General features: G+C 41.5%; 2 pseudogenes; one reads left to right on the plus strand and one right to left on the minus strand.

The window, feature by feature from the left end:
• The first annotated feature begins 22,370 nt into the window (after positions 1-22,370).
• On the plus strand, positions 22,371-44,355 carry LOC131239669 (uncharacterized; annotated as a pseudogene).
• Positions 44,356-66,180: 21,825 nt separating this feature from the next.
• Positions 66,181-68,721, minus strand: LOC131239670 (3-ketoacyl-CoA thiolase 2, peroxisomal-like; annotated as a pseudogene).
• Positions 68,722-72,089: the final 3,368 nt, after the last annotated feature.

Consider the following 72,089-nt stretch of genomic DNA (forward strand, 5'->3'; position numbering starts at 1 on the left):
GGCCGGAATCCCTAAAGCAAGTATTTGTATGTTAGAATCCATGCTAATCTCTCCTCAATACATGAATTTCAAGAAAAAGGGGTGAGGGATTTTACCTAGACGATCAACGGAGAGAATGTGTGGTTGTGGTGGAGGGATTTCCTTGGAGAAAGGGTAGAGAGTAGCAAGGTTGAGCTTCCTTGGGCCCCATCATCAACAACACCCTCCTTCACTCTCTTCTTCCTCCCTCTTTCTCCTCCTTTCTCCTCTTTCTCTCTTCTCTAGGGCAAAATCGTATGGGGAGAGAGAGAGCCCAAATGAGGCCCTTTTATAATGCCAGATTTGGTGGAAATGGCCCCAAGTATTGGGTTTTTACTATACTAGACCTATGGGAGGGTCTTTTCAAGATCTAGGGCCCACTATAGGGTATACATATTGATATACACTGTAGGATAGTTAGCCCTAATGATGATCTACGTATGAACATGATCGGCCCGCCATTTGGATGCGCCTATCGATAGATAGATTAGAAATCTGTTCAACGGTCACCGATGGTCGATCGGGGCCACGACTATACGGATATGAGCAGGAAAATATCCTTACTCCACGTGTGAAGTTTGGTCACAAACCGACGGTCTGAAATCCTCAACTTTGCATAAGAGTGGATGACTCAATTCACTTAAGTTCCAACTCATTCCTTTAGGGTATTTGCACTTCTCATGCCCTCGTCCTTCGGCTCAAGTTGACCGGTTCTGGATAGTACACAGGTCTGATTCCCGCGATGGACGTCAAGCCCAATGAGACGGACATTATTCTATAGTTTTGGAACTAGTGTCCCACCAACGAGCTTTTTAGATTTTGTTTAGAAAATTGGGGCATTTCTGGTGGCCCTCTGGCCATAAAACTTATAGGGTAGGTGCTCCATGGCCCGTTGAAGGGCCATGCAAAATTTGAGGTCGATCGGATATGGGGTTTGGTCGCACGGGTCCGATTTGTGATCAACGGTCATCGTTCCACGATCGGGTCACAGAGTTTGTGGACGGGCGTAGAAAAATTCATTAGACCTCCACCGTGAATGTGGAAGAGATCCGATGGTTGGATAGCCTGGTATCTCGATTTCATTTGCAAGCGCCAGATTTCGGTCCTGGCATTGGTGGGGTGCATTCAGTCAGTGCCAGATCCCACTTCTGGGTGTCCGCTGGGTCCATGGTCCACGATGGTTCACAAGCCCAGTGAGATTTATGGTTCCCTTTATTTTTTAGAATTTTCTGACCTTCTTGTGACACGGTGTAGCCCATACGGGCTGTCGCTAGGTGTAAACGGCCATCTGGCTTGGAGGCCCGCATCAGGTTCTATCAGGACCCGTCTGGCCTAATCAATTGGGCAAATCTTGGTCTAATTTATTTGTGATACCTCACTACGAGTAGCTTAAATGAACGGTCTTGTGGCAAATCCTACGTGGACGCCCCAGGACACTATTCTGGTTGGGCGGGACGTTACACTACACCTGATGTTCAAGTGATCGGGCGGATTCATTGGCTTCCTACGGCTGATTAATCGGACTGGTGCAGTTCTTTACTGGTACCACCCCTGTATACACTAACATTGAGCCCTTATGGTTAATAAGTAATATTATAAGTTAATTAAAAAAAAATTTAAAGGAATTTTGGAAATCCAAAATAGTGAAAATTCAGGATGTTACACAGATGGTTTATGGGACTCACTGATTGTAAGACCCATATCCTAGACCGTACTGTTCCATAGGTTTCTGCGGTCTTCCCGATTGAATTTCAGTAACCTTCGAACTTTATCCGACATTTGCACGTAATCTTAAGCCGAGTCCTACAAGCCTGAGTCGACTCAAACCGAGACTTGTATCTTAGCAACTGCACCGTCGTCGCAATTCCGATGCCCCATCTCGCGTGCCAATCCGATACTCTGGCCAGGAGATGTGGGCCCGCGTTCAGTGTGAGAAAAATGCCGCGTGTGCAAATTTCGAGAGAATCTCTACAACTTGTCACCTCAATCAATCAATCAATCCCATCAAGGGTCAAGTATACATCACCTCACACCTATCCCCAAGTAACCTCATAAATCAACAAACCCTTATACACCCCATACCTTTCTTACACCATCTACCCCTAAAGTCAAAAAGTTCTTACACATCCATCACTCACCACATCCATCACTCCATCACTCATCTCTCTCTCTCTCTCTCTCTCTCTTTACAACCCTCTCTCTCTCTCTCTCATTTTTAAAAGTCATTCCCAAGCAACCAAAGAGCCACACGTCCAAGATCACTCAAAGCTCTCATGGAGGAGCTTTAGTGTGGCCCACTTCCTACCCTCTTATCTCCCATCTCAACCATCAAAACTCCATCTCTTCCGTTAGGATCGAAGCTAAGGAGCAAAGGAAGTCAAGGGAGCAAGAGGAAGTGGTCGGTGGGTAATCTTGGACCCACATTTATTTTTTTAATTTTGTGATTGTAGGGCCACATATGGTGGGACCCACCTTGATGTATGCTTATATACATGAGGGGCCCATAGTGGCGGGGCCCCTTCGTCATCTCCGATCTCTCTTCCCTCCTCTCTCTCTCTCTATGATCATGGCCCACCCATGATGTGTGTATTTTACCCATGCCATCCAACTTGTGGGCCACCTTGATCCCTGTTTGGGGCCTGCATGACCAGACGGTCACACATGCTTGGATGAAAGGGAAAACACAAATATTAGATTGATCCAAATCTAGTGGACCATGTACATGTGGGGCCCACCATGATGCTGTGTTGTATCCAACTGTCCAACGTCCAGGGACGCTAGACGTGGGCTAACAGTGGTGAGTGGACTGACAGTGTGGTGTACTGGCAAGCTAACAAAAAAAAAAGAAAGATAATAATAATAATATATATTATATTATCATATAAAATAATGGTGGGCCCTACGTGGGATCCACGTGATATATATATATATATATATATATATATATATATATATATATATATATATATATATATATATATATGTTTTATGTAGACTACCCAGCAGCATGGACCCCACACACGTGAGGACTCCACATGCTGTATGGGTGGGCACCCACTGTAGTGTATGCGTTTGATTCGTACCGTCCACACCATCCCTGGATGGTGGGACCCAGGTCCATAGCTCCAGTGGTAGGCTGAGTGAAAGATACCTCCTTTCAACGCTGAGGTCATGGCATTGATTCCCTAGTAGGGTGGCTAACCGTGAAGTGTGATTAGACGGTAGGGTCCATGGGACCCATCCACGCCGTTCACCCATTTGTTGGGCCACACCATGATATGTGTGGGACGTCCACCATCCCTGGACGGTGGGACCCCCCCCACGTGTGGGGCCACCTTGGTGTGTGCGTCCATCAAGGCCGTCCAGGGCCTGGACGTTGTACGCATATTAAATGTAATATTAATATATTATATTGTATTAATATAATATATGATATATATATTATATATATTATATTATAATATAATATAATATCTTATATATATGTAAGGGTGGGCCCTACGTGGGACCCACCTCTGTCCCCTTTTAGTGCTTAAAAAGCTGCACAGCAACAGCTATATTTTATATTATATATTTTATATATACATGCCTTTTCATGCATAAACTTGCAGTTGCAGCAGCTATAGTTTATATATATTATATATATAGGAGAGTGGGCCCGCCACCAGTTGCTGTACACGGCCCTCGAGTCCAACCTGTTCCATCCACGTCGTCTACCTATGGGACCCACCATGATGCATGTGTTGTGTACAAACCGTCCAACCATTTGAAATATCATTTTATGGCGTGGGCAAAGGAATGGGTCAGGTCTAATGTTCAAGTGGACCCCCACCATTTAAATTGTGGATAGTGACATCCACCGTTCAAACTTCTATGGGCCAGAGTAGTTTCCAATTAAGCTAATATTTATTTTCACTTCATTTATCTTTATGTTATCTTATGAATAGGTCGAGTCTCAAAAACATAAGGGTGGGCCCGAGTTGATATACATGAGGCCAATCGGTGCGTCCTATTTGATTTACATGAAGCCCGATGGTGCAGCCCATATAATGCAGCCCATGTGATGTGGCCCACTGGACATATGAGGCCCAGTGATGAGGCCCATGGGCGAGGCCCTTTATGATATATTTGAGGCCTAGGTGCGGGCCCACCTGTTGTGTATTCGAGGCCCGATGTGATGTATGTTGGCCCATATGGCGAGACCTATGTAATGTAAATGAGGCCCATCGTGGTTGTACGTGTGGCCATGAGCCCACTATATGTTTGGCCCTATGTAGGCCACTCTTTGGGAGCAATGTTGGTTGGATGTCCACATTGATGGGCAATGATGGTTGAATGTCCACATTGTGACCTTTCCTTAGGCCCATTCTCATCATTCCCTTAGTGGGTTAACTCAAACAAGTGGGCCTCATTTGCCGTAGACGGATGACTCCGTACTATTTTTGATATAACTACGGCCAAGTGCCAATCTTTATACTGATTGATCGGGTGATCATCTATGGACCTTCCCTTGTTTATCTGCTGATTATCGGTGCCGATTATTGAGGTCAACACCGATTATTGACCCTGATTATCGGTGCCGATTATCGATGCTAATTATCGGTGTCAATTATCGATGCCGATTATATAGGTCAATTTCGATTTGTCAAGGCTGAGTATTAAGGCCGATTCTGATTGTTGAGGCCGATTGTATAGGCCAATTCTAATTTGTTGAGGCCAATTATATAGGCCGATTCTGATTGTCGAGGCCGATTCCGATTGTCGAGGCCGAATATCGAGGCCAATTTTGATTTGTCGAGGCTGATTGTACAGGTCGATTCTGATTGTCAAGGCTGAGCATCAAGGCTGATTCTGAGTGTCGATTCTGATTATTGAGGCTGATTTCAATTGCTAAGACCGATTGTCGAGACCAATGTGATGTATATGAGGCCTATGTGATAAGGCCCATTGTGATGCATTTGAGGGCCAGGCGATGGAGCCCATTGTGATGTATGTTAGGCCCATGTGAAGGGCCCATCGTGATGTGTATTAAGCTCTTAAGTGAGGCCCATGGTGTTGTATATTTGGCCCTTGTGTGAGGCCATGGGTCCACTATATGTTAGGCTCTATGTGGGCCATTCCTTGGGCGCAATGTTGGTTAAATGTCCACATTGTCGAAAGCCGATTGTCGATGCCGGTTATTGGTACCGATTATGAGTATGTGATAGTATAGCATCATGATACATGCTCATACACATCATCTACATATTTGTTATGAGATATGATTGACCATTGCGTATGCCATAGTGCCGGTTGTTATAAGACTCCCTGATAGGCGAAGATTGTCTCACATGAGCGCATGGTATGCATAGGATTGATGTATGAACGGATTGTATGACTCATGTATCTTACATTGTATGTTGTGATTAGTATACGCCCTAGCGACATTAGGGCCATAGCCTCCACAAGCATATCTGGATAGCCAGATGGGACACTGAAAATCTGTTCTACATGGGATGTTATAGATATCCTTGGGTGAAAGTCTCAGAACCATCTTAGTTCCAGAGGTTGCTCCAACGTCTAGACCGAGTGGATGCATGAGTGCATGAGGGTCGTATACCGTTAAGCCGTGACTCCCACTGTGTCGTGGTCGGTTGGAAGGGGGTACGGCCTTACCTGCCTAAGAGGATGGGGTAATGCTAGGCTGAGTCTGACCAGCTCAAAGAATGGGTCCGTTATTAACGAGCCGGGCTCAATATTGGCAGGTGGATAGTAGGGTCTCTTCGACTCACCTTGTTGCGCGTAATGGGGTAGCAATCTGGTTTGGAGTGTAATAAACCCTGGTGATTTTTCAGAGAGGAACCGTACTAATATGTGGACTTATTGAGTAGGAGTTGCATACTCATACATTCATTTCATTCACTATCCACTCGGGCTGGTGGTGCACAATTAATTGTTGTGTACCTTCACATGGCTAGAATTTCGATTGGGCGCGTGACTAACCTGAGACTAGGAGTTTACCACATTGAGTCTATCTATCAAAATTTAGGTACGGGACTGGTTTGGATAGAAGTCCCTTGTGATGGATCCCGTAGCCTGTGATACTACGTACTATCATCCTGACTTCACTCCAGCTTGGTCATTTCATTCGCACTGTATATTGCATTGCATCCACAGCATTTAGCATTTTGGGTTACTATATTTTTGCATTTATATGACCTAGATAAGGCTGATGGTATTAGTAGCTCTTCCGAATTGCATATTTTATTACATCCTTGATATCTAATATCTGGTTCATTATATTTCCGTATTACATAGCCGATTTACATTACTTTCTCAGTATATGACATTGACTTTTTATGTCTTTTCATCGCATATCCTGGATAAGGTTGATGATATTTTTATGGACTTGCAGTATTTCTGCTTACTTTGATATTGTATGATTAAGGCATTGTATTGAATACTTGGCACTCATCTTGTGCACACACTTACACCACCCTTTAAGCTTTCTATAAGCTTATGCATGATAAATGCGTGCAGGTGACGATTGGACGCAGTCGAGCTGGGGAAGGAGCGTGCGGCAGAGCTTCTGGAGATTTTATTATTTGCATATATTTCCTTTTCAGTATTGTACCCAAATAATTATATTAGTGGATATGTGGTGATGATGTTGTTCTTATGATTTGGGTATACTTGTGGTTATACTTCTTATCAGACAAATTCATGTTGAAAATCCCCCTTGTAGGATTCGAGGATCGGAACCTGGCATATGGACACTAGGAGCCGAGAATGGGGTACTATGGAGGCTGTCGGCACCGGATTTGGCGATCGGGATTCCTGTGAATCCGATTTTCAGGTTTGGGGTGTGACATTGATAGGTAGAGTTATCCCATATGAGCACACGGTATGCATAGGATTGAGGCATGATTGGACCGTATGACTCATGCATCTCGCATTGTGTGATTATGATTACCGTATGCCCTAGCAACATCAGGATCTTAGCCTCCACAGGCATATCATGGATGGTCAGATGGGACACCGAAAATTTGTTACTAGCATCGGGCTGCCATAGATGGCCCTGGGTGAAAATTCTTAAACCCTCTTGGTACCAGATGATACCCCCACGTCGAGACCGAGTGGATATATATGAGCGCATGAGGGCCATATACAAATAGGCCGCGTCACCCACTGTGTCGTGGTTGGTTGAGAGGGGGTGTGACCTTACCCGCCTGAGTGAGGGAGCATTATCTAGGTTGATTTTGACCAGCTTGAGGAATGAGTCTGCTATCAACGAGCCGGGCTCGATATCGGCAGGCGAATAGTGAGGTCTCTTTCACTTCTCCAGTTCTGCGCTCGGATAGGGGCGGCAAGCTGACATAGAGTGTATTAGACCCCGGTGATTTTTCAGAGAGGAACTGTATTGATATGTGGACTTGTTGAGTGGGAGTTGCATATTCATTCATTATCCACTCGGGCTAGTGGTGCATAACTATTTGTTACGTGTACCTTCGCAATGGCCACGATTTTGGTTGGGGCGCGCGACTAACCTAAGATAAGGAGTCTACCACATTAAGTCTGACTATCCAAATTCAAGTATGGGACTACTTTGGATAGAAGTCCCTTGTGATGGACCCCATATCCTGCGATACTACGTACTATCATCCTGATTTCACACTCCAGCTTAGTCATTTCATTCGCATCGCATGCTGCATTACATCCGCAGGCATATTTCATTTTGGGATACTATGTTTTTACACTTATATAGCATAGACGGACTTAGCAGGATTTACATATTACATTGTATCCTCAGCATATGATATTTGGCTCTCTATGACTCCTCATTTGCATAGCTGATCTGTATTGTGTACTCTGATATTATATGACTTAAGGACTTGTCAGTATTTTCGTTTACTCTGTTATCGTATGATTCATGATCTTGCCAATATTTCTGACATTATATGATTATAGCATTGCATTGAATACTTGGCACTTATCTTATGCACACACTTACACCACCCTCTAAGCTTTTTATGAGCTTATGCATGATAGATGCGTGCAGGTAATGTTAGGTTACAGCAGTATTGAGCTTGGAGTGTGTGGCGGTCTTCTGGAGCCTTGATTTTTGACATATGTATTTCTCTTTCGGCATTGTATTCAAAGTTCATATTAATGGATATGTGATGATGATGTTGCCTTTGTGATTGGGTAAACTTGTGGTTATGCTTCTTACGAGATAAATGTACGTTAGAAAATCCTCCTTCCAGGATCTCATGATCGGAATCTGGCGTATGGGCACTTGGGAGTCGAGAATGGGGTACTACAGAGGTTGTCGGCACTGGATTCAACAATCAGGATTCCTATGAGTCCAATCTCCGGGTTTGGGGCGTGACAAACTCTATGGTGGGGTTCATCAAGGAGAAACCCCATGCATGCATAAGATGGGCCAAATGGCCACATCTAAGGGGTTGTGTAGGATTTCCACTATTGATTGGTAGTTCTTACACATTCCAAATGAGAGAAGGAGGAGACCTACACTTATGAAAAAGAAATTACATGAAGTAGGGGAGCACCCACCTTGGATCTCGACCAAAACTATGTCTTCTAGCTCCTAGTGCTCTAAGGAAGGTAGGTTGATGGTTGAGATGGTTCTTTAATAGAGGGATGATGAGAAAATAAGGGGAGAAGGTGCTGGAATGTTGAAGGCTGGTGGGGACGTCTCACCCTTCTCTAGCAAGGAGAATGAAAATGAGAAAGAGGGAAAATGAAAGGGAGAGAAGAGAGAGGGAGAGGCTTGTAGAAGATGGATGATTACAAATGGCATAGGGAAGAGAAAAATCTGATTTTCTTTAGAAATGAGGTGCTTGGGATAGAGAACTCCATGATGAGCTAACAAAAGAAAGCCTAAATAGAGGCTATAGGTTAGGGTTGTGGGTGGTGGGTAGTGTAGAATATAGGATTTGGGTGGTGTATCGGTAGTGGGTGTTGGAACTTGCACCAAGGGATGGGTCATCATGGAAAAACGTGTATACCACTCCTAGGTAGGCCACGTGATAATGATTAAGGGCTAGAAAATAAGATGCACACACCTATGATCTACATATCAGATGGTCGCACAAGACGTGTTATCGGAATCACAACGACGATGCGAACGAGATGGCATAGGTCTCACCTCGATTCGAGTCGGGTTTACATGATCGGACTTAAAGATGACAACTAACACTATTCGGGGGTCATGGGTCGCCGGGATTTGACTGGTAGGACCGCGGGAATGAGAAACGAAATACACACTCATACACACACATGCACTCTGGTCGGGTCTTACAATCCTCCCCACCAACAAAGAAATTTCATCTTCGAAATTGACCAATTCGAGGACAAAATGAAAGGCAAAACACCACCATCATATAACAATCATCAAAGAGAAGGTAATATAAATAATCATACATCAATCAATCATCAAACAAATAGGGATAACGCTCTCTAATATCGGCCTCCGACTGATGACCCCATTGCACCTTCACCAAGGGAATGACCTTGGTCCTGAAAACTTGCTCCTTCCGATCAAGAATATGAATTGGCTGCTCAATCTAAGAAGCATCTTCACGGACCTCGAGGGGCTTCCAATCAATCATAGGTATGATATCTAACCCACACTTTCGCAACATAAAAATATGAAATACATCATAGATCGCGGACAACTCAGAAGGTAAGGCAAGCCTATAGGCCACAGCGCCCACCCGCTCAGTAATCTCAAAAGGTCCAATGAATCTTGGGGCAAGCTTACCCTTCACATCGAAGTAAACCACGTCTTTCATAGGTGAGACCTTGAGATATACCATGCCCCCAACTGTAAACTCGAGGGGTCGACGATGACGATCAGTAAAACTCTTCTACCGGCTTCGAGCTATACACATCCTCTGTCTAATAATATCAATAACTTCTAATGTCTGCTGCATAAGCTCAGGACCTAAGAGACGACGCTCTCCGACCTCGGTCCAACGACTAGGAGATCTGCACGGTCTGCAATAAAGTGTCTCAAAAGGTTCATGCCGATAGTCGCCTGATAGCTATTGTTGTACGCGAACTTGGCGAGGCGCAAATGCTCATCCCAACTGTCCACAAAGTAAATCACACAAACTCTGAGCATATCCTCAAGGATCTGGTTAACCCTTTTATTCTGCGCATCAGTCTACAGAGGATAAGCGGTGTTGAGATGCAAAGTAGACCTCATCGCCTGCTGAAAACTCCTTCAAAACTGAGACGTAAATCTAGAGTCTCGGTTAGAAACGTTCGAAACTGGAATGTCGTGCAGTCTCATTATCTCCTCATTGAAGATCCTTGCCAACCAGTCCATAGTTCAGGAAGCATGCATCGAAATAAAATGCGTCGACTTCGTCAGACGATCAACGATAACCCAAATGGTATCATGACTGCACTGAGTCCTGAGTTAATGTGACGCCTCATCACTGTTGCACATGTGGGCCGACGCTAATGTGGGTGGGGCTTAAGGGCTTGGGCAAGCTACCAGTGGTTGGTAGGCTACTGTACTGGCAGACTACTATGTACGCAATGAGGGTTGAACTTGTCCCACATCGGAAGCGTCGTCTGAAGGAATGGTGGTTATATGTATGGTTTAGACCTTCCTTGTACGAGGCCTTTTGGGGGCAACCCCGAGAACAAAACCATACGGGTCCAACGGGACCCAAAGTGGACAATATCGTACAACGTTGGTTGGGCCGTTACAAATGGTATCAGAGTCGAGGACGGCTCTGCTCTCGGTGGGGAATATTATGACGCACTGTCACTGTTGCACATGTGGGCAGGCACACGTGGGCGGACGCTGATGTGGGCGGGGCCTAAGGGCCTAGGTAAGCTATCAGTGGTTGGTAGACTACTATGCTGGCAGGCTACTATATACGCAGTGGGGATTGAACTTGTCCCACATCGAAAGCGTCGTCTGAAATAATGGTAGTTATATGTGTGGTTCGGACCTTCCTTGTACGAGGCCTTTTGGGGGCAACCCCGAGAACAAAACCGTGCGTGTCCAATGGAACCCAAAGCAGACAATATTGTACAGTGTTGGTCGAGCTGTTACAGGTTATAATCAAGTTATACATATTATCATAATGTGTGGAAATTAGATAATAGCTTACCATAAACAATATAAACTTGTGCACAAGATATTACCTATAAACACTCCTAATACATACAAATATAAGTTATATTATAACATAATTGTTTAAAACGTATAACTAATTATATATACAAATGGATTGTATACAGTTGAATAATATTATAGTATAATTAAAAGTTCATATAATTAAACCTTGATGTATTTATATATCAAGTATTAACCTTATAAACATTTTGGATTAGTACATATTTTAATACATTTGTTTAATATATATACATAATTATATGTTAATATATCTTTCATGATATATTAGCTTAATGTTGACAGTGTATTGTTATAATCCTCAACAATCATTATTTTAATATCATGATTATAAACTATGTTATCACTTGTTATCCCTGACATTCCTGCAGTAGTTATGTATAACTATGATTGTCGAAAAAGGATATCAATATATATAACTCATTCGTATTGTGTGGCTCACTTGAGTTCTGGATCGAACTGGATTTTGGGCTTGCTTCATAACACGCGCTGATATAAAAGATGCACGAAACAGATTTCACACAGGTCACACGATTTCCCTCATTCCCACTTTTCTCTGTGGTGTGGCCCACTTGAGTTCTTCATCGGTCTGGATTTTAGGTTTGAATCCTGACATGAGCTATAGCAAACAATGGACGAAGTAGATATTATACATGTCACGGTGAGCCCTACAGTGAGATACATATGTTTGATGTTAACTAAATAGCCCCAACAATATAAAATAAATAGCTTACGTAAGTGTTTACCCTTATACAACCAGTAATTATATGTTTAATGATAAACATATAAGTATTTTAACAATTGAAATTATATAGTATCCTTAAATTATGACGTGTCATCTTAGTAGTCTAAATTTTCTACATAATTTGAGAGATCACACATTTGTTTAAAAACATATTATATCATTTTTTGTATAAAGGTGTGGTAATTTACAAGTTATACGTTAACAAATTCAAATTAATCCAAATTATGATTAATTTATATTATGAATCACACATAATGGAGTATTATATTGGTTTACTAGTGTTTCCCAGTATATTGACAAATGTTAATATTTCTTATATAATAGGTTTAAATAAGTATTGATATCGCTAAAAGTATGCATTAGTATACTTTTAATAAACATCATCTAGTTATCATATACTAGGTTTTATTACAATGTGAAAGAATCATATATACATTATATTTTGTATATGTAATGTATATATATGTAATGTATATATATACAACAATATATATTATGAGACAAGTGAATCAAAACAATTTTTAAGTTTAGAAAATTTGTTATTATAATAAATTTAAAATTTCTATAATTATATAAACATAATTATGGCAGGCCCCAAGAAGTTCCAACGGTGGGCCAATCAATCATATACATTTGTAATTATATAATCTTCAACATACTTATTTAATAATAGTGATATCATTCATGTAACTTTAATTATCATAATACAAGTTAATGTATTACATTAAATTTATATAATGTTATCAATAAGGTTTTATTAAAATATTATGTTCTAGTATGTGACCACTTTTATACAATTAATCCAATAATAGGCCTTTTATACGATTATCAAATAATTGATAATTAAATAATTTTTACACATGTTATAAATTATTAGATATTTTAAGATATTTATGTCAAAAGATATATAAAACATATTTTATTGGATTATTATATACATATAGCTTTTAAACTATAACATTAAATTTTTATAGTCTAATATTATATCTTATTTATAATCACAAGTTTTATAATCAATTTTATAACATTGATCTATAAATAAGGATTGTACAGTAGTTAAGAAGGCAAAGGCTATGCTATAATATCGTACAAGGGTTAGAAATCTTAATATTATCGTATATCAAAAATAACTTTACAATAATATTAAACCCCCTTGTAATATATTATATTTGTACAACATATGTAGTTGTATTATTCTTATATGTATATCATTTATATAATTTTACAAATTATACAAATATAATTATTACATAATCATTAATAACTATTAACACCCCAAAATGTAAATACATTATAATATAATATATAATTAAGTATTATCTTATATTATTAAGTATATAAGCATTATTATCTTTTTTAATTTTTTATGATTCATGCTCTACGAACTGTCCCTAATTTCATATTTACACTTTTTTTTTGGGTTTAATATAGTGTAGATAATATTTTATAATACAAGCCTTAGAAATCATCTTGACTTTAATCTTAGGGATTACAATATAATTACATTGAAATGATAAAATGTTATTTGTATATATTTGTATATAGTACACCAGACATGAAATTAGGGACAGTTTCTATATCATGAATTATAATAATTACTTTCTAAACACCAAGGCCCACTAAACCAGAGATAAACGCAAATGTCTACACTATTGTCATAAAGCATTTATACGGTTAAATCGGATATTGAAGTGTGTAAAATGATACATACTTCATCCCATTATAATTATTAACTTAAAACCCATAATAAATACAAACATTCTGTATTTATGTCAAGTATGATATATCTACCAAACCTATGTTTACATAATTAAAGTATGATATCCCCATGAAGAATTATTAACTTACAGAATCTTAAATAATCCTCTTAATATCTTAATATGATCAAAAAGTATTATATAGGTTATCTATATATAAAAATGTATAGATAAGATTTATACTTATCTATAATATCTAGTTATATATAAGCTATACATGTTCATGCATGATAAACATAATAACAATTTATATATATATATATATATATATATGTCAAATCTAAAGTTAGTAAATGATGGAAGTAATAAATAATTTTCTAAGATTTAAAACATCTGTAGCCTTATTATCTAATATAACTTAGATTATATTATAGTAATCATAGCCCTGATAATAACATCAGTATCACAACTATCTCATTTATTCTTTCTACAGATTTAGTTGGTCCAATATGTGCTAATTATTAGCCTGAATGTACTTGGACTATATGATTAGTTTAGGGGTTGTTCTTTAGGGGCAGCGGCAATGGCGACAATGGCAGCGGCAGCGGTGGCAAAGCTCTCCCTTCTATCTCAGCCGTTCACCACCATACAATCTCTTTCTTTTCTTTTATTTTCTCTTCTTCTTCTTCTTTTTTTTCTTTTCTTTCCTTTTCTCTCTTTTAAAAAAACTATCTTGGAGGGCTTAGATTGTATGGTGGTGAACGGCTGAGATGGAAGGGAGTACAGCCACGCGGATCACCCTGATTTTCCATTTTTGGGAACTGGTTGTGTTTTCAGCTTGATTTGTGGTTGATGTCGTGTGCACACGTGTGTCATCCAATGACTAAAACTGGATAGGGTTTCATCCTCTCTATGCCCTTTACCAAATGGACGGTTCAGATCGTTCATCAAGGTCTTGATCATGGGCCATGATTCGAACAAACGGACGTTGTCCGTCCATTCAAAAATGCCAGGGCGCGGGAAAGGAAAAGGAAGGATTTCCTTCTTAGGAAATTTTCGGTCAAATCTGCTCTGATCGGTCTCCTTGGTTCAGTGCACAGCGGGTGCATGTGTTGTGTACACACGTGATCAACAAGATGGGGTCCGCAAGTGGATTTGATGAAATCCACTCCATCCATTCTACTTTGGAGGCCTCATCACAGCCCTTGACCAAAGATGGGGCAGATCCAAGGTTTAGGTGGGCTATACTCCCAAATTTCACTTGTTTTTAGCTCTAATTGCATATTCTAGTTAGTCAACTAGTTAGATCACCTCGAAGTTGAACACCGACGGTTGAAAAAGGGTCATAGGGACCTAAATATAGGGTAATTCTAAGTTCCAGGTGGGCAACAACACATTTGATCAGTTCATCGTACAAATGTTTATTAGTATTTGTTCAAACATGTAACATAGATGCGTATTGGCTATGACATCAGGTGGGGTCCCTCGTGATGTCTTTTTGGGGGATCCATTCCGTCTATCCAGTTTGTTACATTAATTTAGGGCACTCTGTCGAAAATGGAGTAGTTTAGTTAATCAAGTGGACCGCACAGTCCCACCGAGTAGTAAAAATACTCACCGTTAAAACTTCAATTGTAACTCTCGTCAACAGTGCAATGCATGTGGTGTTACCTTATTTACAATTCTACCCATTTTCTTTTTTAAAACTTCTGTCATCTATAACTCCTGAGTCTACAATCAAAATGTGATGAAATTTGACAGGTGATCTTTATTTTTCACGCTCTTTCCGTCGCCCAAATTTGAGCCCTGATCTCTCAAGGATGACTAAGATTCTCCTTTAATGGCTAATATATTTTAAAATTCTAAAATAATATTTGTACTCCTCTGATTGACAAGTTACCGGGCAGTTTGGACCTAAACCCTAAAATTTTCATGATGATCAGTTTGTCATGATGTTTACATGGCCCGTTTGGCAGATCCAAACATGATGAATGGTTAGATGACTTGTTAATAATAAGGGGACTTGATGGTTAACACTCTAGCCATGTATGTCAGTGGATGTACGGTTAGTTTCATAAATGGATGGTCATAAGGTGTGTTTCTAGAGTGATTAAGGGTATGACACGTATACTGTTAGATTCGAGTGACTTGTTTACATGTGTAAGTTCTTCGAATTGTAATTCTAATGGTGGGTTAAACATAGTCATGTGGGGTGAATGAACGGGTCAGATCTTAATATGATAGGTATACAGACGGATGTAGAGGCCAAGTAGTTGATTGACTACGATCTAAGGGCTGAAATTTGACATGTATGGTTAATTTATGATAATTAGGTCCGATATAAAATTTCACATGAAACGAATCATGGGAACTATGTGATCTAGAATTCGGGGGTCTATGTTACTGCTATTTTTGTAATTATTGCTAATTTAAGAGTTTTGTGAAATCTAATGATTCTACATGGTCCTATACCCATTTATAAACAATTCTTACAAAAGGACTAACATCTAACTCATTATAGATAAAGAGTCATTCACCAATTTAGTCAAGAGAAAGTACGCATATCAGACCACATGATCAACGGTCGGATGACTTGATTTATGGATGAAGATCATTCTTAATTGGTCCGATTCATATTGGATGATGGATGTAGGGTTAGGTTGACTACATAGGTGCCGTATATATGTACATAATAGGTTAAATTCATGATAACACTCAAGTACTGAAAATGCGGGGTGTTACATCTAATGTAGGTCAAAACTCACAATCCAAAAGCACCAAAATTTTTAATGTGGAGGGAAATAAAAAATTTTGAAAATCAAATTTTAATATTTATTTTGAAACAAAATACAACAAAAGTCACTTATGGTTAAATGTTCATGGCATATAGGAGCATATGACACATGTGAACACCAACATAATAACCTGTCAAATTAGAAAATCCTAAGAACAATTAAACTCACTAATGATTTCAAAAAAGCAAAAAAAAACCATTAGGTCCAATCTCCTCTTCTTCTGTTATTAGTGCCAAAAAAGAAAAAAAGAAAAAAAAAGAAAAAAAAGAAAGAGAAGAAGCAATCAGATGGTTTTAAATATATGTGATTGGGCTGATCTTCTGGCAAAGCATCTACTTTGTATGTCACTAACTGGCTAGTTTGGACAATGTTATGAATTTTTCATGGCAGTCTGAAGAGTTCAGCTGACATAATGCACAGTACAAACAAATGACATGGATGCCACCAAGTCCAAATGAAACTAGTGCATGAAAAGATTGGCATACCCATAGCCCAATAGATAATCACACAAGTATTTGAATTCTCCACAAAATATTAGTAGAAGAATATGGAAAGGGCTTCTACTTTAAATTTATTTTATTCGGAGCTAAACTTTTGTTGCTATTAAATATTCTTTTAATACTAACTATTAAATATTTTAGAGCATGCTTAGGTTTTATATGTGATATGCCCATCTACCGTCCACCGAAGATCCTAGCTAATGCTAAATGAACCTTATTGTGGATATACCGTGCCCAAAAAAGAAGCAAATGGCCTGCAGCACTTGGCCCAAGCTCTGTGGGCCTATCATGATGTATGGTTCTTATCCATACTGTCCATCCATCTGGCAACTCATTTTAGGGCTAAATCCAAAGCTCAAGTAGACCACACTACACTGTTGAAACCTTTCTGGGTCCACCTTGATGGTTTATATGCCATCCAAATCATTCATAAGGTTATTCCCATTAGGATGAACTGCAAAAACAAAAGTATGAGCATAATACAAAACTTTTTATGGCCACATGAATGTTTCAACCGTGGGCGTTCAATCCCCATTGTTGCATGTTGCCTGGTCCATTTAATTTTTGTATCCCCTCATTTTTGGTTTCCTACCCTAACATAAGCCGGCAAAGCGGATGGATAGGGTGGATTTCTAACAAACATCACGGTAGGTCTCACCTAGCTTTCGAATACGTGAACTTTCTTAAGGTTATCAATTAACTAGTTTAGCCCGATGGTCTTTCGGTCCTTACCCAGTTCTGACTGGACTTGGGCCGAAGTATCAGGCAAAAGGGCTGGAGTCGGGCTTAACTTTCAATCCCACTTCTAAATCGGGCAGCTTCAAAGCGTTGGCAAAAGCTCGTATTGGGCTGCCCGGCTATTAAGTTTGCAACGGTAAAAGGAATTAAATGGAAATAGCACTTACATAAGAGGAGTAATTGCCAGCCCGCTGCAATGTTTACGTGAAATCTACGCTGATCACTAGGTGTGTCATCCCATTTTAGGCCCAGGGCCTAAATATCAGCTCTATAAATAATTAAGGTGGATCACAAAATTAGACATAATATACAGTGCAACCCTCACCCTCCATAATATTTCTCTTGGCGCGTGATCCACTTGAATCATAAATGGATCTTATATTTGGGTTATATGCGTAAATTTTGTTTTGTTATATAATAGTTGAAATGGATTTTATATAATTGTCACGGTGACTCCCATAAAAATCAAGAGTGGATGTATCTCTTCCAATTGTTTCTTTTTGTGTGGCCCTCCTAAGTCACAGTTCAGCTTCATTATGTAGACCTGAGTCTAACATAGGATCAAATATTTATTAGTTGGAGTGGATTTCATATGGTGGTCAAAAAAAAAAAAAGAAGAGACAAAAAAAATCAAGGATTGTCCAACCTGTTTATTTTATGTCATGCACATATTCGTTTTTATGGGCCCCACTGTGATACCGTGATGTATACGTAAAATTGCTTGGACCATTACACGTGTAATCCAAAGTTAAGACAACGGCAAAATAATCAGGATTCATGTGGGCCACCATGATGATTATATCAAATCTACTCCAACCATCCGTAAGATAGCATTGCACTGTACATTGTTACAGCTGTGTGCCACCGGAAAAACATTTGTAGCTGATATTTAAGGTTCTAGATAAAAATCGGTCCGGGCTTGGAGGGGCTTGTCGGGCCATAATTTGGCACATTGACACGCTGCATGCTCTAATGCAACTATGCAAGAAAAGGTTTATAGGGGTTTTCAATGGAGGTGGGCATGTTGGACCCGATCCGGCGGATCCGACCCGATCCGACCCAACTCGGTACCGTTCCGAACAAAACCGATGGCATAGATCGCCCTAATCGAGTCTGTCCATCCAGATCCGATCGTTTTTCGGATCAGGTTCGGATAGTAGTGTATCTGGACAGAACCGATCCGAAAATCCAGACCGGAAGGGTCCGACCCGACCCGAGGATGTAAATATCCCTATATTTTAAAAAAATATCCATGTATCTTTAGCTTTTCGTTTGGCACCAAAAAAACCTGCCCAACACACACTTAAGCCCCCAACTCTCTCTCTATCTCTCTTTATATTTCTCTCTCTCTCTCTCTCTCTCTTTATATCTCTCTCCCTTTCTGTTGAAGATGAAGGCGAGTAGAAAACTAGTTAGATATGGGGTAGATCAAATACCTCTCTTTCCGCCATTGGATTTTGGAGATTTCTTTGTTGGAAAGAAATACACTGAAATATGGTGGATAGCTGCGGACGGAAGAGAGAAAGAGAAAGAGACTACAGACATTGATCGAAGGTCGGCGTACCGCTGTTTACAGGCATCGTCTTGACAGCCCGACCCAAAGACGGAAGCGGATTAGCAAGTTCTGTGGCTCTAATTACGAGGTATGTGTTATATCCAAACCGTCCATCCATTTGGCAATATCATATTAAGGGTTGGACGAAAATAAAATAGATCTAACCATTAAGTGGACCACACTATGGAAAGCAGCGGGGTATTGAACGTCTACCATTGAAACCCTTCTTGGGTTCACAGAAGTTTTGGATCAACATGAAATTTGTTTTTCCACTTCATTTAGGTCTTTGTGACCCTAAGAACAGATTGGATGGACAAAAAAACATTATGGTGGCCCTACAAATTATTTAATGGTGAAAATCATCATCTCCGCTGCAATTTATGGTGTGGTCCAGATGATCTTTGGATCTGATTCATTTTTTTTTGGATAATGCTCTAAAATGATCCCTAAAACTAGATGAACAGTATAGATATAATAAATACATCACTGTGGGGCCATGTAACTTTGATCTCCTTTGGACCGTTCGTACAACTCGGAGCGTCAGTGCTCGTCTTCGCACGACACATACCTAGAGTAGGTACATATAGCTGGCGTTAGCTATATAGCCTATATTGCAGTACTTCTTGGAGCGCACTGAGTTACTACGCTCAGTAAACTAAGTTGGGCCCACCTCGAATGCATTTAGTTCATCCACACTGTCCATTCGTTTTGCCAGATCATTTTATGGGTTCAACCCAAAATTGATGCATATACAAAGCTCAAGTGGACCATACCACTGGAAAAGGTGGAAGTATTGATTTCAATCGTTGAAAATTTTCTAAGGCCCCCAGTGATGTTTATTTGTCATCCAACCTGTTCATACGATCAGAAAGACATGGATGAAGGGAAAACACAAATATCAGCTTGATCTAAACCCTCTGTTGTCACCAAGAATTTTTCAACGGTAGATGTTCAATTCACACTGTTTCTGGTGGTGTGGTCCATTTGAGGTTTGGATATACTCCATTTTTGGGAAATGCCCTAAAATTATTTTTCAAAAGAGATGGATGGAGTGGATAAAATGCATGAATGCCACTGGGGCCCATGGAGTTTACTCAGTACGCTTACTGTACTGAGTTACTCGGTACACAATCCGATACAAATCTTCTTCAAGAAGCTGATTTCGCAGGGAGATATTTTGTACATTGAGTAAACTATGTGGGGCCCGTCTTAAATTCTTTTTAGTTTATCCACACCGTCCATCAGTTTTTTCAGATCATTTAAGGGATTGATGCTAAATTTTAAGTATATCTAATGATCAAGTAGATCTCACCATAAGAAACAGTGAGAATAATGATTTCCACATCGTTGACAAAAATGGACGACCCGAACCTTGCCCAACCCGATTCGACTCGGTTTTCTTGACTGAGTCGGACTCGGATCGGTCCAGATCAGCAAGATTTAGGATCGGATTGAATTAGAGGACCTGAGCTCGGTCCCAGATCTGACCGAGTTCGGGGCAGGCCATGCAGAACTCGGATCTGGTCGAGTTGGGCCCAATCCGATTCGACTCGGTCCGATGCCCAGCTCTAGTTTTCAAGCTTTGTCCATCCTCTCTTCTCCCATCACCAGTCTCTCTCTCTCAAATCAAATTCAGAATGAGAAAAATCCCATCCAAACGCTACCAAATCTCATTCTCTCGATCTCTTTCTAGCATTTCTTGAAAAACAGAAAAAAGAAAAAAATGGGAAAAAATCCTTATCTCATGGCTTAGGGCCTGTTTAGATGCCTGTAAGTTCTTTTAAGTTGTAAGTGACTTACTTACAAGCGAAAGTTACTTATAGGTAATCTGTTTGGATGTATTTTGTAAGTCACTTATAAGTAGGTTAGTTTTTTTGTTTGGATAACCTGTAAGTTACGTATAGGTAAAAAATTGTATATTCATATCTAGTAGAACTTGGATTAGGGAGTTGTTTCGAAATGTTATGATCATATAAAAATGCATGAGATTAAATATGTAATTTTACTACGCCCATCAAGATAAATGTTTAAGCTAATTCTTAGGCCAAGCTAATTATTAAGTGGGCTATAAAAGTGGATGAAATACATACCATAAAGCATAAATGGCTCATATATAACAAAATCAGAATTATCATTACCGTCCAATTTTTAGAATCCAAATGTATGAAAATAATTAAATAAAAATTAAAAAATAAATGCATTAAAAGAATCCAAGGGAGCATTTTAGGATAAGATTTGTCCGACCTAGGCCCACCTTAATATATTAATAAATAAATGCATAAAAAGAATCAATATACAGCCCACCTTAATATATTAATAAATAAATGTATAAAAAGAATCCATCTTAGGTGGACCACACCATTAGAAATAGGCAAACAGCCCATGGGATCATTAAACTAGTTACAACTGTTTCTATGGTGGGGTTCACATGAGATTTAGATCATCCTACAATGAGTATACACTCGTTCTGTAGTATTTTTAACTTGAAAAAAACATATGAAAATTTGAAGGTAAATTGGCTGTTTGTTCTCAAGCGACAGCAGCAACACATTATGTAAGTAGCATACGATGTAGGTGGACCCACCTTCTAGTGATCCAGATCATATTTCTTATGCACTATGAATGGATCATGAATAAATGTAACCTCCGTCAGACAAACTAGCCATCTAATGAGTGTACATCGTACCACCGTGTATATACTACTCGACATGTCTTACTTTAAACCATCCACTGAGTTTACTATTAAAATGGATGGATGGGTTGGATCAAATACATAAATCACGGTGGATCCACAGGGTTTACTCAGTACGCAGAGAACTTTTTGAGAACTCATAATACGTAATGTTATTATAAAATCTGAATGGTCCAAGTGATGAAGCATCCCATGAAACCCACAGCCCAACTTTTACATTGATCCAAAATTTTTGTGGGCCATGTAGAAAGAAAACAGTTTTCTCGCTCGATTTTTATATTACTTTTCTATGGCCCACTGGAGTTTTATATCAGGGTGAAAATTAGTTCCTAGGGGTTTAATGGGATTTTTCATCACATGAACCGTTCGGATTAGAGTGACATGACACGTGTGGAAAGGATAGCACGTGCGAACGTGCACAGGTGAGCATGCGTACTCCACTCCCGTTTCAAAGCAGAAAAGGAAACACTGCGATCAAACGGTACCGTTTTGGGGAGGAGTAGAGAGGAAGGGCGGTCGTTGCAGACAGAGAGATTGCCGATTGGGAGGGTGGTCGTTGCAGACAGAGAGAGATTGCAGAGAGGGAGGGCGGTCGTTGCAGACAAAGAGAGATTGCAGAGACGGAGGGCGGTCGTTGCAGACGGAGAGAGATTGCAGAGAGGGACAGCGAGAGACTGCAGAGAGGGAGAGCCGGAGAGTGCGTTTCTTCATCTTCCCTTCTTTTTAAAAATCCGACCGTTGAGCCTGTAAGTGGCTTACAGGGAAGTGACTTCTCACCCCCATCGCCCCGCAGTTTTTTGGTAGATTTGCCTGTAAGTGACTTACAGGCTGTAAGTTACTTACAGATGAATTTTCTCCCCCAAACACCACCTGTAAGTGACTTCCCTGTAAGTCACTTCCCACTTACCCAACTTACAGCCATCCAAACAGGCCCTTAGAAAAATCCTCTCCTCTTTTTTTTTTTTTTTTAATTTTTCTTTTTTAAATCCTGGCAATGGCAGCAATCACCAAATCCAAAGGACCTTGGGCTCGACTCCTTTGGAACAAAAATCCCATCTTTTTCTCGAGAAACCTCTCCTCTCTTCCTGTTTCCCGCTCACAATTCCCCCATTCTCGAAAACCCATCTTGGAATTCATTCGATCTCGACCGTCCGCTCGTTTTTTCTCGTCGAAGCAGGCATTTTTCGCTTCTGACCAGTCAGTCCGGGAGCTCCTTGACTACGTTAAGAGGGAGATGATCCTTGCCGACGATGAGGATGATGAGGATTACATGGGTGTGGGTCCGCTGATAAAGAAGCTCGAGAAGAAGAAGGTCAAGGATTCTGGGCACTTCGATAAGTTTGAGGAGCCCACAGATTCTGATAGCGATGAGGACGATGAGAGGTTTTCACCAGATGCCATTAAGAAGCAGGCCAATGAGTTTAAGGAGAAGTTCAAGAAGCATGAGGATCTGCTCAAGAACTTTGTTGAGTCTGGTAATGGGTTTCCTTTCCTTTCTGTGGTAACGTAATTACATTTATTTTTCTATTGGATTCTCCTGCTGGATTTTTTTTTTTTCAATGGTAAATAGTTTCTTTGGTTCTATATCTACAAGCATGAGGTATTATTCAGTTCTTGGTCCAGATCATGGCTGCTTTCAATGGGGCAGCATTCCTTGGAGGGACGTTTTTCAGTGACTTGGATAGTTCAGCCAATGGGCCCACCGTGGATGGTTATCAGCAAAAGATCTCTGCCTTTGAACTATCCCACCAATCCTATAGAGGGATGTTGCACTTCTCGTGTGGACCATTGGCTATATGTTCTAACTTCTTACATGTAGGGATGTTATTGGATGTATAGGATTGGTCCAATGGATGAATGGTGTGGATCACTGAAAGTAGGCCTCACATGTATAGAATATGGGTTTAATCGAAAACATCCATAGTTGACACGAAGTATTACATATTGCCTCAAAAAAAGTAGAGGGACCTCAAGAAAAGCATTACATCAGCTTTGTTTGTCTAGTTTGAATCCATGGATTGTATGTTAGTGTTGTCATTTTAGAAATGGTTCTTTTTTGCCCCTTGCTTGTTACTGTCCCGGGTTTTGCATTTTGTAGAGAAAACGGGATCTTTTATTAAACGAAAAACAGAAAATACAACAAACAAGGGGCGCCAAGGAGGCGACCCAAATTACCCAAGGAAATCCAGATTAGATCCCTTTAAAGATAAAACAGCGCTAGCCCATTCTATGACCAGCCCTCTCGCCCTTTGAGAAAGAAATACCAACTGCTGACTGGATGGAATTATTAAAACACCTATTGTTTCTTTCTTCCCAGATGGCTCACCAAATTCCGAGCAAAGCCATTCTCCAAATCAGATTCTTTGCTGCCCCAAGACATCCATGCCAAGCATGAAGCAAACAGTCCACCGACACTAGGGTGCCCCATGTCATTTGGAAGCAGTCACGCATATCCGCCCAAACCTGTCTAACGAACGGGCAATGCAGGAAACGATGGTCCACCGACTCCTCATTATGCATACACAAGTTGCATACATTTGGGATGATCATAGCTCTTTTCCGGATATTATCAATAGTTAGGACTTTCTTCCTACCAACCAACCACCCGAATGCCACTATCTTTGGGGGGACTTTGTATGACCAAATAGAGCTTGTGCTCCTAACTTTACGTTGATGAATACTCTCTCTTAGGAGGGAATAGAAGGACTTGACTGAGAACATCCCCGATTTGTCAGCTGTCCACACCATTTTATCCTGCTCAGATGGATCCGGGATGAAAAGATGAATTCGCTCATTCCTCAATTTTGTCATCCCAAAGGAAATGCCTACATGGAGGCTCCCATACCACCGCCCCTCGGGAGTAGTTGTCAACAACCAAAACAGAAGGATCCAAGGCCAAATGAAAAATTCTGGGAAATTTAAACTTTAACAGGGATCATCCCATCCACACATCTTGTATTTGTGTTGTTCCAGGCTTTATTAGCTTCACACATTGATTTCATTGAATTTTGCTCTTTGGTTGCACAGTGCGCTACTTGTGAAATAAGAAAATTGATTTGTGTTTTTTCAATTTCTCATTTGGTAATGCGTAGAATTTGACTTGTGCTTGAAAATCACTGTTGGAAGAGCTTGAAAAACTCAGACGCGACTTCCTTTAGAACGGGAAAGTAGCTGACACGAGTTGCTTGATGCAGGCTGATCTGGGCCCATGATCCATTGGCCAGGCCCATCAACAAGGAGGCCCAAGCCTCCTATTTAGGTAGCTAGCCTTTTTTTTTTTTTTTTGAGAGGTAACGTTTACGTTATTGAAAAAGAAAAATAAACAAACAAGAAAACAAAAAACAGAAAGCAGAAATAGAGAATAAAACTCGCTGAGATAGCGAGGTGAATGCCCTCAGTTACAGAACAAGTTACAGCCCTGAAGGTTAATGAAAATGGAGGCCCATTCAGCTATATAATGCTGGACTCTAGGGAGCACTGAATCCGCCGAATTAGAGATGTCGTTAAAGCATCTCCCATTCCTTTCTTCTCATATAGACCTCCAAACTGCCAATAGGGCCATTCTCCACACTGTTTTCTTTTCCTTGCCAAAAGAAGGACCATGCCATGCTTGGAGAAGCTGGTCCGTCGCATCAGGAGAAACCCAGGAAATATGAAAAGATTTTAAGGTTGTTGACCACACACTGATGAAGAAAGGGAAATGAATGAACAAGTGATTGACTGATTCTTCATTATCCATGCAACAGAGAAACATTTGTGAGAATCATTCCTTTTTTTTTTTAGGTTACCAATAGTCAGAACTTTCTTCTTGCCGACCAACCATCCGAAAGCAGCTATCTTGGGAGGAACTTTTTTCTTCCAAACCTGAGCAGTCAATGAAGCAATGGAAGAAGAGTTGCTTCTGCCAAGGGAAGTGTATAATGAAGCAACTAAGAACTTTCCAGATCTGTCCAGTCTCCACTCGATCCAATCTACACCCAACTTGTCTATCTTGTTGCTGTTGATACATCGAAGGAGAGCCAAGAATTCTTCGAGCTCCCAATCTTGAAGATTTCTGCGACATTAGGGGTTCCAAACTATATCATCCCCACTAAAAGAATAGCATTCTGCTATCGAAATGTCTCACTTAGGGCAAGACGAAAAATGTTGCGGAATCTCTCTTTTAGTGCCATTTCCCCTGTCCAAATGTCTTCCCAAAATCGGATTTCAACTCCATTTCCGATGACAAAACCGATACCTTTGAAAACATCCTGTTTAACAGATAGGATGTCTTTCCATACGGAAGAGGCTCTATAAGTTGAGGAGTCCTTCATCCACTAGCCACCCTTTGCTCGGCCGTATTTGCTCTTGATTAGAGAATTCCATAGAGTCCCTTATTCTGCTCCTAGCCTCCAAATCTAGCTACCCAAAAGAGCACGATTCTTCCTTTTGAGATCCCTGATTCCCATGCCACCCTGTTTCATGTGTTTTCAGACCTCCTTCCATTCCATTGAGATGAAATTTCTTCTTCTCTTCTTGCCCATGCCACAGAAAGTCACGTATGAGTTTTTCGAGAGTTGCAAGGAGAAGGCGGACATTTGAAGAGGGACATGAAGTAAAGGGGCAGATTCGATAGCATCGATTTAATCAAACGTAAGATGACCGCCTAAAGACAAATATTTGCACTTTCATCTGGCTAAATATTTTTCAAATTTGACTATGACTTTGTCCCATAAAAACCTTGAGGGTTTGCCCACACACAAGGGGAGACCAACAATAGTAGGCAAACTGCCTATGGAGCACTGGAAAAAATCTGTGAACTTACGTAATTCTTCTTCCTCCATATTTACGCCAAACATCTTCGATTTTTCGAGATTAACTTTGAGCCTTGAAGTTGCCTCGAAACATCGGATTATAGTACATAAGTTGTTGATTTTATCAAAGTCTGCCTCGCAGAAAAGGAGCGTGTCATCTGCAAACTGGATGTGAGATATCTGAAAACTCATGCCTTTGACCTTAAAGCTGCTAATGATACCTTCATCTTGCCCTTTTCTCAGCATCCTAGAAAGGGCTTCCCCAACTATGAGAAAAAGAAAAGGGGATAGGGGATCCCCTTGACGAAGGCCTCGGGAAGCACTGAAGAACCCTTTCGGAGATTCGTTGAGCAGTCTCAACACATTCCTTCATCCAACCATTCCACTTCACTCCAAAGCCCATACGATGTAACATATATTGAAGGAAATTCTAGTCTACGTGGTCATAAGCTTTCTCTATCTTGAGCTTGCAAAGAAGACCCTTCAAACCAGATTTGTGGCTTGAGTCCAAGCATTCATAAGTTTCAATAATTTGCCTACCCAGAATAAACGCACTTCGGTTGTCAGAAATAATGTTGTCCAACACCCCTCTTAGTCAGGACGCTAAGACTTTAGCCAAGATTTTATATGGGCTGCCAAGAAGACTAATCGGCCTGAAGTCTTTTAATGAATTTGCTCCTGGAATCTTAGGAATAAGTCTGATGAAAGAAGCCCCCAAATCTTTGGCTACCCGACCTCGATCGTGGAATTAATTGAAAAACGCTATAACATCTTTTAACATTTCCTAGAATGCTTGAAAAAAATTTATCGGAAAACCATCGGGCCCAGGAGCCTTATCACCACCCAGCGCATCAACTGCCCTTTTTACTTCATTAGGAGAGATCAGCTTCAATGGCCCTGGCATCCACTTCAGATATATGATCGAAGTACAGTAGATCGAGTTTAGGACTTGTTCAACCTTCGTTGTGCAACAGTTTGGAGAAAAAACAGACTGTTTCAGCATAAATTTGGTCCTTATCCTCTGATCTAACCCCGTTCACCATCAGACTGTTAATCTTGTTGTTTCTAACGCAGGCGCTTGTAATGCTGTCGAAATATTTTGTGTTTTTGTCTCCTTTAATCCATTTTGTTCTAGATTTTTATCTTTAGGAAATTTTGTCTTTCATCACCCTTGCTGTGTAAATTTGGATTAACTGTAATCTTCTGGACCAAATATCCGAGGACATTTGATTAAATTCAGCATTGCGATTAATCAATTGCAGCTCATGAAGGATTTCGGTCATTTCTATCTTCCTTTTCCTAAGTTCCACCGCTTTCCACCCCTTAATGTTCTCTTTGAGAAGTTTCAATTTTCTACATAACCTGAAACCCGCATACCCTTCTACTTTGAGTCCTGACCACCACTCTTTAATTATTTGATGAAAGCCTTCAATCTTCATCCACAAGATCTCGAAGCTAAAAGGCTTAGGTCCCTAGTTTTGAATCTCTGCATCCAGAAGCAACGGGCTGTGATCTGACGTAGGCTTTGGTAGAAGGGATTGCGAAACAAGGGGAAAAGCATTAATCCAATCAATCGAAACGAGGAAGCAATCCAACCTTGTGAGAATCGGATCAGCCCTACCATTAGACCAAGTGAATTTGGAACCTATCAGTGGGAGGTCCACCAATTCTTGAGAGTCGATCCATTGAGAGAAGGAACGCATAGTGGATGAGAGATTCCTTCCATTGGATTTGTCTTCCACATATCGAGTAATATCGAAATCGCCCCCTATGCACCACGATTCACTGAACTGCAGTCTAGTCGCATCCAATTCCTCCCAAAATATCTTTCTACTATCATCTTGTTTCGGACCGTAAACAGAAGTGATCAGGCATTTGAAATCAGAGCATACTTCTTTGAGGATAATGGAATCAGAGAAAGTTTTGGCCCAAGAATTTTCTAGAGTCCAATCTGAAGATTTCCACGCCATCACGATGCCCCCTTTACTTCTAATTGCGTCTAAAGTCACCCACTTCACCTCTTTTTTCTTCCACAATGTCGCCATTAACCTTTCGTTGAAATTTTGGACCTTCGTCTCCTGGAAGCAAATAACGTCAACCTTGCTTCGACCTGAGATGTCTTTAATGATCCTTCTCTTCTGACTGGATACCACCCCTCTTACATTCTAGCACAGGATAGAATCTTCATCTAAGAAACTGATTTGCTCCGTTGTCCTCCTTTGACATTGCCCAGATAGTCCCCTTTGGAGTAGTTGGCCCTAGACTGAAGATTGAGAAGTTCCTTGTTGGTGGCTGTCTTCATAAGAGATTGTTTTGGAGATCTAGAAGTTGTCAAGGGTCGGCCACAAGATTCAATACAATGAAAGAGGGTTACGAAATCTTCTGGGTAGTCGCCAAAAGATAACCCGATGTCCTTGCCGATGTGGCCCATTGCGTCCCTAATCCAATTTTTTTTTTTTTGAATAATATTGACTAGCTGCGCCCTGTGGTCTGCATTGCCTAACTAGCCTATTTAGGTAGTTAGCTAGCAAAATCAATCAGTTAGCTATGAATAGTCCATTCGTCAAATCCCTTTTATTTATTTTTCATATTTGTAACAAGTCATTGGTTGTCAATGACATTATGAGTTTTCCTTATATGTACGTTTCAAAGCTTATATAAGAGCTTAAGATGAGTAGTATCAAGGCACTTTTGAATTGAATCAAATTTCTAGAATTGTTCTCCTTTATATGTTTGAGTTTTCGTGCTTAGATTGAAGGTGCCTACGCTTGGGTGGATACTTCCCAACCGCTAGCTGTGCTAGTTTGGTATCAGAGCAGGTCCCAACGGCTGGGGTGAAGTCCTAGATCAACAATAATCTTGATATTATTATTTTCAGATTATTTAATCATAAGATTCTGCCTCTTTTCCTTTATTTTCTTCAGTGCATCCATCCCTCCAACTCCCATTCACCTTTTTTTTTTTTTTTTCTTTTACAAAGCCCAAAAGTCCAATTGACAAGGGGAGAATTTGTCGAAAATTTGGCAGCCATCTACCTCTATTCCAACCTATTAAAGCCCTCAAAATCAGCCACATTCCAACCCGTTAAAACTCCAAAATCAGCCCTAGTCCAGATCATCAAAACTCCAAAATCAGCCCCATTCGAACCCATTAAACCCGCCCCCCCAAGAAAAAGAAAAAAAGAAAAAAAAAACCCAGCCCCATGAAAAAGCTAAAATCAGCTCATTCCATCCCCATTGAAAAAAAAAAAGTCAGCAATATTCTGATCCAAATCCAATCCCCATTTCAACCATTAAAAACCATAATCCAGCCTATTTCAATCCATTAGAGTCTAGAATCTCAACCCATTAACAATCTTCTCTTCTAAACCAGAAACTGCCATATATTCTGTCCATTACTTTCCGACGTCACAATGTCTACTTGTAGTGGTAACGTCTATTGAAGGAGGCTTACCGATCAACAATGAGACAATCGCATCACTGAGCTATTTGCAAGGGTAGCTAGCTTGGAACTACCGTTGACCAACTACGTGTAGAACAATATGGTGAGCAACTTGATCTTATTAGAGATCCTGATGGTGATCCAGATCCACAACAAGGGTTTCAACTAGAACCTTCGGTGAATCAAAATGGTACTTTATGACTTCATGCAACTCTTTGTAGTGAGAGCCCCTGACACTGCGGTAGAGATGCCCAAGAAAGTATAGGTTGAAGTTTCGGACTTCACGGGTTGTCTTGATGCAAAGGCATTTGTCGATTGGATTACAATGTTGGAAGATTATTTTATATAGTACGACATGGATGATGTCCAGCGAGTGGCCTTTGTCAAGGTCAAGTTGAAGGGCCCAATAAGAATCTGGTGGCGAAGCATTGATGACAACAATCTCATTATGGGTTGTCCTGCTATCACCAGGTGGACTAATATGAGGGAGAAGCCAGAAAGTAAGTATTTGCCTTCAGATTACATGGATACTCTTCTTAAGGAGTTCCTTGCATTCAAATAGGGAACTTTATCGATAGCTGACTACACCGAAAAGTTCAATGAGCTTTTTGTCCATTATAAGCTTGTAGAGACAACTGCATAACAACTAACTGCTATCGGGCAGGGTTACGTCAAGAGATCTAATGCGAGATGGTCATGTATGATTTTGAGTCAGTTGATGATGTTCATCGGAAGGCTCAACGAGTTTAACAACAACTGCAGTAGCATAGTCTCTGTCGCTTTGGTTCTCTGGTTTGGGAACCTTCCACGAGAAAGTCTGGATCCACGTCTCAATCGGATTCCACCACAGGGCTATTAACCACCTCCCCACCCTTTTCAGCCGCACCCGCAGATGCAAACTTATCTTATAAGGCAACTTCAACCTTTGCTACGGCCTTCACCACAAAATTCATACCAAAAGCAATCAACGGTGTAATGACATGACACTAAGGGACGATGTCCTAATCTTAATCCTTCCCTCAGAAGAGAATGACAAGATGTTGATTAGTACTATTGCGGATAGATTTGGCCCTTTTCTAATGAGTGTCCACAAGCCAGGAACCTCCATTACTAGTTTACTACAGTAATGAGGAGGACCCGTACTACCGGATGACTATGAGTATTACATAGAGCACATCGAGATGGAACAACCCTATGTAGAACTTATCACAACTAGATGATCCTTTTGTTGAAACTACAGTTGAAGCTGAGGATGAAGGCCCTACTCTTATCATTCGCCGCCTCCTTACCACCATCGAGGAGGAAGAGGAAGACTGGCGACGGACGATTGTTTTCCGTATGGGTAAAATGCTAGGGTAGGTTATGTAACATGATCATTGATGGCAGCAATGCAATAAACACAATATCTCAAGAGATGATTGATAAGCTCAAGTTGCCAACTGAAAGGCATATAAAACCATATAAGGTTGCGTGGGTCGGTGACACTACCATACCCGTGGCTTGAAGGTGTTTGATATCATTTAAAATCGGCACATACGAGGATAATATTTTGTGTGACATAATTTCAATGAATGTCACCCACATCCTTCTTGGTCGACCTTGGCTCTTTGACCCAAAGGTACAAAGCAACGGTGAAGCTAACACGCATATTTTCCTATACCAAGGTCATCGTATCCTTCTTTGCCCGTTGCAGCATACATCAACTTCCTCGTGTACGCCCTCATCATTGACATTGGTTGCTCCTTCAAACTCTCATGTTCTCACCATACATAAGTTCGAAGAAGAGAGTAAGGAGAAATGTGTAATGTTCGCTCTAGTCACAAAATAGGTATAGGAGCTGTTATTGACCAAGATGAGCGTATTCCTGATGAAGTCAACTCTATGCTGCATGACTTCCAAGATTTGGTCCTCGATGATTTGCCTAAGGAGTTGCCTCCGCTGTGGTATATTTAACATGCTATAAATTTGGTTCTCGGAACATCCTTACCCAACTTACTAGCATACTGGATGAATCTTACAGAGCACGTTGAGTTGAAGCGTCAGGTTGACTAGTTACTTAAAAAGGGGTAGATCTGAGAGAGCCTAAGCCCATGTGCGTTGCCATCCTTCTTGACTCTCAAGAAGGATGAAAGTTGGGGCATGTGTGTCGACAACCAAGCTATTAATAAAATCACAGTGAAGTACCGTTTCCCCATTCCTCGGCTTGATGATATGTTGAGACTTGATGTCAGGTGCTACCGTCTTCTCCAAGACCGATCTTTGCAGTGGATACCACCAAATTCGCATCCGACCTGGTGACGAATGGAAGACGACATTTAAGACGAAGGGTGGCCTCTACGAGTGGCTAGTTATGCCATTTGGCCTCACAAATGTGCTTAGCACTTTTATGTGTGTCATGACCTGGTTGTTGCATCATTGTTTATTTTGATGACATTCTTATCTATAATTAGTCAAGCAAAGAGCACCTCAATCACCTAAGTCTTATCTTTAGTCCTATGTCGCGAGCGCTTTTACATCAACTTAAAAAAAGTGTACCTTCATGAGTACATTAGTGGTCTTCTTAGGGTACATTGTCTCGTCACAAGGTGTAGACGTGGACCCCGCTAAGGTGAAAGCCATTGTTGATTGGCCGACACCTACCACTATCTCTTAAGTTCGCAGTTTCCATGGCATTTTACAGACGTTTTGTGTGAAACTTCAGCAGCATCATGGCTCTGATTACTGATTGCATGAAACGGAGAATTTTGGTGGACAAGTGCATCAATAAGGGCGTTTGATAAGATTACACGTAAGATGACCGAAGCTCTAGTTTTACGCCTACTGGACTTTGAGAAGGTATTTGAGGTGACTTGTAATGCTTCAAACATCGACATTGGTAGAGTTCTTAGTCATAGGGCCATCCAATAGATTTCTTTAGCAAAAAGCTCTCTGATGCGAAGTAGCGATACTCCACTTATGACTTGGAGGTTTATGCTGTTGTTTGGACTTTATGGTATTGGCGCCACTATATGGTTGGCAAGGAGTTTGTCTTATATTCTGATCATGAAGCATTCAAGCATCCAAACTCTCAGCAGAAGATGAATGCTCGTTTGTCAAGTCGAGCTCATACATTCAGGAGTTTTCTTTTGTAATTCATCACAAGGCTAGCAAGGACAATCAGATTGTTGAAGCATTAACCTGTCATGCGCCTCTATTGTCATCGATGGCGGTCATTGTTATGGGGTTTGAAGAGATACGATGTGAGTATGCTGACGACAAGCATTTCAAACATATTTATATTGGTGTTCTTAGTGGAGAGCATGCGAGACACTCACATTTCAGCATCCATGATGGTTACTTGTTTTGGAGAATGCAACTTTACCTACCTAATACATCCATCTGCGAGTATGTTGTGAGGGAGTTACACGCCGGTTGGTATAGTGGACACTTGGGCCGTGATGAGACCCTAGCTCTCGTTGGAGATGTAGACTTTTGGCCTCGTATAAAATCAGATGTTGCAAAGATCTGCCAGTTGTACAGGGTTTGTCAACTTGCTAAGGGTAAAAAGAAAAACAATGGATTGTATAAACCATTGCTGATCCCACATGCTCCGTAGGAAGATCTCAGCATGGACTTCGTCCCTGGTTTGCCCAAAACCCGTTTGGAAAGTTGATTTAGCATTTGTGGTGGTTGATCGATTTTTAAAAAATGACCCATTTCATACCATGGTCGAATATAATAGACAGTGTTGTCATGTGCAACTACATATGCGCATATCCATATGCAGTTCACATATGTGGCATATGCGATTGCATATACGATATATGTGATCGCAAATTGGCCATGACACATTAAATTTTTTATTTTTATTTTTTTGCAAAAAAATAAAAAATAAAAAATTCTGCCTATAAAAAGGCTTCCAAACCTCTTCCACTTGCAATATTCTCACCCCAAAACTCTCTTACTTTCTTCTTCTCTAACATTTCTTAGTTCCAAGTGGTCTTAATCTCTCTCTCTCTCTCTCTCTCTCTCCCTCTCTCTCTACCTTTCCTATTTCCAAGCAGTCTTAATCTCTCTCTCTCTCCTACATTCCCTCTCTCTTGGAAGTTGGAAGATCAAGATTCAAGCATTTTCAAGTTTCAAGGAACATAGCTTGTTGATTTTCTACAATAATAAATAAATAGCTTGTTGATTTTGCTGTTACTTCTTACTTGTTAACTATATTGTTGAATGTTGATGACTTGATTTTTAATTCATTGTGTAATTGATTTTATTTCCCTTAAATGTATTTTAAATATATAAAATTAGTTATCTATTAACTTAGGAAAGTTCCCTTGAGTTTCTTGGTTTTTTTTTTTTTTTTGTAAAAATTTTTTCGAAAAAAAATAAATGCGGTCGCATATGCGATTGTACAACCGCATATGCGAACACATGATCGCATATGCAATTCAACAACATTGACAGCAGGAGCTCTCAAGATTGGTCAATTATTCTTTCGAGAGGTTGTTTGTCTTCATGGGCCTCCAAAGCTAATTATGTCCAATCATGATACCAAGTTCATGAGTTATTTCGAGAAAATTCTTTGGGCAACCATGAAAACCAAGCTTCAGTTCTTTAGTGCCTACCACCCTCAGACCGATGGTCAAACAGAAGTGGTCGACCATAGCTTAGGCAAGTTATTACATTGTCTTGTCCGCGATTACATAGCTACGTGAGACCTAGTAATACCCATGACTGAATTTGCTTATAATAATTCAATCTGCAGGTCCATAGGGATGTCACCTTTTAAAGCAGTAACTGGTATATGACCATGTCTTCCAGTCAATTTGGTTCCTCTGCCTATAGAGTCGGGACCAAGTGCAGAAGCTAATGACTTTATCCGCCATATGCAGCAGGTGTATGACGAAGTTCGACGCAATATTGTTGCAAGTAATGAAAGTTATAAGCAACATGCAGATACAAGACGTTGCTTTGTTGAATTTGCGGAATGTGACATGGTTATGGCTTATATTCATCCTAAATGGTTGCCCTCGGTACCTTGAAGAAGCTTCATCATCGCAATGTAGGATTGTTCAAAATCATAAAGAAGATTAGTGCCAATGCTTATATTTTAGATCTCCCACTAGATTTGCCTATCAATCTTACTTTCAATGTGGAAGATTTTTCCATTTATCATAGGCACCATACCAACGATGGTATTGAAGAACAAGCATCACACTTTCAACCATTTTACCACCTTCAGACACGATCATTGATGTTCTCGACAACCAGATCATCTCTATGCGCCAAGGTGGTTACCAGAAGTTTCTTGTCCGTTGGCAAAGGACAACCTCTCTCCGATGATACATGGATCACAACTACTAACTTCCAACGTTTGAATCTTGACCTCTATGAGCAATATCAAGCCATTAAATCGTCGAAATCGAGTTCTTTAAAGTGGGGGAGGACTGATGCAGGCTGATTTGTGCCCACAATCTATGGCTCCGGCCCATTAAGCTCATGCCCAACAGTTGTGGCCCAAAGCGTCTTATTTAGGTAGCTAGCCTATTTAGGTAATTAGCCAGCAAAATCAATCAGCTGGCTATGAATAATCCACTACATAAATCCCTTTTATTTATTTTCCATTTTTGTAACAAGTCATTGGTTGTCAATGACATTACGAGTTTTCCTTATATGTACGTTTCAAAGCTTATATAAGGGCTTGAGATGAGTAGTATCAAGGCACCTTTGAATTGAATCAAATATTTGGAATTGTTCTCTTCTATGTGTTTGAGTTTTCGTGCTTAGATTGAAGGTGCTTACGCTTGGGTGGATCCTTCCCATCAGCTGGTTGTGCCATTGTGGGTCTTGGAGCCGATGAACAATGCCCTTTTGGGCGGACGCGGATTGCGTCCTACCCCCGCCCGTACGGTAATCCGTCTGGGTAGGGCTCTGTGGGACCCACATTGATGTAAGTGTTTTATCCACGCCGTTCATTGTTTTTCTTAGATCATTTTAAGGTATAAGCCAAAAAATGAGGCAGGTATAGGGCTTAACTGGACTACAAATTTGGTATTGAACGTCCATCGTTAAAAACTTCTTGGGAGCTGGAAAAGTTTCGAATCAAGCTGATATTTGTTTTTTCACTTCATCCACCTCTACATGACCTTATGAATAGGTTGGATGGTAAAAAAACATCACGGTGGCTCTTAGAAAGGTTTTAACGATGGGTGTCATTATCATTGCAGCTTCCTTTGGTGTGGTCCACTGGAGCTGTGGACCTTCATTTTTAATATCATAAATTAAAATGACCTGATAAAAGTGATGAACGGCGTGGATAAAACACATACATCACGGTGGGCCCCAAAGAGCCCTACCCGGACAAATTACCTTCCGGGCTGGGGTAGGATGCAATCCGCATCCCTTTTGGGTAAGGGGCTATGGTGGTTTGCGACGTAGGAGAACGAACTTCGAAGACATGTTTTGACAACTTAATATGGAACCAAGCCGGGAGGTTGGTGGCCCAAAGATTCTTCTAGATTCAAAGTGTCGGTTATTTGGAAAGCTATTTATATGATGGCCCCAAAGTTTAAAGAAGCTATTTCTTTTAAGGTGGGGATTGACACTTGCATTTGGTTTTGGGAGGATTTATGGGTTGGGGATAATTTGTTAAGGGTCTGTTCCTAAATTTAGCTCAGTTGGCTCCAAATAAGAATATTTTTGTGGATAGGCGCTTCTCTATAGGGGGAGAGGAGGTAGTGTGGATGCCTCCTTGTTGCAGAGGGTTGTCAAAAGATGAAGTTGAATCTTTTTATCGCCCTCCTGGATAGATTAAATAATGTTAAGGTTGATGTTGGGGAGGTGGACGCGCTGATCTGGAAAGGTACTGGTTCGGATGGTTTTCTGGTTCGATCCTTTTATAGGTTTATCTCCTCATCCACTTTGCCCTTGTGCCACAATTTTTGGTTTTGGTAATATGGTGCTCCGACGAAGGTGGTTGCTTTTGTATGGTTGGTGGAAAGAAGTAGGGCTCTTACGGTGGATAATTTGCGAAAAAGGGGAATGGTGCTTCCGAATGTTTGCTTATCATGCATGCGGGATGCTGAATCCGTGGATCATCTATTCCTTCATTGCAGCTTTGCTAGGAAGATATGGGATGCATTTCTCTCTTCTCTTAATGCGAGTTGGGTTATGCTGTCCTCCACGTCTCTTTTGGCTTCTTGGCATGGAAGTGCGCTTTGGAAAGAAGGAAAAGTTGTTTGGCAGCTAGCTGTTATGGCTGGTCTATGGGCCATATGGGGGGAGCGTAACAGACGATATTTTGAGAATGAGGAATCAGTTTATTGGGTTATTTGAAAGGCAAAGTCCTTGGTGGTAGATTGGGCTTCAAGCTTCAAATCTATTAATGCCTGCGTTCTTCTTGCTTTGTTAGGAGTGTACTTCTGTTTGTATTCTATTATGCCCTTTTGGCCTTTATTTATTTATTTATTATTTTTTTAATAATAAAATTATTAATTCTCAAAAAAAAAAAAGGACGATTTGTGCTCGGATATACATCTTTTCGGCGCCATTTTTTTAAATTATATATAGAGAGAGAGAGAGAGAGAGAGAGAGAGAGAGAGAGAGAGAGAGAGAGAGAGAGAGAGAGAGAGAGAGAGAGAGAGAGAGAGAGAGAGAGAGAGAGAGAGAGAGAGAGAGAGAGAGAGAGAGAGAGAGAGAGAGAGAGAGAGAGAGAGAGAGAGAGAGTGTGAGAGAGAGAGAGAGAGAGAGAGATAGAGAGAGAGAGAGAGAGAGAGAGAGAGAGAGAGAGAGAGAGAGAGAGAGAGAGAGAGAGAGAGAGAGAGAGAGAGAGAGACTTATCTCTTCTCTTTGGATGAGAAGTGGGATTTTGTTGAAAAAAGAGAGGATTACAAATAAGAAGGCCAAGAGACCACTAAATGATGGAAAACCATAAATAAACACGAAGGAAAAAGGAACCCAATTCCACTGACAATGGGACCTCGTGACCAACTTGAATTGCTGAGCTAGAAAACCCTCTTTTTTCCAGCACATTGGAGTCCAGAGTAGCCTCATGAAGACTGGTAGAAGAGCTTAGTTTCATAGATCATATGTTCAAATCTTCACCTGGCCAACACTTACGTCTGTCTTCCAATGGATGATGTCTCAGAATCACCTTTAACATAGAGATGCCTGCATACAAAATCTACAGACAAACAAATTCTTTGCAAGAGAGCATTATCTGTAACTTGGTTAGAGCTCATACGACAAACATGATTGTAGTGGGCCGACACAATCATCCCTTGATAGACCGTATGCTAATTTCATGTCGGATATGAATGCTGACTATTTTGATTGTTGTTTCCCTTGAAATGATCTGAATAAATTTTGTTCATTTTAAAAAATATTTTTGCTTCAGGTTTGGACTCTATCATCCTGTGAAAAAAATCGCATGCATTATTTTTTCTCTTACATGCTCTGATTAACCCCTGATTTGTTTTTCCCCTGTCATCAGAAACTGTTGATGATGCATACAAATGGATGAAGGAAATTGACAGATTTGAGCAAAAACATTTGCGACTCCGGTTGGAATACAGGGTTATTGGTGAGCTGCTGAACCGTCTGAAAGAAGCCACTGGCAAGGATAGATTCATGGTTCTTCAGAAACTGAATAGAGCTGTGAGGTTGGTTGAGTGGAAGGAGGCCTACGACCCTAATAACCCTGCAAATTACGGGGTTATTCAGCAGGAAGAAGTTCCTTCCGTTGATCGTCTTGAAGATGCTGGAATTGAAGAAGAAAGGCATGCCATTCCAGGGGTGGGTATTGGGGATGATGGTGATAAGGATTTCAGTGACATGAAAGAGAAGGATGATATTTTGTTAGAGAAGATCAATGCGATTGACAAGAAACTTGAGGAGAAGCTGGCTGAGTTAGATTGTACTTTTGGAAAGAAAGGAAAGCTTCTAGAGGAGGAGATCAGAGACGTTGCAGAGGAGAGACACGAGTTAACGGAGAAGAAAAGAAGACCTCTTTACAGGAAAGTAAGTGTAGTCATCTTCCTACCATGCCTTCATTCTTCACACCGTAGAATTTTCTGACTTTTGTGTGTACAAATTTTTATTTGTTGTTTTGTATGTTTCTTATGGACAGCTAACTTAACTAATGTATGTTTCATTCTTTATATGTAGTTTTCTGCTGTCTTTAGGCTTTCAACAATTTCATTCCCTTCTTTTCTGTTATTCAGTTCGAATTCCATTAGTTTTTTGTTGCTTGCATAATTCAGCAGTCGGTATATTGTTATCTTAAATTCTAGTTGGATGCCATAACTCGTTGCTGCAGCATCGTACCCCCTCACAAAGGTTTCTTTACCTTTTCCTTTAATTTAAACTAGAATGCCTTCTAAGGGCCATAGCACCTTCTAAGGACCTGTTTAGATTTGTGGAAATGCTTTTTGGGAAATGTTGTTTCCATGGAAATGCCATTTCCCTTGGTCGTTTTCAGATTCTCCTAGGAACGCCAATTCCGGCAAATTGAGCCATTTTCGCTTCCCTTCTCATAAATAAGAACTGTCGTTTCCCAATGTTTAAGGAATGGAACTGATGTGGCACATATGCCACTGTCCATCTTCAAGCACCCACATGTGCCAATGTGCAACATGTGCCATCAGGCCCATCACCCATCTTCAGTTGCCCCACATGTTCCAATGGGAACGTGTGCCACCATCATCTCCGAGCATCCCACATGTGCCACCACCCATCTCCAAGCACTCTAGTTGTACCAATGTACCACCATCCATCTTCAAGCACTCCACTTGTACCAATGTGCCACATGTGCCATTATCCATCTACAAGCGCTCCACTCCACGTGCCACTGAGCATCATCAAGTGCCCAACATGTCCCACCATCCATATTCATGCGTCCCACTTGTGCGAATGTCTCAAATGTACCAATGTGCCACGTGCACATGCCACCATCCATCTACTAAGTGCCCGAGGTGTACCAATGTCCGCCAGAATCTATATTCAAGCGCCGCATGTGTGCCACCTTCCGTCTACAATAAAATTTTCTATGGAAAATTCTGTTTTGCCAAAAAACAGATTTGGATATGACGGTTTGTTTTTTCAAGAAAATCTTATTGTAAACCATCAAAGGGGAAACATCTTTTCCTTGACCATAGTTTCTTGGGATGGTGTTTCCTCTGTTTTTTCTTCCATGAATCCAAACTAGTGCTTTGTTAGAATGATGAGTGCGAAATGTGAGCTTCGCTTGGAGTAGGTGGCATAAATTTTGTACCCTTCTATTCTGTTCTTGAGAAGCAATGACAAGCGATAAACTGCTCTATACATCCAAAACAGCCACATTAATTCTCCAGTTTGGTCAATCACCATGAGGCAAGATTCTCACAAAGCCCACATTTCTTTGACTAATTTGGATAGGAAAAACTTCCTATCTTGATTCTGATATGAGGGAATTTGTTTGGGGCCAGAATTGAAAGTTTCAATAATTGGAGGTGATCATCTCATTGACCTAAAAGGTTTAGGAAGGAGTGGATTTTTCTTTGGGTAATGGTGGGGGTATTAGATTTTGGAAGGATGTTTGGTTGGGGGATAAAAAAATTGAGGGAGGGGTTTCCCCTTTTAGTGGGGATTTCGCAAGAGGCAAGTGTGTTGGTGGCATGTTTTTCCATTCATGGAGAGAGTTATTTGGGCTCCTCCTAGTAAGAGTAATTTAAATGAGGATGAGTTGGAGTTGTTGAGTTTGTTGGAGTTGTTGAGCAAGGTTCGCCCGGTGATTTCACAAATTGATTCAATGATATGGTTAGATGAAAAGTCCGGCAGGTTTTCAGTAAAATCTTTTTATCAAAGGATTAGCGGTGGCTAAATGTCATTGAGGTTAGTCATACAACATATATCTCGAGATCTGGAGCTTCTCCGAAGGTTGCCGCCTTGGCTTGGTTAGTGGGAAAGAACAAAGTGCTTATGGTTGACAATTTGTACAAGAGAGGAATATCTCTTCCAAATTGTGTCATGTGTTTTCAGGCTGAAGAATCGGTGAATCATCCTTTCATTCATTGTGAGTTTGCTAAGAAGGTCTGGGAGGGGTTTCTTGTAAAATTTGGTTTTCAGTGGGTCATGCCAGGTTCTATTGATTCATTCTTCTTGTCTTGGCATGGTGGGGGGTAAAGGTAAGATAGGGAAGAAAATATGGCATCCTTGTCTTCTGGCTGGAATATGGGTTCTATGGTGGGAAAGAAATAATCGCTGCTTTAGAAATTGCTAAAGAATCTATTTGGAGGTTTGCAATATGGCAAAAGAGTTGGTCATGGAATTGGCGATTGAATCTAAGGCAATTGTGGCGGATTAGTTTACTGTAAATTGGGCTGATTTGTAGTTGTAGTTTCTCTTTTCTTTGGTTTTTCTTTTCCTGTAATTCTTTTGGCTTTTGGCCTTTGTGCAATAAAATTTTCATAGTTAAACAAAAAAAAAAAAATCATCTTGTTGACCTATTGGTAAAGAAGGGGCATGCTAGCCCCATATGCACCCTCTCCACATGCAGCAGGTGCCAACATGGCTGGTCCACTCATCACCTAGCCATCCCTATATGAAAGTAATGGATGATTTAAGATAACTTGCCAACAAAGTTCAAAAAGAAGAAGAAGAAGAAAAAATATTACTTGCTAAGTCCACTGTCAACATAGATCTATGCACTTAAAATGCTTCCTATGAGGGTGGATTGTTTAAGATTAACTTGCCAACAGTCCACTGTCAACATACACATCTGTGGAAGCCCTCTGGCAAAAATTGCTTTCATTTTATCTCTTAATGCTTCCTATTATGGATGTTTGCTGAAGCCATCTATTTCATCTTTAATTGCATTGCATTTTAGTTGATATGAGTCTTTTTCACCTGTGCTTACAAGCTCTGCGTCAGAATTTTTCTCTATCATTGTTTACGAAACCTTTTATCTAAGCTGCAAGTCATTCATTTGTTGCACCAACCTTTTGTGTATGTCATTCTTCTCGAGAACTTCTAATTTTTCTGGAATAATGGCAGGGTTTTGATGTGAAACTAATCAATGTAAATCAGACTTGCAAAGTTACAAAGGTGATGCTCCTTTCTCTTTTATTTGGGTTCTTTCTTAGGAATAAAATTCATTTCTCTATTGTATGTGATCTTTCTCTTCACTTTCTGTTTCAGGGAGGACAAGTGGTCAAGTACACTGCCATGTTAGCTTGCGGCAACTATCATGGAGTTGTGGGCTTTGCAAAAGGAAAAGGCCCAGCAATTCCCATTGCCCTCTAGAAGGTATTTATTTGATGCATTTGTAGATATCAGCTCAAATTTGAAGTCCTTGTTAATTGGGAAATCAAGCTTATTTGTGGTTAATTATGCATTGTGGCTCATCCATCAGCAAAAGAGTGACTCTTTGATTATGGATTCTCATTTCCATTTGGTGTTATTGATTAAAAAAATAAATCATTGCGTTCATCTAACGAGAGTTTAATGCTCTCATAGCATTGTGAATTATAGTGCCATGAGCTGCATTTGATTTGGTGGCATGGACACCCAATCAATTGATCCTGACCATCCATTCAGTCCAATCCAGTCCACTATTCGTAGGCCATGGAGCAAGCAAAAAAATAAAATAAAATCAAAACAATTGGATGGTCCTAACCATCTGATTATTATTATTATTATTATTTTTGAAGACACAGGGTGTCCCCACCTCTTTTTGAAGTGAGACTAATCCCTGCGGATACACGCAATCACCCACAACCATGTGTATCAGGTAAAGCGAAGGAGGAGAATCGAACCCTCACCTAACCATCTGATTGATAGCATACAAAATGGACAGTCAAAATTATTTTATAGAAAATAGGTCCAAGCATGAAACAATCATCAATGTTGTGGCCCTAACTTGAGATGTCCGTGGTTTTAAAGGTCATTGTGATCAGATGATCAAACCATCCAATCTGTGGCCTTGAAAATGGACAAATATGAAAAGAAGGTTACTTTGAATGGATAAGATCACCTGATCGTTTGATTTTTCCTGTGGCCCATGAGGTGTGGGCTGGACCCAATGGATGGTCCAAATTCCAAAACGATCCATTGACCATTTGCATACCCTAATGCAAGTCATCACACCATAATGTATTGTGTTACAGAAGCACTGTAACTTAACAGTGTTAGGAGAGAGCAGGGGAGCATTTCTTTAATTTTATTCTATTAAGCACTCTCACTATCATGGTATTGCAACCTGCAACAACACTGCTGCTGTCTCCTTTTTAATCTAAATCCTTGATTGCCAGATGGGTCCTCAGATGCCCCTCCTCCTGCCTCCATATCCTCCTTGCTGTATTTTCATGAATTGTCTTCTAAAGTTGATGACCTGTACCATTAGTTTGTTTTCTAATTTACAGGCATATGAAAAATGCTTCCAGAATCTTCATTATGTGGAAAGATATGAAGAGCATACGATTGCTCATGCAATACAGACAAAATACAAGCAAACCAAGGTTCATCCAACCCATTTTATCCATTTTTCGGACATCCCCAAATGCTTTCCTACTGCTGGAACATTGATTCTGAGCCTTGTTGTTTTGTCAGGTATACCTCTGGCCCGCTCCAACAAGAACAGGGATGAAAGCGAGCAGAACGGTTGAAACCATCCTGCATTTGGCTGGTTTCAAAAATGTCTAGTCAAAGGTACTACTTTGCCACCCCCGACACTGTGTGCATGCATCCTTCAACAATTTGGGTTTTCTTTTAATCCCATTCCTTGTAAGCAGGTCATTGGTTCGAGGAATCCTCATAATACTGTTAAGGCCCTTTTTAAAGCTCTAAATGCTGTAAGTGATTTTATTTTTTTCCTGATAGGCTGCCCATTTTCCTTTCATTTCTTTCTTCACTATTACTTTTTTTCGGAATGTTGACGGTGGTTGATTGCATGTTTTCCTTGTGTAGATAGAAACTCCCAAGGATGTTCAAGAGAAATTTGGCCGAACTGTCGTCGAGTCATACTTACTGTGAGTGGTATTTCTTCTATAACCCTATCGGATGTACGCTCTTGCCTTTTTCTACTTTTTGTTGGCTGGAAGATGGTTTGACGAACCGGATGATATAAGGTGGGGGAGAAGGAAAATAGTTCTTTTTTGACTCTTGGGTTTTGTCCTCCATATTCTGTGGCTCATGCGACTGTAGCAAGTAGCAGAATCTGTTTTGATAAGGCAATTGGTCTAAGCAGCTGCTTTTGGCTGCGTTTTGGGTGTCTATGAAATAGGAAAAAATTGATTTTGCAAAAACACACGCCTCTGATAGTCTGCTTGTTCCAGCTTGTTGATGAAATGGGCGTGGTTGTTATTTTGGGCTGCGCACTGATGGAGAAGTGATAGCTAACCAAATTTGGTGTCCGCTTTCTATCATTTTCTAAATGTAGGGTCTTTTCAAATGGGAGTCCCAGAAATGTTGTTATTGTTGGGAACCATGGAAGCACACAGAGCGGAACCAAGCAAAGTACACGCAATCGCACAAACAAACCCAAACAAGAACAATTCAATTTTTACGTGGAAAAACTCTTGCTAGAAAAAACCACGACACAAAGTGACAAGTAATGCACTATGAAAGCAGAATTACAAGAGATAGATAATCTTACCGATTTGAACAAGCCTCGAATCTCCTTCAAACTCGAGCTATGCCCTTGAACCCTTGGGAACGTTTTAGAAAGTCCTAATACACCTTAATCTCACTATAATTCCGATTACACCTGATATATATACTATCACAACTGGAATAGGAAACAAATCCTGCACTTACACAATTCTATGCGCACGTGTTCAATGGGACCTTCGATGGCATCAATAGACATTGAAGCTCAGTTGATGACATCGAAGATTATTCGATGCTATCAAACAAATAGGATATTTTCAAATTTTCTTGATGGGATCTATCGGATTGTTGATGGCATCGACAAACCCTATTACAGACAGATTTAAGACATCAACAACGATTTCCACCATGTCTTCAATCTTCAATCTCCATTGCTCCATTGTCGCTACCATCTCTAATTGCCTTCCATCATAACTTCATCGTCGCTGCTCGTGCACACTCTGTCCTTTATTAAGCCTTCGCCAAGCCCAGGGGATTAACATATAACTTGAACTTCTCTGCGAGAACCACCTTAGTAAGCATGTCAGCTGGATTTACGCTTGTGTGTATCTTCTCAAGAGTCATGTCGGATAAAATAATGACGTACATCAATATGTTTAGTACCTGAAACTGAATTCTCGCCAAATTAATTATGTTTTCGTTGTCACAATTAATTGGCATGGTCTCTTGCTGAAGCTCTAATTGATTTATCATCCCCCTCAACCAAACACCTTCTTTAAATGATTCGGTCACCGTCATATACTCAGCTTCGGTTGTAGAAAGAGCCACAACAAACTAAAACTTCGACATTCAACTGATTGCTTCACTCGCTAGGACAAACGAGTAACCGGAAGTCAATCTTCTGTTATCCACGTTGCCCACATAAGTTGAGTTCACATGGTTTACTAACTTGTCTCCTATTTTTCAAATGTTAAAACGTAATCTTGCGTACTTCGAATATATCGAAGTAACAATTTCACTACCTCCCAGTGTTGTTGGATAGGGTTAGACATGTATCTGTTAATAATATCCACCGCATGTGAAATATCCGGTCTTGTACAGGTAATGACATATATTAAGCTGCCAATCGCACTCAAATAAGGCACACGAGATATATCTTTTTTTTTTTTTTTCCATCTGTTTTAGGACACTGTTTAGAAGAAAGTATAAAATGAGCCATATGGGGAACGCTAATCGTGTCACGCCTCAAACTCAATAACCGGACTCACAAGGAACACGATAGCTGATTCTGATCGCAACAGCCTCCGTAGAATCCCATTCACGGCCCCTGAGGCAGGTTCCGATCCTGGGATCCCACAAGGAGGATTTCCGTAATCGAATAACCATTTCCAATACAAGTATACCCAAGATCACAGCACGTAAAATCTCGAAAATAATAAAGGGATACATCACAAAATCTACTATAAATTTAAACTTTATATTTTTCATAAGGTCCAAAAGGACATACATAAGATGATAGAAGAAAGAAGGGAAGGTCAGCAACACTGGGTCTTCGACTCAACACCTATCCAAGCTCTGTCGCTACGATGCCTGCCTAGAATCTCCTGCACGCATCAATCGTGCATAAGCTTATAGAAAGCTTAGAGGGTGGTGAAGGTGTGTGATAATGGTGCATAGAAGAATAGTAAAATGTACAGGAAGGAAAACATGATTAATGACAATGTCGCTAGCCTTACCAAGGCTTATCATAAATATCATGCAATGAGTACTGGGTGTCATACCAATGCGATGCATAAAAGGGCTGATACAACCGATGTGAATGCGATGCAAAATGATGCTAGTGCTCATATCCAAACTACATATCAAGTACATTTTCAATCATAAGAAAATTACCGGGGTCTAGTACACTGCAGAATGACTGCCACTCTACAGATCCGCGCAATTAACGAGCGTAGGAGACCTCACTACCTGCTTATAGACTGTCAATCACCAACAAGGTCTGAAGGTAGCAGACCCATTCACGAGCTGGTCGGACTTAGCCTAGCAATGTCCTCTCTCACAGGCGGGTAAGGCCACACCCCATTCCAACCGACTACACGACATTGGGAGTCGTAGCCTAACGGTGTAAGGCCCTCGTGCGCTCATATATTCCACCTAGTCACGACATTGGAGTAGATCCTTGGTACCATGAAAGTTTTGAGAATTTCACCCATGGGCATCCTATGCACCCGATATGCTCAATTAACATTTTCGGTGTCCACACATACGACCATCCACGAATGTCCCTGTGGAGGCAAGGCCCTGAGGGCAGTATCATCATGAAATGCGACGCCAATGCTTGAGTCACGCATACAGGTCATGCACCAGTTTCAAGCACTCGATGTGCACAAGGGGAGAAACTCCATCCTTCTATGACCACCTCACTGCAATCAATTCACACAGATGATGCATATGAGTTATAATGATGTAAGTGCGCTACTCGGCGATGATATCGTGGAATATACTCCCCCTCTCCAAGGAGGGAAAAGGTCTAGATACATAGACAAGTATTATAAAGAGGAGTTACTTTGGGATAGCCCACGAGCTAAGAGAATCATAAAGGCCAATGGAAGAAGCGGTCCTAATCAAGGGTCCAAGGTGGGCCTTCAACCACCTATAAGAACCCTATGAGCCTACCTTAGGACTACTAAGGAGGACATCCAACCTCAACTGGGTCCCAAAAGGTAACCCGCTATCTATATGCATATAAAGCAAGGCCCAAGGCCTAAGCAATCCATGGCCTAGTGGGCTATGTACATTGCCCAATTTAATAAGCAACATAGTGGGCTTCTAAGCAAGGGTCGGGCCCAAACATAAAGATCACAAACTCATACATTGTGGTGGGCCTAATGGGCAGCCCGATATTCCAACCATATAGGCAAATTCTTATGTTTGAAACAAGTGAGTTGGGCCTCACTTCTTGGCCGAAGTATGGGGTTAATTTAGTGAGCAGCCAAAGGCCCAACTACTTGAGTATTTTGGCCCATAAAATCCATCACAATAGCATGATAAATATAGGCCTAAAGGTCCAATGAGCCTATATAAAAGTTCTAGCACATCACAGCACAAAGAATCCAACAATTAGCCATGTTCATGAACCAATAATATTTCAACTGTGGCGGGCCTCAAAAGCGCATTTATTAAGCCCAAATCTTTAAGGGACTAAAGGCATAAATGTGGGCCCAATATCTCAGGAAAATTTGTGCATAGGGTGTACACATAGCACCCCCAATCTGGTGGAAATTACAATTCAAGACCACCTAACAATGTATAGTGAAAATTGGGCCTTGATGAAATTTTAGCCCACCCAACTTCCTGAGCCTTTTGGGATCCATCAAATGGGCTTACTAAATGAAATAAATATCCTAGGATGGCCCATACATGATACAAAGGGTCTTACCCAAAAAGGAATTGCACAAAAATCACAAGGTGAGGATACACAACACATCAAGGTGGGCCCACAAGGAGGATGGATGGCCAACCATAGCTAGACGTCCCAGCCTGGTGGGCCGGTCCAACTAGCGCCACGAATTGCACAGGGGTCCGTTGACTCGAAACTTGGTAGGTGGGTATTATCATGGGTGTGCCACCTCTCTGTAAATTTTCAGAATTTTTGGAATACCAGAAGTATTTTAATTAATTTAAAGAAAACAGACTGTCCAGAAAAATCTGTTTGACCTAGGCGTCCTAGCCTGGTGGGCCGGTCCAGCCCTTGCCACAGTGTGCACAGGGGTCCGTTGGCCCCCAAAATTGGTAGGTGTGTCCTATCATTGGTGGGCCACCTCGTTGTAAATTTTCATGATTTTTGGATTAGCAGAAGTATTTTAATTAATTTAGGGAATCCAAACTGTCCAGCAAATCTGCTATGTGCAGAATTTTGACAGACCTTGATCTGGACCTCTAATGGGGTGGATCAATGGCCTTAAAAAAATTAAGAAAAATAGGTTTTAGGTCCCTTTATATATGTACTATAAGGTGGGGTCCAGGGATGTGGCCCACTAGTGGAAATATTATTTCATAATTAAGGATTCCACTCTAACAAGTTGCTGGAAACAGTCCAGAAATTTCAGGCTAACCACCTCACCTGGGCTACACCTTTGGGGCCTCAATCGGGGTTGGATAGGGCTGAAATTTGGGGGACATCTAGGTGGGGTCCCCACCTTCAAGAGACATATAACAAATGGGACCAAACACCCCACCAATCATCTCAAAAACTGAGCTCAAACAACCCAAAAATCTGTCCAGATAGTTTCTGGACAGCAACATAATACTGAAATAAAATAATTATAATCACTATAAAAAGATGAAATCAATCCATGAAAATTATGGTATGGACCACCCCAGTGGGCCCTATAAACATCCAGACCATTTCCATCAATAAATACCATTTGCATGTACTCTTTTTGGGTACATTTAGGGCTCCAACGTCCAAGGGTGGACTGTCAAGGACGTCTTCCCTCTTTGGACGGTCTGGATGGTTCCAGGTTGTAAGGTGGGCCACACACATCTTGATTACAAAGATATAAACAAGGAAAATAAAATAATCCGGCCATAAGGGAATGAGCTCTGCCACATTGAGGCCCTTCCCTTTATCACACAATCACAATCATCCACTATATCATGATTTACATAGTTCTACATGAGCATAACTCTTCATACTCAAGATCTATGGTGGAGATGCCATCTCCACCAAGGATCAAGGGTCTAGATGACCCAAGGATCCTTGATCAAAGAAAGAAAATCATGTAGGGGTTCGTGGAGAATGACCCCGTGTATGGATCATGCATGCACAAAGGATGAGCTATAAGCCACATCCATGAAGACATGAGGGCCACCGCCATCATTTAATGGGCCCCACAAGCTTTAAAATGAAAGAAATGGAAAGAACATCTATGGAATCAAAGAAATTAGAAATTTCTATCTAAGGAACACCCACCTTAAGATCTATCTTCAATCTTACACTACAATGATCCTCTAGCTCTAAGGAAAAACTTTCTTTGGTGGAGATGAGTTGGGAATGGTTAGATTGGAGGGAATTAAAGAGAAAGAGGGCTGGAGAAAGGGGGAGGGTGGGGACGTTTGGAGGTGTTGCTAGGAGAAGAGAGAGGAGAGAGTACAGAGAAATGAGAGGAAGAGGAGAAATTGCTAGAAAAGAGAGTCATCATGACTTCTCTCTCCTAGGGTAATCCATCATGAGGCTATGGTGATATAAACAATGCTCATAGACTCATAGGCTTTCTAGGTGGCAGGGTGGTGGGTTCTCTAGCAGGCCTAATCTTAGGGATGACATCATCTCATGGGAAAGTGTGTGGTGGTAGGTTGGGGTCCATCATCACACACAATCAATGGTTCAAATCGAACGTTGCCCATAACTCATGATGTACACGTTAGATTCACACACGGGATGCGACGTTGGAACTGCGGTGCCGATACGGACTAGATGACATAGGTTTCGGGTCGATCCGGGCTGGGTCTACATGACGCGACTTAAGGATGACCGCAAATGCTATTCACAGGTCATGGGTCACCAGAATTCGACCGGTAGGACTGCGATACCTAGGGGAACGAAATGGATACTCGGGGTAGGGTCTTACAATCCTCCCCACCAATAAAGAAATTTCGTCCTCGAAATTGACAAAACCGGAATAACGAAAATGTATAATCATCATCATATATCTCAATCATCAATCATAAGAGAAGGCAATATAAGCAATGCAAGCAATCAATCATCAAACAAATGGGGATAATGCTCTCTGATCTTGGCCTCGCGTTCCCAAGACGTCTCGGCCTCCGAATGAAGACCCCATTGTACCTTCACCAAGGGAATGACCTTGGTCTTGAGGACTTGCTCCTTCTGATCTAGAATACGAATCGGCTGCTCTATGTAGGAAGCATCCTCACGGACCTCAAGTGGCTGCCAATTAATCACAGGGATAGTGTCCGACCCACACTTCCGAAACATAGAAACATGGAACACGTCGTGGATCGCGGGCAACTCAGGAGGTAAGGCAAGCTTATAGGCCACAACGCTGACGTGCTCGGTAATCTCAAAAGGTCTAATGAATCTCGGGGCAAGCTTGCCCTTCACACTAAAGCGAACCATGCCTTTCATAGGTGAGACCTTGAGATATACCATGTCCCCAACTACAAACTCGAGGGGTCGACGCCGACGATCAGAAAAACTCTTCTGTCGGCTCTGAGCTGTGTGCATTCTTTGCCTGATAACATCAATAACCTCCGACGTCTGCTGCACAAGTTCAGGACCTAGGAGAACGCTTTCCAACCTCGGTCCAATATTTAGGAGATCTGCACGGTCTACTATAGAGTGCCTCAAAAGGAGCCATACTGATAGTCACCTGATAACTATTGTTGTCTTCAACACAATCTGCAAGTGCTCAACATGGTCCTCTCGGGTCCTCCAACTGTATGTGAAGCTGAAGAAGTGCGAGTTCTGGCAAGAGGAGGTGAAGTTTATCGGTCACGTGGTTACTAGGGAGGGTGTCGCTATGAACCCCTCGAAGGTTGATGCAGTGCGTCAGTGGGGCCAGCCCACGAATGCGTCCGAGATCCGTAGCTTCCTTGGTCTAGCGGGATATTATCGTCGGTTTATTGAGGGTTTCTTCCGTATTGTTGCACTGCTAACTCGGTTGATGCGGAAGAGCGTCGAGTTCGTTTGGAGTGATGCCTGCGAGGAGGCATTTATGGAGTTAAAGGACCGCCTTACGTCCGCTCCTGTTCGCACTCTTCCTGATGGGAGTGAGGGTTTTGTTGTTTTTACTGATGCCTCTAGAGTTGGCTTTGTGTGCTGTACTGATGCAGCACGAGAAGCCAGTGGCGTATGCCTCGCTCCAGCTCAAGGCCCATGAGCTGAACTACCCCACTCACGATTTGGAGCTTGCAGCGGTTGTCTTCGTACTGAAGGTGTGGAGGCATTATCTATATGGGGTCAGGTTCAAGCTCTTCTTGGATCATAAGAGCTTGAAGTACCTATTTTTGTAGTCCGAGTTGAACCTGCGTCAGAGGCGATGGATGGAGCTGTTAAAAGATTATGATTTCGACCTTCAGTACCACCCAGGTAAGGCGAACGTGGTGGCGGACGCGCTCAGCCGTCAGCCACGAGGCCTGGTGGCACAGATGATGGTTCGACAGTGGCAGATGCTCGAGGATGTTTTGGAGTTTGACTTTGAGTTCAGTCTGCATTCTTCTATTGTTTAGCTTTCGAGCTTGTCGGTTCAACCTTGTTTGGTGGCTAGGGTGATCGTGACTCAGCAGATGGATGAGTCACTTCAGGAGTACCGAGCAGAGGCCGCATCCGTGGAGCAGTCGACTGGCAGATTGGTTCCGATTGTGGATTACGCTTCAGAGGCCGATTGTATGTCCCGGACGTGCTAGAGTTGCGTTGTGATCTGATGACCGATGCACACCGATCAAGACTTACAATTCACCCGGGCTCCACAAAGATGTATAGAGATATGAGGAGGTAGTATTTTTGGTAGGGGATGAAGCGCTAGATTGCTAGTTTTGTGACCGAGTGTGACACTTGACAGCGTGTCAAGGTCGATCACCAGAGATCCCCTAGTCCCTTGTAGTCGTTGAGCGTTCCAGTGTGGAAATGGCAGCGTGTGTCGACAGATTTCATCGTTGGCTTGCCGATGACTCAACGCAGTCACGATACCATCTGGGTTATCGTTGATCGTCCGACGAAGTCGACGCATTTCATTCCGATTCGTGCTTTCTGGACTATGGACTGGTTGGCGAGGATCTTCATCGAGGAGATAATGAGACTGCATAGCGTTCTGGTTTCGATCATATCTGACCGAGACCTAAGATTTACGTCTCAATTTTGGAGGAGTTTTCAGCAGGCGATGGGGGCCACTTTATATCTCAGTATCGCTCATCATCCGTAGACGGATGGGTAGATCGAAAGGGTCAACCAGATCCTTAAGGACATGCTTCGAGCTTATGTGATCGACTTCGCAGGCATTTGGGATGAGCATTTGCACCTCGCCGAGTTTGCATACAACAATAACTATCAGGCGACTATCGACATGACTCATTTTGAGGGACTTTATGGTAGATTGTGCAGATTTTCTAGTTGTTGGACCGAGGTTGGAGAGCGTCCTCTCCTAGGTCCCGAGCTTGTGCAGCAGAGGTTGGAGGTTATTGATGTTATCAGGCAGAGGATGCGCACAACTCAGAGCCGACAAAAGAGTTTTGCTGATCGTCAGCTTCGATCCTTCGAGTTTGCAGTTGGGGACATGGCATATTTCAAGGTCTCGCTTATGAAAGGCGTGGTTCGCTTTGGTGTGAAGGGCAAGCTTGAGATTAATTGGACCTTTTGAGATTACCGAGCGCGTGGGCGTTGTGGCATATAGGCTTGCCTTACCTCCTAAGTTGTCCGCGATTCATGACGTGTTCCATGTTTTTATGTTACGGAAGTGTGGGTCGGACACTATCCCTGTGATTGATTGACAGCCACTTGAGGTACGTGAGGATGCTTCTTACATAGAGCAGCCAATTCGTATTTTAGATCGGAAGGAGCAAATCCTCAGGACCAATGTCATTCCCTTGGTGAAGGTATAATGAGGTCATCATTCAGAGGCCGATGCGTCTTGGGAACGAGAGGCCGAGATTAGACAGCGTTATCCACGTTTGTTTGATGACTGATTGGTTGCGTTGCCTGTATTGCATTCTCTTATGATTGAGATATATATGATGATGATTATGTATTTTCGTTATTCCGATTTTTTCAATTTCGAGGACGGAATTTCTTTGTTGGTGGGGAGGATTGTAAGACCCTACCCCGAGTATCCATTTCATTCCTCTAGGTCTCGCGGTCCTACCGGTTGAATTCTGACGACTCGCGACCTATGGATAGCGTTTGCGGTCATCCTTGAGTCGCGTCATGTAAACCCGACCCGGATCGACCCGAAACCTATGCCATCTTGTTCGTATCGGCGCCGCGGTTTCAACGCCGCGTCCCGTGCATGAATCCGACGTGTACATCATGAGTTATGGGCAACGTTCGATTTGGACCATTGATTGTGTGTGATGGACCCCACCCTACCACCACACACGTCCCCATGTGATGATGTCATCCTTAGGATTAGGCTTGCTAGAGAACCTACCACCCTACCACCTAGAAAGCCTATGAGTCTATGAGCATTGTTTATATCACCATAGCCTCATGATGGATTAGCCTACCCTAGGAGAGAGAAGTCATGATGACTCCCCCTTTTCTAGTAATTTCTCCTTTTCCTCTTATTTCTCTCTACTCTCTCCTTCTCTTCTCCTTGCTAGAGCCCAAATCGTCCCCACCCTCTCCCTTTCTCTTGCCCTTCTTCTCTCTAATCCCCTCCAATCTAACCATTCCCAACTCATCTCCACCATAGAAAGATTTTCCTTGGAGCTAGAGGATCCTTGTGGTGTAGGATTCAAGATAGATCTTAAGGTGGGTGTTCCTTAGATGGAAATTTCTAATTTCTTTGATTCCATAGATGTTCTTTCCATTTCTTTTATTTTGAAGCCTGTGGGGCCCATCAAATGATGGTTGTAGCCCCCTTGTCTTCATGGATGTGGCTTATAGCCCATCCTTTGTGCATGCATGATCCATGCAAGGGGTCATTCTCCATAGACCCCTACATGGTTTTCTTTCTTTGATCAAGGATCCTTGGGTCATCTAGATCCTTGATCCTTGGTGGAGATGACATCTCCACTATAGATCTTGAGTAGGAAGAGTTATGCTCATGTAGAACCATATAAATCATGATATAGTGGATGATTGTGATTGTGTGATGAAGGGAAGGGCCTCAATATGGAAGAGCTCCTTCCCTTATGGCCGGATTCTTTTATTTTTCTTGTTTATATCTCTGTAATCAAGATGTATGTGGCCCACCTTGCAACCTGGAACCATCCAGACCGTCCAAAGAAGGAGGACGTCCTTGACAGTCCACCCTTGGACGTTGGGGCCCTAAATGTACCCAAAAAGGGTACATGCAAATGATATTTATTGATGGGAATGGTCTGAATGTTTGTAGGGCCCACTGGGGTAGTCCATACCATAATTTCCATGAATTGATTTCCTCTTTTTACAATGATTATAATTATTTTATTTCAGTATTATGTTGCTGTCCGGAAACTATCTGGACATTTTTTTGGTCTATCTTGAGCTCAGTTTTTGGGATGATTGGTAGGGTGTTTGGTCCCATTTGATATATGCCTCTTGAAGGTGGGGACCATACTTAGATGTCCCCCAAATTTCAGCTCTATCCGACCCCGATTGAGGCCCCAAAGGTGTGGCCCAAGTGAGGTGGTTAGCCTGAAATTTTTGTACTGTTTCCAGCAACTTATTAGAGTGGAAATCCTTAATTGTGAAATAATATTTCCACTGGTGGGCCACATCCCTGGACCCCACCTTGTAGTACATATATAAGGGGAATTAAAACCTATTTTTTCAATTTTTTTGAGGCCATTGATCCACCCCATTGGAGGCTCAGATCAGGATCTGTCAAAATTCTGCACTTAGCAGATTTGCTGGACAGTTTGGATTCCTTAAATTAATTAAAATACTTCTGCTAATCCAAAATTCACAAAAGTTTACAAAGAGATGGCCCACCCATGGTAGGACAAACCTACCAATTTTGGGGGCCAACGGACCCCTGTGCACACTGTGGCAAGGGCCGGACCGGCCCACCAGACTGGGACGCTCAGGTCAAACAGATTTTTCTAGACTGTCTGTTTTCTTTAAATTAATTAAAATACTTCTGCTATTTCAAAAATTCTAAAAATTTACAGAGAGGTGGCCCACCCATGATAATACCCACCTACCAAGTTTTGGGGTCAACGGACCCCTGTGCAATTCATGGCGCTGGCTGGACCGGCCCACCAGGCTGGGATGTCCAGCCATGGTTGGCCGTCCATCCTCCTTGTGGGCCCACCTTGATGTGTTGTGTATCATCTACTTGTGATTTTTGTGCAATTCCTTTTTGAGTAAGATCCTTTGTATCATGTATGAGCCACCGTAGGATATTTATTTCATCCAGTAAGCCCATTTGCTGGATCCTAGAAGGCCTAAGAAGTTGGGTGGGCTGAAATTCCATCAAGGCCCAGTTTTCACTATACATTGTTAGGTGATCTTGAATTGTAATTTCCACCAGATTGGGGGTGCTATGTGTACACCCTATGCACGGATTTTCTTGAGATATTGGGCCCCCATTTATGCCTTTAGTCCCTTAAAGATTTAGGCTTAATAAATGCACTTTGGAGGCCCGCCACAGTTGGAATTTTATTGCGTTCATGAACATGGCTAATTGTTGGATTCTCTAGGCTCTGATGGGCTGGAACTTTTAGATAGGCCCATTGGACCTTTGGGCCTATATTTATCATGCTATTGTGATGAGTTTTATGGGCCAAAATACTCAAGTAGTTGGGTCTTTGGCTGCCTACTAAATTAATCCCATACTTGGGCCAAGAAGTGAGGCCCAACTTACTTGTTTCGAACATAAGAATTTGCATGTATGGTTGGAATACCGGGCTGCCTCATTAGGCTCACCACAATGTATGGGTTTGTGATCTTTATGTTTAGGCCCGATCCTTGCTTAGAAGCCCACTATGTTGCCTATTAAATTGGGTGACGTACATAGCCTACTAGTTCATGGATTGCTTAGGCCTTGGGCCTTGCTTTATATGCGTATAGGTAGCGGGCTACCTTTTGGGACCCAGTTGAGGTTGGATGTCCTCCTTGGTGGCCCTAAGGTAGGCCCATAGGATTCTTATAGGTGGTTGAAGACCCACCTTGGACCCTTGATTAAGACCGCTTCTTCCTTTGGCCTTTATGATTCTCTTAGCTCGTGGGCTATCCCAAAGTATTGGGCCCCCCACTAGAAGGCTCCTCCTTAGAATACTTGTCTATGTATTTAGACCTTGTCCCTCCTTGGAGAGGGGGAGTATATTCCACGATATCATTACTGAGTAGCGCACTTACATCATTATGACCCATATGCATCATCTGTGTGAATTGATTACATTATGTGGCGATCATAGAGGGATGGGGTTTCTCCCCTTGTGCACATCGAGTGCTTGAAACTGGTGCATGACTTGTATGCGTGACTCATGCATTGACATCGCATTTCATGATGATATTGCCCTCGTTTCATCAGGGCCTTGCCTCCACAGGAAATTCGTTGATGATCGTATGTGTGGACATTGAAAATGTTACTTGAGCATATCGGGTGCATAGGATGCCCATGGGTGAAATTCTCAAAACTTCTATGGTACCAAGGATCTGCTCCAACGCCGTAATTGGGTGGAATATATGAGCGCACGAGGGCCTTACATTGTTAGGCTACGACTCCCATTGTCGTGTAGTCGGTTGGAATGGGGTGTGGCCTTACTCGCCTGTGAGAGAGGGCATTGCTAGGCTGAGTCTGACCAGCTCGTGAATGGGTCCGCTACCTTCAGGCCTTGTTGGTGACTGCGCGGATCTGCAAAGCGGCAGTCATTCTGCAGTGTACTAGACTCCAGTGATTTCCTTATGATTGGAAATGTACTTGATATGTAGATTGGATATGAGCACTGACATCACTTTTCATCGCATTCGCATCGGTTGTACCAGCCCCTTTATGCATCACCTTGGTATTACATCCAGTACTCATTGCATGATATTTATGATAAGCCTTGGTAAGGCTAGCGAAATTGTCATTAATCATGTTTTCCTTCCTGTACTTTCTACTATTCTTCTGTGCACCATTATCACATACCTTCACCACCCTCTAAGCTTTCGATAAGCTTATACACGATTGGTGCGTGTATGAGATTCTAAGCAGGCGTCGTAGCGGCAGAGCTTGGATAGGTGTTGAGCCAAGGACCCAGTGTTGCTGACCTTCTTCTCTTTCTTCTATCATCTTATGTATGTCCTTTTGGACCTTATGAAAAATATATAGTTTAAATTTATAGTAGATTTTGTGATGTGTCCTTTTGTTATTTTTAAGATTTTACGTGTTGTGATCTTGGGTATGCTCGTATTGGAAATGGTTATTCGGTTATGAAAATCCTCCTTGTGGGATCCCAGGATCAGAACCTGCCTTAGGGGCCGAGAATGAGATACTACGGAGGCTGTTGCGGTCAGAATTGGCTATCGGGTTCCTTGTGAGTCCGGTTACCGAGTCTGGGGCGTGATAGGAGTTGGTATCAGAGCATAACAAGTAAATCTGTAGTAACTTAGGGTAACATCGTACATCTGCTGCAAGCGTAGGACAAGTAGTATCTCGAAATCCTTCATTTCGCTCCGTACTGAGCCTGTAATTATCTTGATTCTTTTTGCCGTCATTATTTTGTAGATGATGCTGCTCAAGCGGGGCACTCGTGGCCGTGGTACTCGTGGCCGTGGTGCTCGTGGCCGTGGTTCTCATCCTGCTCCGGTGACCTGTTCTACCTAAGCGCATTCCGTTCCCGTCTTAGAGGACCCGATCCTCGAGGTTCCGATTCAGCCTCTTGTTGAGCCTGTTCCTCCAGTTGCTCCAATTCCTCTGCCGATTCCCCCTCCTCAGTCTGTTGTTCCGGTTACAGAGGCTCCTGCTCCGTCAGTCGCACTCGTGCCTCCGCTTGAGGCGAGTGCCGCTCCTGCTTTTCCTACGGTGCCAGTCTGTGTCGAGCATTTTCAGCAGCTGATTCAGCTTGTCGCTACCGCGTTACAGACTCGTCAGCCTGCAGCCGTTCCAGTTTCTGAGCAAAGTGATTTGCCACACGCTAGCGCTATCTTTAGAGAGTTTAGGCAGCATGACCCTCCAAGATTTAGGGGTGAGCCAGACTCATCTGCCGCCGAGGCATGGTTTACTGAGAACGCGAGGATTTTCGACACTATGTAGTGTCCTGCTGATCAGAGGGTTTCCCTTGGGACCTTTCTTCTTCTGGGCGAGGCCCGCCATTGGTGGTCGTCCGTATCTAGGATGGCCGGGCCAAATTTTGTTTGGACTTGGGAGGAATTCATGGTCCGTTTCGACCAGAAAATTTTCCCCAAGCATGTTCAGATTCAGAGGGCGATTGAGTTTGAGATCTTAGTTCAGGGTGATATGTCGGTGTCACAGTATGAGGCCCGTTTCTTGGCCTTGTCTAGGTTTGCTCCTCATCTCACTAGTGATGAGAAGATGAGGGCTCGCTGTTTTGTGACCGGCTTGCGTCCTGCTCTTCGTAGTCTTGTGGTGGGACATTGTTTGGAGACGTTCGATCAGGTTGTCCATCGAGCGTTGGTTTATGAGGAGGATTGGGCTATGACCTAGAGATCATGAGAGCAAAGTTTCGGTGGAGACCGGAAGAGGAGATCACCAGCCAGCAGTTCCAGGCAGCACCGTCAACAGAGATGGAGGGGCAGATCAGAGTATAGACAGCCTGCAGCTCAGACAGTAGCTCCATCATCATCATCAGTATAACTAGCCGCTTCATCTTCCGGCTCCTTTTTTGGTGTTTGCTTCGGTTGTGGATAGGTTAGGCATCGAAGATGCGATTGCCCTCTCCCCATACAGCAACAAAAGCCACCGTAGTTGCCTCCTCGTCCTCCGCAGCAGCAGTAGCGAGCTCAACCTCAAGTTCCCGCTCCTAGGGCTCCTCCTCAGCAGCAGAGGCAGCCAGACAGACCTCCACAACAGAGACATCAGCAGCAGCAGCAGAGATAACAGCAGCAGCAGAGGGGATATCCACACGTTCAGTCCCTGGGTCAAGTATGCATTGCAGCTCATCAGGCGCAGACTCCAGATCCGTAGTCTTTCGGTTTGCTTTCCTTGCCAGCTCAGGGCCGATTTCATTCCGCGCAGCAGGCGGCGGGCCAAGACCCGCAATCATCGACCGACGGAGTTGTCGAGGGTATTCTTCTTGTTTCCATTTGCATTGCCCATGTTTTATTTGATTCTGGTGCCTCCCATTCTTTCGTGGCTGAGTAGTTTTGTCGATCGACCAGTATTCCGTCGGAGTCCGTGTCTGAGGCCTTGACCGTTTCGACTCCCCTGGGGAAGTCGGTTGTATTAACCCGTTGTTGCCCTTCTTGCTTGGTGTTAGTGGGCGAGATGTTCATTCTTACTGATCTCTTCGTGATGTCGATGACAGACTTTGATGTTATTCTAGGGATGGACTGACTCGCGGAGTATTGTGCCGTCTTAGACTGTGCTGTGAGGATAGTCACGTTTCACATTCCGGGCTTGCCAGTATTCCAGTTTGTCGCCGAGCCTAGAGTAGAGCCGTTGTCTAGTTTCTTGGCTTTTGTCGTCAAGGATTCTGTGGCAGGGTGTATTGAGTAGCTACCAGTTGTTTGTGAGTACCCGGATGTGTTCCAGGAGATCCCGGGTTTACCACCGCGTCGGCAGGTGGAGTTTCAGATTGATTTGGTGCCCGGTACTGCGCCTATCTCGAAGGCCCCCTATCAGATGGCATCGTTGGAGTTGAGGGAACTACAGGAGCAGTTAGATGAGCTCTGGGAGTTGGGTTTTATTCGTCCCAGCAGTTCGCCTTGGGGAGCTCCGGTATTGTTCGTGAAGAAGAAGGATGCTCGTTGCGGCTCTGTGTGGATTACCGCGAGCTCAATAGAGTCACTATCAAGAATCGATACTCGCTTCCCTGTATCGATGATCTATTCGACCAGTTGCAGGGTGCACAATATTTTTCCAAGATAGACTTGCGCTTCGGCTACCATCAAATTCGGATCCGAGAGGAGGACATTCTAAAGACGGCTTTGTGGACGCCCTATGGTTATTTCGAGTTCTTAGTCATATCGTTCAGACTAACCAATGCGCCCGCCGTATTCATGCAGCTGATGAACGAGGTCTTCCGACCATTCCTCGATCAGTTCGTGGTAGTATTCATTGATGATATTCTTGTATATTTAAGGACCCAGTGTTGCTGACCTCCCCTCTTTCTTCTATCATCTTATGTACATCCTTTTGGACCTTAGGAAAAATGTAAAGTTTAAATTTATAATGGATTTTGTGGTGTGTCCCTTTGTTATTTTTGAGATTTAACTTGCTGTGATCTTGGGTATGCTTGTATTAGAAATGGTTATTCGGTTATGGAAATCCTCCTTGTGGGATCCCAAGATTGGAACCTGCCTCAGGGGCCGAGAATGGGATACTACGGAGGCTGTTGCGGTCAGAATTGACTATCGGGTTCCTTGTGAGTCCGGTTATCGAGTCTGGGCAGTGACAAATTGGCTTTACATTGTCCATTCCATACTTCGTCAATACCTTCTTAGGCAAAATGTCTAAGAAGATAATAGATACAAGGATCATACTCACTCTTGGTAAACCTCTGACTCATTATAAAAGAATCAAATTTCTTATACCACTGTTTAGGCGAATGCTTTAGGTCATACAACGACTTTATCAACCTGCAAACCTTGTTCTTTGCCATTTGTATTTCGAAACGTTCTGATTACTTCATGTAAATTTGTTCTTCCAATTTTCCATATAAGAAAGTTGTCTTTATATCCATCTATTCTAGCTCAAGATTGTATTATACAACCAGTGCCAATACAAATCTGATAGATAGTTGCTTCACCACAGGAGCGAATATCTTAGTAAAATCAACCCCTCTCTGAGCATATCCCTTTACTACCAACCATACCTTGTATCTATTATGCTTCTTCTTAAAGATCCACTTGCACTCGATCGCTTTACGGCCGACGGGAAGCTCCATCAGCTCCCAGGTTTCGTTCTTGTATAGAGAATCAATCTCGTCATGCATTGCTGCTTTCCACTTTTTGGCATATATGTTGTCAAAAGCCTATTGAAAAGTAGATGGATTCCCATCATCCATAGTGAGGGCAAATACAACATTCGAGTCATCCCTGATTCTCGTCGATAACCTACGATCCCTTGGCGGATTCCTTCTCACGGGTGGCTGCTCCACAATCGACCTTTCGTCTTCCTTATGTTTATCCTTATAAAACAAAGATCCTTCATCGAAACACACGTTACGATTAAGGATGATTTTTCGTATGACTCGATCATATAGCCTGTAATCTTTCACGCCACCACTATAGCCGACAAAGATGTACTTTTTAACCTCTTGGTTTAACTTATCTCTCTTAATTGATGGTACATGAGAGTAAGCATTGCAACCAAATACTTATAGCCCTGAGTAGTCTATCTGCTGATCACTCCACACTTCTTCTAGACTTTACATTCAACGATCGTAGAGGGGAACAATTTACCAAGTAACACGCCGTGTTAAGGCCTCAGTCAACATTTCCTTACCCAACCCATCATTACTCATCATGCATCTGGCTCTCTCAAAGAGAGCCTAATTGATTCACTCAGCCACACCATTTTGCTCTAGTATGTGACGCACTGTGTTGTGCCTTATGCTCCTGTCATCCTTACAATACCGATTGAATTCCCCACCGTTATCTGTCCTTAATACTTTCACCTTTTGCCATGTCTGTTTTTTTAACCACTGCATTCCATTATTTGAAGTTAATGAAAACATTCATAAAATAAATTCACACTTTTCTGTAATAGTCATCAATGAATATAACAAACCATAACGACCATTCACCAGAAACTATGGGCGACGACCCCCATACATTAGAACATACATAATCCAGAACTCCCTTACAAATATGTTTCTTGGATTCGAAAGACGACATTGACTGTTTACCATATCTACAATGCTCATATATACTAAAATCAATACTTTTAAGAACCAGAATTAAACAACGGTTAGAAAGTACCTTCATGCACTACTTGCTCATGTAGCCTAAACTTGTATGCCCACATAACATGCAGACGTGGAATCCGCTACAGACGTTGCAACTCCACTCATTGAAGTACTCTGATAAACCTATAAATGTTTTCATTTATCTGCTCCTCCATGACTATGATTGTCCCTTTTAAAACTTTGAAGACACGATTGAATCCGGTGAATTTGCACCAAAGTGCCTCAAGTGTACCCAGAGATATCAGGCTCTTCCTCAACCTAGGAACATGTCCCACTTCAGTCAAGATACATTTCATGCCATCAAACATATTGATGCGCACCAATCCAACACCAACCACTTTGCACGCATTATTGTTGCCCATAAACACCTGGCTACCATTGCACTCACTGTAACAGATGAACCAACTCCTTTGAGGGGTTATGTGGTACAAAGCTCCCGTATCCAAAATCTATTTTTCATTGAAGTACCCAGATTTTGATGCGGTCAACACGTCACTACCATTCGTCTCCTCATTGGATTTTGTAGTGTTGGCCTCCCTACACGAACTCTCTGAATTCTCTTTTATAGACTTAGGATTCTTACAATAATTCCTCATATGCTATGTGATGCTACAATTCCAGCACTTCAACTTTCCTTTATCCATGCCCTTAGATTTTGACATGAAAATTCATTATCCCGCTCAAAACTTCTTTCCCTCGTAACCAACGCATCTGTAGAAGCACCCACGTCACTGTTTTTCTTTCTCTACGCCTTCGACTGAAGGGTTGAGTTAACGGTTTCAACGCTAATTGTCATTCTATCAGTGCACAAAGAGTCTTTGAACGACCCATACGATGCTAGAATAGAGTTCAACATAACACATGCTTGATTTTCATCTTTCATCGTCTCTACATCCAACAACCTGCAAACAAGTCTATTGAAGTTATCGATGTGGGCCTCAACGTCAGCCCCTCTCCGCCATCTTAAGATTGAACAACTGTAGCTTCAGATACAAGCGGTTCTCAAGAGACTTCTTTGCATAGATGCTTTCTAGTTTCGCCCAATGTACTTGTTGCAGTTTTCTCTCTCATAACATTATAAATGAGCTCATCTGTTAGACACAATTGAATAGATATATTAGCTTTTTTATCTAACTTGTTCAATTTTTTTTTCTGACATAGTTTCTAATCTCTTTTCAAGGAGAGTTTCGTTTAATCCTTACTGAACTAAGATGCAGTTCATTTTAACTTTCTATAGTTCAAAATTGCTTTTACTGTAATACTTCTACACATTGAACTTCATATTAAATGCCATTGATACTTTGCTTTCAGATTCAATTTGCTTCCCAATGTTATCTTTGATACCACTTGTTGGGAACTGCGAAGCATACAGAGCGGAACCAAGCAAAGTACACACAATCACACAAACAAACCCAAATAAGAGCAATCCGATTTTTAAGTGGAAAAACCCTTGTAGAAAAAAATCATGGTACAAAACAACAAGTAATGCACTATAAAGGCAAAATTACAAGAGATAGATAGATCTTATCGATTCAAACAAGCCTCGAACCTCCTTCAAACCCTGGTTATGCCCTTGAACTCTTAGAAATGTTTTAGAAAGCCCTAATACACCTTAATCTCACCCTAATCCCAATTACACCTAATATATATACTATTGCAACCGGAATAGGAAACAAATCCGGCACTTACACAACTTTGCATGTGTTGTTGATGAGATCTTTGATGGCATTGACGGACATCGAAGCCTAGTCAATGACATCGATCATTTGCCATCAAGTAGTAACTTCCAAAACTGTCCAGCAAACAAATGGAATTTTTTTAGATTTTCTTGATAGAATTGAGCAGTCTGTTTATGGCATCGGCAGACCCTGTTACGGATAGATTTAAGACATCAACAACGGTCGTTTTGGGGTGCACTGATGGAGTAGTGATAGCTGACCAAATCCGGTGTACGTTTTCCATCATTTTCCCAATGCGGTGTCTTTTCGAATGGGAGTCCCAGAAATGTAATTCTTCTGAAATGCTGGTTGAGAATTTGCGTTCTATACTAAGTTTATCCGTTTGTACAGGGTGACCCATTTTTTAGCGGTACAATCGATCGGAATTGAAACCTTGGGCCCCACTTTGCAGACTGAACGTTTTTTAGTATACCATCCACACATGTTAACATGAAGCATGTTACGGTAGAAAACACGGTATAGCCCAAACGAGTGTATGCCATATGGTATTCTAAAAGGGCATTTCTGTAGTAGATGTCCTTATCAGAAAAAAGGGAATTTTACCCAAAAAAGAAGAAGAAAACAACCTACTTAATATGAATTTACATTCCAGTATTTTTTTTTCAAAAGGAGTTTTAATAAGCTATCTTATTATTTTAAGTTACTCCCCTGAGATTTCGTAATGCAAAGTTAGGGGTGGGCAATGCAAGTGGGCACGACAATAACGTTTATGTGAAATCCACCCTGACTACTTGGTGCCTTAGCCCATTGTAGGTCCAGTGCCAAAAAATTAGCCTCATTACTGATTCAGGTGGATCACACAATTGAAAAGTGTACAGGGCAACCTTCACCCTCCGAACTGTTACCCTTGTGGTGGTCCACCTGAATCCTGATGTACCTTATGTTGTGGCTCTAGGCATAAATTTTGGTGTTTTGAGTGGATTTTATATAGTCATCACGATGGCCCTGTAAAAATTAAGGGTATGACCCACCTGAATCACAGGTCATCCTTATTTTTTTGCCCTGGGCCTAACTGGGATCAAGCATATAATGGTTGGAGTGGATTTTCCACACAACATGGTGGGCCCTAAAAAAATAAGGGCGGTGTCCGTCGGGCGACTGTGGAATGGATCAAAATAAGGGTGGTGTCCCGCAGGCAACTGTGGAACGGATAAACAGGGATTTGAGAATTTTAAGGGACACCCATGTTTGGTTCACCCTTGTGGTTTAGGTGAGTCCCTTGGCGTAAAACATGGGGTGACACTGATTACTTCCTAAATATGGTTTTCCCCGAAATTTGCCTTTTAGCACCGCATGGCAACAACTGATTGGTGATCTTCCTTGCTACAATTCAACTGGTTCTCCCATATAAAGAAGAAAAAAGAAAAAAATTTCCTTTAAACATCCTGCCCTTGTAATTTGACTTGTAATCGGTTAAAGTCGCTTGCATTTGAAAACCCAACAATGCCTGTTTACATGGTCATATTTTTGAAATCCCAACTGTTAAGGGGAGAAGCACAAGCTCCAGCAAGCGATAAAAGAGTTGCAGTCTCTTACTCTCTATCTCTCTCAAGTGACTATTTGTAACTTACGGCTTACAATCCAAACAGTCTGTAGCAGAACACCATTGGCAATTGTCATTTATGATCCAAGAAAAGAAGTGGATCACCATACAGGATGGCAATTGACTTCCTGTGGAGGTTAAAGATAGCACGGGCAGGGCAATGTGCTTTTAGATCGTGGTCATTCATGTGATGTGAGTCTCCGTAGTGTGAATTTACCCCATCCCTGAAACAGGTAGGCCACACACATGCACGCTAAGGATAGATCATTATAGTAAAGACCGTGGCCCAACTGGCAGCTGATTATCCGGAACCATGTAATTTCCAACTAGGTCAAGTTTGATTAGTAGGCCTAATGAATGACCCAAATGCCCGCATGCATGCTAATCACCTCATGCGGGTAAATCTGAGAAAAGATTCGGGCAGGCTATCCTCGTATTCACCTGTAGCACGTCCATTAGCTTGAGATAGAAATGTGAAACGAAAAACAGTACTTAGATGACATCTCTCGCCTTTATTACTAATAATACAAGTTGTTTGCCAAAAATAAAAGGCTCCTAACAGCAAGCAGAGTGTGACAGCCAACTACCAAAAGTTTATGCAACCCAAATGCATGTCATGTCTACATCCAGATGGGCCCACATACCCATTTCCACGAGATTTCTCTTCCCCAATCTATTCCACCTTGCCATGATACTCTGGTATTTATTTGGATGATCCCATATGATAAAAGTATATGGGGTGGGCTGTGATGAGTTGGGATCGTCTACAGAGCATCCTTGGACAGAAGATTGTTGGGATGGATCCTCCGTTCATTGCTCAGCTCATCTACACAATCTCCTCCTTCAAAAACAGCTGCAGCCCCCATCCCCGTGCCTGTCAACATATCAAACACTTCAGTGATTTGCAAGAGCATCTGCAATGCTTCATTCAGCAATTTTGCCTAGTCCAATAAAATGTAAATGGGGAAAGAACCCCCACTTTGGTGATCCACCTGCAATAGCCAGGCGTATAATGGGCAGGAGACGCCCAATATTTCACCCATCAGAGAGTTGATTTGGCTTCAACTAGATATGGACCACTTGAAGTAGGGGAGCTATTGGGGAATGGCAACCATATGATACCAAATGGCAGCCCCCATCTGTACAATTGTTGGGTCAAGAAAAAAGCACTGCTTCCTTCAACCCAGCATCGGCAAACCTCATCGTCATCCACGCAATGAGTAAGAATGAAAAGACAGCAGGCTTGTGCACACACAAACAACCCACCTATGCACATTGACACTACTCCAAACCGGGAGTCTTTGCCTCGGCGTTTCATCTCATGCAACAGAGTTCCAATACAGCGAGCACCTGTATAAGAATTCAAGGTCACAACCCAACAACAGGTTTAAAGCATCACTTAACACCAATACATGGGGAAAAGAACAAAGCATTAAACCCATATGCTCAAAACTTGAATAAAAGAATTCAGCAACCTTCATAGTGGAAAAGGAAATTTAAAACTGTAGGTGTCTTTTAGGCATTTTAGAAAAATCTAGCTGAACTGTGGAATTCAGTCACCTTCAAGAATTGCTAGCTAAACTGTAGGAATTTGAGAAAAATCTAACATTATTCTCTTAGACAAGTTCTTCAATGGGAGGCCCCTTCAGGCAGCTCTTCTTGTAATCCTTGCTCCACTTGGGGAGTTGAGATTCTTGAGAACTTTTCATCAGGATGAGGGATTCGGCAGTCACTCAATATGCATTTGAACCGAATTAGTGAGAAACAAACAGGTCAAATGGTAATTGGTGCGTTGGAGATCACAAAGTCCTCTCGGTGAAGGATACATTAAAGGCATAGTTCTCATTTTAGCATTGTGGTGTTTTGGAGCTCATAAAAGTGATGAATTTTCTGAAGAAATATTTCTCAGAAAACCTAATATGGTCCCGAGCTTTCCGTAATAAATGTCACCCAAATAGTTTTGATTGTGCCATTTACAAGGTCCTCTCTACTGAGGGCCTGTTAGTTTTAGGAAAAATATAAAATGAAAAACCTACAATGCAACTTCAACTGTTTAGAGGCAGCTCTGGCAAAGGGTTGATCTCAAAGACTCAATACTAATAAAAAAGCACAAAAGAAAAGTCAGCATGAGATGATGACAAGCTAGAGGCAAACATGGTTAATGTCCATGAAAGCACGGTGCTAATATTTGGCATTGAAATTGCTGACTGTTGATGAGCCTTCTGTTAAAGTCTACAAAAACTGCAAAAGCTAGATTTAGCTGTGGCCTTCATTTTACCATGCATTCTCTGCAAACTATAAACAAAAATAACATGCTAGTAGCTTAACCATAAGCGTACGTGTATTTATGCATGTATATACATGGCAAATGTAATACACCCATCAAGCACATAACAGTTTTCCGCCATCACTATTCATGAACTTCTAGCTAATTATATTTTTAAGCAAAATTGACTATGATCATATTAGGATGGGAAAAGAACAAATCCAGGCCACATCCTAGCGATACAAGAGGTCAAACAGCATGAATATTTTATTACTGTTCTTAGTAAAATTGGTGGCAGGTTCTTAATATATAGAAAGAATGCTGCAATAAGTTGAAATGCATTACTACAAATACCTGTTGCACCCAAAGGATGCCCGATAGCGATTGCACCACCGTTCACATTCACCTTCTCTGGATCAATCTCCAGTTTCTTACAGCAAAACACAAACTGGGAAGCAAATGCCTAAACAAGGACCCATGAAATTTGTACCCATTACCATCCCTTGGACTTCAAAAAGATGTATAAAGAATTTGAGAACACTAATACCCTGAAGTGTTACCTCGTTTATTTCAAAAAGATCAATATCACTAATTTCAAGACCAGCAGCCTACGCAGCTGCAGGAATAGCAACAGCTGGGCCAACGCCCATGACGGCGGGATCCACTCCAACAGCAGCAAAACTCCTACATGAGTAACACCAGGAGATATATACAGATATGAGGAGCATGCTAATCAATTCTCCCTTGTGATATATATGTATAGAAATATGTGTCTACATGTAAACAACTTGATTAATGTTAATAAGTTTTATTTTACATATATTAGTAATGTATATAACTTAAGTGATTCCTTGAATGATAATTATACAATAATTATCTAGTTATATAATATTATTGCAGGGCAGCGAGGAAGGTGAGCCCTCAAGATCTGACGGTCTACACTAGTTTTGGAACCCTCACAAAGCAGAAGATTAACGTTCCAACAGCCCGCCTATCTACTACCGGAGCAGATGGATCTATTCACACCTCTGATCCTACGGTATAAGTGGCTCCGGATCGCGATCTATGGATTAGATCGTCCCAAGGACAAGCCAAAATGGACAAATTATAGTGCACACTATCTCTCTTTCTGTATATTTTCGGTATTTCGTAATATCATTTACGAGAGAAGCTCATTCCTTTTGATAGGAAAGGAAGGAGATGGGATGAGACCAGATTATCCGGTTTCTCCCTATCTCCTATCCAAAATCAAATTCAAAATTGAATTTGATATTTTAACAGAAAGGAAAAAGGTGGAAGAACCCACTAGTGATTGCTCACGAGTGGGCTCCACTGGCCTACTTCCAACATCTCCCACTCAATCACATAATGGGATATGCACAAAAATTTGTCCATCTAACTTGCCTAATAATAATCAAAGACCAAACATCGCGATCAAAAGAATTAGAGGCGTGGGACCAACTAGATCACTGTAATCTTCTCACAGGTGCTTAAGTACTAAGTGACCACCTAACTAGTACTCAATAACCTAAGCTCTGCAATACCTGTCCTAGTCCACATGACCACACCAGATGGAGTTAACTCTTAATCTGGAGTACTCGGCTAACATACGCACTTATCCAACTTATCAAGTTATTCTGAAAACTTGATTTTTCACAAACTTCGACTGAAACCAATTTAAAGCAATACTATTTATATATATATTTTTTAAGAAAAATATTGTTTACAAAAGTCTAATAAAAACAACTCGATACTGCTGGCGGATACGGCTTCAAGTGCGTATTTATAGTTCTAGAAACTTGGTGTAGTTGTCACGGAATCTTCTCCACGCAGATGTGTAATTTGGAATTAATTAAGTTGCTTTCCTAGCGTAATCGAGTCTGGCCAATCAAAGACCTTTCGTCATAGTACACTAAAGTAGCGACACTCAATCTCATCCTCATATACACAAGAGGAGGGTAGCTAAGGACACAAAGAGTCACCTATGAGACTGGCTACTCGCACGTTACAATTATTAGATTGAATCAAAGCAATCTGTAGGTAAAATGTCTCAGCACGTGGCTACAATCTACATCGTAAAGTAGACAATACTAGAAGAATATCGGGTCTACAATACGCAAGTTATTCTACATGAGGTACGACTCATCTCATAACCTCATAACCTGGCTATAAATTCAGGCCATAACATTGATCGCATGTAACGGAATGGTGCGATTATGTTATTCGACTTTATCAGTCTCATCTTCAATCTTTATAAGATTGTAGGTGGATACGACTCACTCACATTCTCATCCTTTATTATTTAAAATAAAGAGAAATTCATACCTCAATGTATAAATATGGCCCCAAATGTACCTCTCTTGAACATTCAAGGTTGGTCAACCCGTGCGAGTGGATGACCGGCCTGTCGACAAAAATAGAAATCCTACATGATCTCAAGGTAAATGCTGATGATCTACTTACCTAGTTTATATTAGTGTTCAACACTGAATAAATGGAATATGTTATTCATTAATGAAATATCAAAAGGTACTACAAAACAAGTACATCACTCAAGCTTTCCTCAATCCCATCTGCCTGACGTGAACCTGAAATAGATCTCTAGTTATAGGTTTCGTCATGAGATCAGTCATCATCTCCTTAGTAAGAATGTAGCTGAGGGCGACCTTCTTATCTCTCACTTGATGGCTGACGTAATGATACTTGATCTCAATATGCTTAAATTTCTTGTGATGTTTAGGATCCTTTGCCAAGTCAATGGCAGGAGTATTGTCTATCTTCAGCGATATAGGCTGACGAACACTCGGTACAACACCCAGACTCAATAGAAATCTGCGCACCCATACACACTCCTGAACTGCAGCATAACATGCAATGTACTCGGCCTCCATAGATGAAAGAGCTGTGAATGTCTGCTTCTTAATCGACCATGAGATAGCTCCTCCTTTAAGTAAGAATACATATCTTGAAGTAGACTTTTCCTCGTCGGCGTCATTACCCCAAGTAGCATCAGAATATCCTTTGAGCTTGAGGCTTGTGCCTTCATAACACAACATTAGGTCTTTTGTTCCTCTAAGATAGTGGAATATACGTTTGACGACTTGCTAATGAGACTGTCCCGGGTTACTTTGATAACGGCTGACTATGCCAACTGCATAGCTAATATCTGGTCTAGTGCAAAGCATAACATACATTAAGCTCCCTACTGCGCTTGCATAAGGTACTAAGGATATAGCCAATTTCTCGGCTTCAGTCCGGGGACACGATTTCCTATCTAGCTTGGTAGCTTTATCCATAGGGTTTTCGATAGCTTTTGAATTTTTCATCCTCAATAGCTCTAAGATCTTTTGTATCTAGGTAGCTTGAGATAAGTCAAAAAATTTCTTAGGGCGATTCCTGATGATTTTTACCCCAAGAATAAAGTTGCCTTCACCGAGTTCTTTCATCTCAAAGTTCAAGAATAGCCAATCTTTAGTCAATTTCAACAATTGCATGTCATTATCAGCTAACAGAATATCGTCTACATATAGAGATAGTATCATAAAAGATTTTTCAAACCGTTTCATGTACACACAATGATTTTCTTCACTCATCGTGAATCCAAAAGTGGTGATGGCCAAGTGGAACCTCATGTACCACTGTCTTGAAGATTGCTTCAGCGCATAGATAGATTACAATAATTTACAAACTTTCTTTGGATGTTTTTTGTCCACATAATTCATGGGCTATTGCATGTATATCTCTTCATCCAAGTCACTATTTAAGAATGTGGTCTTTACATCCATCTGATATAACTCTAAGTTTAAACTTGTGACAATGGACAAGATCATGTGAATTGAGGAGAACTTTATAACAGGTGAAAAGGTCTCCTTGTAATCAATGCTTTCTTTTTATGCAAAACCTTTAGTAACTAATCATACTTTATACTTGTCCACTGTACCATCTGCCTTTCTTTTGATCTTTAGTACCCATTTGTTACATATCGCTTTGTGATTGGAAGACAGATCAACAAGTTCCCAGACTTTATTCTTTTCCATGGAAGCGATCTCTTCGTCCATAGCATTAACATAATCGGTTGAGTCAGGAGATAATAATGCATCCTGATACGAAT

This window comes from Magnolia sinica, chromosome 3 (genome assembly GCF_029962835.1).
Source record: "Magnolia sinica isolate HGM2019 chromosome 3, MsV1, whole genome shotgun sequence".
Classification (NCBI taxonomy): domain Eukaryota; kingdom Viridiplantae; phylum Streptophyta; class Magnoliopsida; order Magnoliales; family Magnoliaceae; genus Magnolia; species Magnolia sinica.